The 71,535-nt window shown below is 45.0% G+C and overlaps 5 protein-coding genes across 6 annotated transcripts; 3 read left to right on the top strand and 2 right to left on the bottom strand.

Annotated features, from left to right (window-relative positions):
* Window positions 1-15,323: 15,323 nt before the first annotated feature.
* LOC123059689 (selT-like protein) lies at window positions 15,324-20,797 on the top strand. Of its 2 annotated transcripts, none has more exons than XM_044482193.1 (4): window positions 15,324-15,641; window positions 15,815-15,888; window positions 19,750-20,065; window positions 20,407-20,797. In XM_044482193.1, the coding sequence occupies exons 1-4, from the start codon at window positions 15,399-15,401 to the stop codon at window positions 20,521-20,523; spliced, it is 750 nt and encodes a 249-aa protein (XP_044338128.1). In that variant the 5' UTR covers window positions 15,324-15,398; the 3' UTR covers window positions 20,524-20,797. The 2 variants fall into 2 exon arrangements, with proteins under 2 accessions (XP_044338128.1, XP_044338134.1); XM_044482199.1 differs by having other exon boundaries at window positions 15,818-15,888.
* Window positions 20,798-21,051: 254 nt separating this feature from the next.
* On the top strand, window positions 21,052-24,127 carry LOC123059678 (uncharacterized). Its single transcript, XM_044482187.1, has 3 exons — window positions 21,052-22,443; window positions 23,020-23,135; window positions 23,726-24,127. Exons 1-2 carry the CDS (start codon window positions 21,267-21,269, stop codon window positions 23,091-23,093), a joined length of 1,251 nt encoding a protein of 416 aa, XP_044338122.1. The 5' UTR covers window positions 21,052-21,266; the 3' UTR covers window positions 23,094-23,135; window positions 23,726-24,127.
* Window positions 24,128-47,250: 23,123 nt separating this feature from the next.
* LOC123154839 (cytochrome P450 89A2-like) lies at window positions 47,251-49,124 on the top strand. Its single transcript, XM_044573489.1, has one exon. The coding sequence runs from the start codon at window positions 47,362-47,364 to the stop codon at window positions 48,889-48,891; it is 1,530 nt and encodes a 509-aa protein (XP_044429424.1). The 5' UTR covers window positions 47,251-47,361; the 3' UTR covers window positions 48,892-49,124.
* A 2,538-nt stretch (window positions 49,125-51,662) lies between these two features.
* LOC123154943 (uncharacterized) lies at window positions 51,663-53,595 on the bottom strand. The gene is made up of 3 exons (XM_044573564.1): window positions 52,773-53,595; window positions 52,338-52,717; window positions 51,663-51,739 (listed from the first exon to the last, which is right to left on the bottom strand). The coding sequence occupies exons 1-3, from the start codon at window positions 53,579-53,581 to the stop codon at window positions 51,663-51,665; spliced, it is 1,266 nt and encodes a 421-aa protein (XP_044429499.1). The 5' UTR covers window positions 53,582-53,595.
* Window positions 53,596-58,639: 5,044 nt separating this feature from the next.
* LOC123155053 (uncharacterized) lies at window positions 58,640-61,815 on the bottom strand. The gene is made up of 3 exons (XM_044573614.1): window positions 60,540-61,815; window positions 59,886-59,997; window positions 58,640-58,888 (listed from the first exon to the last, which is right to left on the bottom strand). The coding sequence occupies exons 1-2, from the start codon at window positions 61,810-61,812 to the stop codon at window positions 59,906-59,908; spliced, it is 1,365 nt and encodes a 454-aa protein (XP_044429549.1). The 5' UTR covers window positions 61,813-61,815; the 3' UTR covers window positions 58,640-58,888; window positions 59,886-59,905.
* Window positions 61,816-71,535: the final 9,720 nt, after the last annotated feature.

Raw genomic sequence — 71,535 nt, forward strand, 5'->3', positions numbered from 1 at the left:
TATGATGGGTTTATGGTACCGGCGAAAGTTGTGCGGTACTAGAGAGGCTAGCAAAGGTGGAAGGGTAAGAGTGCGTATAATCCATGGACTCAACATTAGTCATAAAGAACTCACATACTTATTGCAAAAATCTATTAGTTATCGAAACAAAGTACTACGCGCATGCTCCTAGGGGGATAGATTGGTAGGAAAAGACCATCGCTCGTCCCCGACTGCCACTCATAAGGAAGACAATCAATAAACACCTCATGCTCCGACTTTGTTACATAACGGTTCACCATACGTGCATGCTACGGGAATCACAAACTTCAACACAAGTATCTCTCAAATTCACAACTACTCAACTAGCATGACTTTGATATTATTACCTCTATATCTCAAAACAATCATCAAGCATCAAACTTCTCATAGTATTCAACACACTCATAAGAGAATTTTATTATTCTTGAATACCTAGCATATTAGGATTTTAAGAAAATTACCATGCTATTCAAGACTCTCAAAATAATATAAGTTAAGCATGAGATTTCATCTATTTCTTCAAAATAAAACTACCACCATGCTCTAAAAGATATAAGTGAAGCACTAGAGCAAATGACAAACTACTCCGAAAGATATAAGTGAAGATCAATGAGTAGTCGAATAATTACGCAACTATGTGAAGACTCTCTAACATTTAATAATTTCAGATCTTGGTATTTTATTCAAACAGCAATCAAAGCAAAATAAAATGACATCTAAGAATAGCAAACATCATGTGAAGAAGCAAAAACTTAGGATCAACCGATACTAACCGATAGTTGTTGAAGAAGAAAGGTGGGATGCCAACCGGGGCATCCCCAAGCTTAGATGCTTGAGACTTCTTGAAATATTATCTTGGGGTGCCTTGGGCATCCCCAAGTTTGAGCTTTTGTGTCTCCTTAATTCCTCTCATATCACGGTCTCCCTAAATCTCAAAAGCTTCATCCATACAAAACTCAACAAGGACTCGTGAGATAAGTTAGTATAAACCATTGCAAAAACCTTATCATACTATACTGTAGAAAATCACTAAAATTATTATTCAACATTTCATACTAAATGCCTCTGCGTATTTAATAGTCATATCCTCAAATAGAATCATTAAAGAAGCAAACATATGCAAACAATGCAAACATAACAGCAATCTGCCTAAACAGGATAGTCTGTAAAGAATGCTGCAATATCCATACTTCCCTAGCTCCAAAAATTATTAAAGAAAATTCCCACTGTAGTAAATTTATCATAGCTTAATATGCAAAAGCTTTCAACATTTTATCACATTCTGACTTTTCTAGGGAATTATTGCAACAGCAGTAAACTTTCTGTTTTCAAACAGCAACATGTATACTTGCAACATAGGCATAGTAAGGGCTATCAATGCCACTTTTATTGAAATAAAAGATGCAAAACATTGTTATAAATAACAGCAAGTAAATACTAACAAAATAAATTGACGCTCCAAGCAAAACACATATCATGTGGTAAATAAAAAAATAGCTCCAAGTAAAGTTACTGATGAACGAAGACGAAAGAGGGGATGCCTTCCGGGGCATCCCCAAGCTTAGGCTCTTGGTTGTCCTTGAATATTACCTTGGGGTGCCTTGGTCATTCCCAAGCTTAGGCTCTTGCCACTCCTTATTCCATAGTCCATCGAATCTTTACCCAAAACTTGAAAACTTCACAACACAAAACTTAACAGAAAACTCATAAGCTCCGTTAGTATAAGAAAATAAATCACCATTTCAAGGTACTGTAATGAACTCATTATTTATTTATATTGGTGTTAAACCTACTGTATTACAACTTCTCTATGGTTTATAAACTATTTTACTAGCCATAGATTCATCAAAATAAGTAAACAACACATGAAAAACAGAATCTGTCAAAAACAGAACAGTCTGTAGTAATCTGGATCAAACGTATACTTCTGGAACTCATAAAATTCTCAAATAAATTGCTGGACCTGAGGAATTTATATATTAATCATCTGCAAAGATGATTAACTAAATATCACTCTCCAAATAAAAATGGAAGCAATTCTCGTGAGCGCTAAAGTTTCTGTTTTTGACAGCATGATCAACAAGACTTTCCCAAAGTCTTCCCAAAGGTTCTACTTGGCACAAACACTAATTAAAAGCATAAAACCACATCTAAGCAGAGGCTAGATGAATTATTTATTACTAAACAGGAGTAAAAGGCAAGTAACAAAAGTAAAGTTGGGTTGCCTCCCAATAAGCGCTATCGTTTAATGCCCCTAGCTAGGCATGATGATTTCAATGATGCTCACATAAAGGATAAGAATTGTAACATAAAGAGAGCATCATGAAGAATATGACTAGCACATTTAAGTCTAACATACTTCCTATGCATAGAGATTTTGTGAGCAAACAACTTATGGGAACAATAATCAACTTGCATAGGAAGGTAAAACAAGCATAACTTCAAAACTTTAAGCACATAGAGAGGAAACTTGATATTATTACAATTACTACATGCATATGTTACTCCCTCATAATAATTTTCAGTAGCATCATGAATTAATTCAACAATATAACCAGCACCTAAAGCATTATTTTCATGATCTACAAGCATAGAAATTTTATTACTCTCCACACAAGCAAAATTCTTCTCATGAATAATGGGAGTATCATAGGAAACTCGAATACTATAAATTGTTTCCATATTAAAAGAGTAAGGTTCAGAGAAGGGGTAATCATAATCATGACAAGTTTTATAAATATAATCACTACTTTTTATAGCATAAGTATCATCACAATAATCATCATAAGTAGGGGGCATGCTATCATCATTATAAACTTGCATATCAAAACTTGGGAGACTAAAAATATCATCTTCATTAATCATAGCTTCCCCAAGCTTGGGACAAACATTAATTGCAGCAAATATATTCTCAAATATGCCATCCTCATCAAACATAGCTTCCCCAAGCTTGGGCCTTTTCATATCATAAGCATAATCACTCTCATCATTAATAGTATAGATAGCACCGATAGTATATATAGCAATTATTATATTCTTCCAAGCAAGTGCCAAAAAGATTTTCAAGATCATAAGAAGTATCATTATCTTCCACAATTATATTTTCATGAGGCACAATAGTAATAGGAGCAGCATTATTTGGGAGAGATATCTTTTTACCTCTCTTCCTTTTTCTTTTCTTCTTCTTCACCACATCATGTGTGGGTTCAATCCTCTTTTCGGAGCTCCTTATTAATGAGATTTGTTGAATAGAGGGCTCCTCTTCGTTACCTGATTCATCATAAGAAATAATAGGAGAATATTGGGAAGTCTCTTCCCTTTCGTTAGCATTCTCTTCATCTTTTATTTGTTTTCTTTTCTTTATGTAATTGGCAATATAAGGATTTTCAATGCAATTCACCGCACAATACATATAAATATTCTCTAGATCAAAACGAAGAACTTTATCAAGGGCAAATTTTGGAATATCCTCAGTTATACATTTCATTTCTTCATAACCCAAAAGAAGGCTAAGCTCTTTGTGATGCTCAAGGGTAATCAAATTATCACAATATTTGGACACGACTTGATCATGAAACAAATAGCATTGGAGCTTTAAATGACCATGTTCATTGCAAAGTTCACAAGGGGCACAGAAAATATTGAATCTTCAGCACATTCATCTAGCTCTTCTTGCAACAATTTGGTTTCTAAGTACTTATGCCTCTTGCAATATCTATCTTCCCTATTTGGTGTGTACTTGCAAACCCAGTCTACTCCACAAAAATTGACATGTTTATAGGAGGCATTTTCATCATAACTAGTGCAATCATCATTAGCATCATGGATATTCAAAGAATTCGTACTAACAACATTGCAATCATGCTCATCATTCAAATATTTAGTGCCAAACATTTTATAGATTTCTTCTTCTAGCACTTGAGCACAATTATCCTTTCCATCATACTCACGAAAGATATTAAAAAGGTGAAGCGTATGAGACAAACTCAATTCCATTTTTTTATAGTTTTCTTTTATAAACTAAACTAGTGATAAAACAATAAACTAAAAGACTCGATTGCAAGATCTAAAGATATACCTTCAAGCACTCACCTCCCCGGCAACGGCGCCAGAAAAGAGCTTGATGTCTACTACACAACCTTCTTCTTGTAGACGTTGTTGGGCCTGCAAGTGCACAGGTTTGTAGGATAGTAGCAAATTTCCCTCAAGTGGATGACCTAAGGTTTATCAATCCGTAGGAGGCGTAGGATGAAGATGGTCTCTCTCAAGCAACCCTGCAACCAAATAACAAAGAGTCTCTTGTGTCCCCAACACACCCAATACAATGGTAAATTGTATAGGTGCACTAGTTCGGCGAAGAGATGGTGATACAAGTGCAATATGGATAGTAGATAATAGTTTTTTTAATCTGAAATAATAAAAACAGCAAGGTAGCAAGTGATAAAAGTGAGCATAAATGGTATTGCAATGATGGTAAACAAGGCCTAGGGTTCATACTTTCGCTAGTGTAAGTTCCCTCAGTAATACTAACATAATTGGATCACATAACTATCCCTCAACATGTAACAAAGAGTCACTCCAAAGTCACTAATAGCGGAGAACGAACGAAGAGATTATGGTAGGGTACGAAACCACCTCAAAGTTATTCTTTCCAATCAATCCGTTGGGCTATTCCTATAAGTGTCACAAACAGCCCTAGAGTTTGTACTAGAATAACACCTTAAGATACAAATCAACCAAAACCCTAATGTCACCTAGATACTCCAATGTCACCTCAAGTATCCGTGGGTATGATTATGCGATATGCATCACACAATCTCAGATTCATCGATTCAACCAACACAAAGGACCTCAAAGAGTGCCCCAAAGTTTCTACCGGAGAATCACGAAGAAAACGTGTGCCAACCCCTATGCATAGGTTCATGAACCCACAAGTTGGTCACCTTAACATACATCAAGTGGCACGCGATATCCCATTGTCACCATAGATATCCACGGCAAGACATACATCAAGTGTTCTCAAATCTTTAAAGACTCAATCCGATAAGATTACTTAAAAGGGGAAACTCGATCCATTACAAGAGAGAAGAGGGGGGGAGAAACATCATAGGATCCAAATATAATAGCAAAGCTTGCGATACATCAAGATCGTATCATCTCAAGAACACGAGAGAGAGAGAGAGAGAGAGATCAAACACATAGCTACTGGTACATGCCCTCAGCCCCGAGGGGGAACTACTCCCTCCTCGTCATGGAGAGCACCGGGATGATGAAGATGGCCACCGGAGAAGGATTGCCCCCTCCGGCAGGGTGCCGGAATGGGTCTAGATTGGTTTTCAGTGGCTACGGAGGCTTCTGGCGGCGGAACTCCCGATCTATCTTGCGTTCTGGAAGTTTTAGGTCACGTGGGTATATATGGGTGCAGGGAGGACGTCGGAGGAGCCACGGGGGTCCCACGAGATAGGGGGCGCGGCCTAGGGGGGCGCCCCCCACCCTCGTGAGCACCTCGTGTCTCCCCTGACGTGGGGTCCAAGTTCATCAGGTGTGTTTCCTTCCAAAAATAACTTCTCCAGTTGATTTCGTTCCGTTTCGACTCCGTCTGATATTCCTTTTCTTCGAAACACTGAAATAGGCATAAAACAGCAAATCTGGGTTGGGCCTCCAGTTAATAGGTTAGTCCCAAAAATAGTATAAAAGTGGATAATGAAGCCCAATATTGCCCAAAACAGTAGATAATATAGCATGGAGCAATCAAAAATTATAGATACGTTGGAGACGTATCAAAGCCCAGGACCTCCTCTGCTTGCTGTTGCCATTGCTGTCAAGTCAGACGACTACCGAACAAAGATTACCGCCAAGTTCCATCGTTGAAGATTTTGTCAAGTTCCCCTGGTTTCGGCAAACACCACCCCGCAAGCGCCAAGTACCACGACGGTCCTTGAAGAGTTCAGATTCGACAAGTCCTATGGCGCACTTGTACAAATACTTTGTCGAGACCGAGACCGGCAAGACCGACGACGCGGAAACGCCAAGTACCACTCATGTCGGCAAGACCCACAAGTCGGACCCCGAACGATCGATGTCTCGTGGACCGTGTACAACTACCGTTGCCCCGAAGACGTTGGAGTCATCAAGTACCTCTCCGAACGAACGTGAACGACTACCGTTGCAAGAACGGGACCAGAAAGTCCGAAGACCACAAGTACCACGACACCGATGACATGAACATCTACGGAAATTCATGCAACGATAAACATGTACCACTACCGCCGCCGAGATCGCGAGATCCTCTACCGTCGACCCTAGAGCGTGCGAGAAGGACTACTTCCACTACATCGTCGCGAGAACGTCTACTTCCTCTACCTTGCACCGAACGAGAACTGTCCCGCTTGCACGCTTCGAAGGTATAACCTCTAGACGACGTCCGTGAACGAATGCTTGCGAGGTTTGAGATGCTCGTGTTTGCACCATGTCCAAATTGTCACGCGTTTCCTTGCCGCCAACTCGTGGGACACCCGGAATCCGGGAGTGCCCCACCATCTTTTGCACGCATCCGCACACTTCTCCTTTGCTTCGGTATCTCAATCGAGTTACCGGAATCGGAACACTGCCGTGGCATCGTTTTCGTTATCGTTGTCGTGGCACCCCTTTCGTTTCAGCCACGATGACAAATGCTTCATATAATGCTCTTGTCAACATTTTCATAAAACTTGCATAAACTTGCACATGTCATTCTCATCATGATAATAACATTTAAATGGTTAAAATTGTTGTTTGCTTTAAATTACTAATGCATATGGGGATTTATCGGGTTTGTTGTTTGTTATATCCGGCCCCATTTAAATTGTTTAGATGGTATAGTTTTGTTATGCTTCACCTCTTGCCATGTTAACCAACCTTTAATATTGTTGAGTACCTAACCGGGAGTGAACTAAATAATTGATGTGGTGTTCCGTCCATATGCAACTCGTTGCATATTGAGCTCCACTTAACTTGTAGTTTTGTTTGTGCCCTTTGCCATGCCATGCCTCATTAAACCGGACATGCATCATACTTGGTTGTGCATCATGTCATGCTTATGTGGTGGTTGTTTACTATGTTGTTTGCTTCTTTCCGGGTTGCTTCTCGCGTTAGCTTCGGTTTCGTTCCGGAGTTGTGAGGATTCGTTCGACTATGTCCGTTTGTCTTCTTCATGGACTCGTTCTTCTTCCTTGCGGGATCTTAGGCAAGATGACCATACCCTCGAAATCACTTCTATCTTTGCTTGCTAGTTGCGCGCTCTTTTGCTATGCCTATGCTGCGATACCTACCACTTGCTTATCATGCCTCCCATGTTGTTGAGCCAAGCCTCTAACCCACCTTGTCCTAGCAAACCGTTGTGTGGCTATGTTACCGCTTTGCTCAGCCCCTCTTATAGCGTTGTTAGTTGCAGGTGAAGATTGGAGTATGTTCCTTGTTGGAACATGGATATTTGGTTGGGATATCACAATATCTCTTATTTAATTAATGCATCTATATACTTGGTAAAGGGTGGAAGGCTCGGCCTTATGCTTGGTGTTTTGTTCCACTCTTGCCACCCTAGTTTCCGTCATATCGGTGTTATGTTCCCAGATTTTGCGTTCCTTACGCGGTTGGGTTATAATGGGAACCCCTTGACAGTTCACCTTGAATAAAACTCCTCCAGCAATGCCCAACATTGGTTTTACCATTCGCCACCTAGCCTTTTCTTTTCCCTTGGGAGTCGCGCTCCGGAGGGTCATCATTATTTTACCCCCCCCCCCGGGCCAGTGCTCCTCTGAGTGTTGGTCCAAACTAGAGCCCTGTGCAGCACCCCCTCAGGGAAACTCGAGGTTTGGTTTTAGTTGTATGGAGAGCTCATCTGAGTATGCCCTAGAACGAGATATGTGCAGCTCCTATCGGGATTTGTCGGCACATTCGGGCGGTGTTGCTGGACTTGTTTTACCTGTCGAAATGTCTTGTAACCGGGATTTCGAGCCTGATCGGGTCTTCCCGCTAGAAGGAATATCCTTCGTTGACCGTGAGAGCTTGTGATGGGCTAAGTTGGGACACCCCTGCAGGGATATGATCTTTCGAAAGCCGTGCCCGCGGTTATGGGCAGATGGGAATTTGTTAATGTTCGCTTGTAGAAAACATGAAGTTGACCTTAATTTAAAATACATCAACCGCGTGTGTAACCGTGATGGTCTCTTCTCGGCGGAGTCCGGGAAGTGAACACGGTGTTGGAGTTATGCTTGACGTAGGTTGTTCTAGGATCACTTCTTGATCATAGATTTCTCGCACGTGCTTTGCCTTCTCTTATCGCTCTCATTTGCGTATGTTAGCCACCATATATGCTAGTCGCTTGCTGCAGCTCCACATCATACCTTTATCTTACCCATAAGCTTAAATAGTCTTGATCGCGAGAGTGTGAGATTGCTGAGTCCCCGTGACTCACAGATACTTTCAAAACCAGCTTGCAGGTGTCGTTGAACCGTGCAGATGGCGCAACCAAGCTCAAGGAGGAGCTCGATGAAGACCTTGTCCTTTGTCTTGTTTCGTTTCTAGTTGATCAGTAGTGGAGCCTAGTTGGGGTCGATCGGGGATCTGTGTAGTATTTGGGGTAGTCTTCTTTTATTTTGGTTCCGTAGTCGGACCTTGTATGTATTTGGTTGATGTAATGCTTTATTCATGTAATTGTGTGAAGTGGCGATTGTAAGCCAACTATGTAACTCTTTCCCTTATGGATTACATGGGTTGTGTGAAGATTACCTCACTTGCGACATTGCTTTCAATGCGGTTATGCCTCTAAGTCGTGCTTCGACACGTGGGAGATATAGCCGCATCGAGGGCGTTACAATCATCAACGGGCTCATCCGATGCCTCTTCTTCAGCTTCTTCCCGCATTGTCGGCTCAGCTTCTTCCCGCATTACCAGCTCAGCTTCTTCCCTCATTGTTGTATCATCGTATTCAGGGAACCCATGGCCAGGATAGCTGTCGTCGTCCTCTTCTTCTTCATTGTCTTCCATCATAACCCCTCTTTCTCCATGCTTGGTCCAAACATTATAGTGGGGCATGAAACCGGACTCAAACAGGTGGACGTGAATGGTTCTTGACGTAGAGTAATTGTGACCATTCTTACAACCAGCACATGGACAAGGCATAAAACCATCCGCCCACTTGTTTGCCTCAGCCGCAAGCAGAAAAGTACGCATGCCATTAATGAACTCGGGAGAGCATCGGTCATCGTACATTCATTGCCGGCTCATCTTCAATACACAACACCAAAAACACCAAATTAATACAATACATAAAGTTCATACATAAAGATCATACAACACTTAAATGCAACAAACAAATAACTCTCTAGCTAAAGAATTTAAATGCAACAACAAATGCGATCAAGAACGCAACTAAGGTAACAATTGATCCAACAGCATAATGATACCAAGCCTCACTATGAATGGCATATTTTCTAATCTTTCTAATCTTCAAGCGCATTTTCTCCATCTTAATCTTGTGATCATCGACGACATCGGTAACATGCAACTCCAATTCCATCTTCTCCCCCTCAATTCTTTTCATTTTTTCCTTTAAATCCTCATTTTCTCTTTCAACTAAATTTAACCTCTCGACAATAGGGTCGGTTGGAATTTCCGGTTCAACTACCTCCTACATACAAATATCTATGTCAACTTGATGGGCATAATTTGTCATAAACACGAAATGCAATGAATAGTTTTAAAAGAGAATATACCACATCCGAATCATAACCCGGACGAGGGCCGACGGGGACGGATATCAAAACCATGGCACTATGTATAACAAACAACGTATGGGTAAGATAATTATACGAGTAACTATATATCCAAATCACACAAACATCAATTTTTTATATAAAACTTCATGAACAAGAGGCTCACCACAAGGTGGTGCCGGCGACGGGACGTTGCGAGCGATCGACGGTGGTTACGACGGAGATTTAGAAGGTACTAAGTAAACCACACCTACATATGCAAACTAAGTGTTATTTTTGACCTCAAATTGCATATAAATCAAATACTAGCACATATATATAATTCCTCCCAAATTACTAAACTCAAAAATCAATCACTATATAAAGCATTGCACGAGCTAATCTAGCAATGAGAGATGAAAGGACAAAGTTGCTAACCTTTGTGATCATTTGAATGGATGGGGGCCTTCAAATATTGACAAATTTTGAGCAAAATGTGTGATGAGCTTGAGAGGAAGAGGGAAAAGAACAGAGAGGAGAGGGGAAAGGGGAAGAACAGAGCGAGCTCGGGTGGACGAAGGGTCTATATAGGACGACCTTTAGTACCGGTTCGTGATACGACCCGGTACTAAAGGTGTTGGAGGGGCCCCGGACTGACAACATCCTGCCACCACTCACTTTAGTACCGGTTCGTGGCACGAACCGGTGCTAAAGGTTCGCCACGAACCGGTACTAATGAGAGCGGCCGGCTAGCCGTTGGAACCGGCACTAATGCACACATTAGTGCCGGCTCAAATTCAAACCGGCACTAATGTGCTTCACGTTTGACCCTTTTTCTACTAGTGATAGTTGGCTTCATTTATTAGCTTGTAGACTCATCTTCTTTTCTTTTGGGAAGCGCTATGTTACAGTAACATATTATGTTATTCTAAACACACCTCTCCTCATTAAATACATGCCACATAAGCAAACTTGTCTTGGACTGCGATATGTTACTAGCTAAGTTACTCCCACTATGACCAGCCTTACACGCCTAGATGAAGGGAGTATGCTGTTACTTTTTATATATAGTTGGTCGAAATTTCAAAACTTTGACTTAAGACAAAAATAGAAGTATACTTATTCGCGGGCGAAGGGAGTACATGCAGCCGTGAGAATGGAAGAAAATATTTTGTATGCATGGATGCGTATGGATTGGTATTAATAGGAGGAGAGAGAGATTACGACCTGGTGCAGACGCCGGAGGAGAGCTTCGCTGCGGCGGAAACGGCCGGTCTGGCCGGAACCGGACGACAGCCGAGAGGTGGCGATGAGAAGGATGAGCAGCTGTCTGCCATCCAGTCGCGGACCGACGCAGCCAAGGGCGAGGCCGGCGCGAGCGATGGTGGTTGCGTTTTACTGCTCGGGGAGCCGGAGCTGTGCACAGATCGGAGTCGTGCTTCGACGCGTGTGGAGCTGGGTCGAGCGCCATCAGTCGGGCCTTGTCGCCCGAGGAGCCATGTCGGCATGTTCAACCGGCCGGGGAACCAGGCCGAGCGTTAGCGGCTGCGCGTGTGTGGGCGCTCGGCGACAGCATCGTCGATGAGTACGTGCGATGATGACGGGCGACGATGACGCTTCATCGTCCGGGGGCCGAGCCACCAACCGGAACAAAAGGGAGGCGTCCTTTTGTATGAGTTGGTGTGCATACAGAAAAAGAACAAAGCATAGTTAGATCATTGCAATGTTTGATTGTAAGAGGACAAGTTGAGACGAGCAACTCCCTAATCCGCCGTTGAAGATTGAAGAAAAAACCATTTGCACCATGGTTCGATAAACGCCATGCCCCACAGTGGGCGCCAACTGTCGTGGGAACGATTCCGACAGTAAGAGAGGGATAGGATAAAGGAGCATGATCTATCAAGATGCAAATGGGTGACATGGTGGTTTAGCGAGTTCGGGCCTTTCACGGTGGAGATAACAACCCTACGTCTCGTGCTCCGAAGAGGCTTTGCTTTATCTAACTATGTATCCAGAGATTACAATGAGAGAGAGAAGGAACGGATCCCCATGCCAAAGCTAAGTCCTGAGACTAATGGCGAGAGATTAGAGGGAGAAGAATGAGAGAGGAAAAAGCCTCGAGTCTAGTGGTGGGGGTGACTTATATAGAGTGTGCCATCCCATCACCTCCTATATTATAAAGTATGGCATGAATGTCATAATGTCAGCTCACTACCAAGCCTTCACTGTGTGAATGATGCTTTGACTGCTTTGCTGCCTGCTGGTCTTCGTATACCCGAGTGAGTCGTACGGTCGAGTGGATGGTATGTTGCTTTTCCGAGTGGATAGTATGCCCGTATGAAATTTATCTGAACCCACATGTTGTGTGGACCCCATGCTTTATGACCCTTCATGAGCCTACCTGTTATGTGTATCCCCAACATACATGTCACTCTAAATCAATTTTCACCCATCAGAAATGATGTACATTCACACGCCAAGTGTAGAGCAATTATGTAGTAGTGACATTACGACAAACACCATGATAGTCATACACACACTTTTTCAAAGAGAGAGAAAAGTAGATATTTTGATTTAAGCACAATTTCCTTTTTTGCAAATATGTGCAATTTCCTTAATATTGTGATGTGACTAGTATCTTAAGAGCGTGGTTAATAATATAGCCAACGCTTGGCTATAAATACTTGCTCTAAGAACGTCACACATGCCTGTGTCTAAGAAATGTGAAATCCTATATTTGCTCATGTGAAAATATTTTGTTATAACGAGTAACTGTACATGAAAATACACGCGTATGTGTTCAATGGCTTGCTCTATCCGCATGGGACGGTGGTTGGTCTAGGTGTGCGCCATTCTCTCAAAACAAAAACGAAATACAGTACGTACTTTTTAAGCCACGAGGCTTCTAAAATTCCGATTTGGTCTCTTTAATAAACAAGTGCCTGCCTTTAGCATAGGAAATGAGAAGCCCTTGCTGTCCTGAAAAACTATATACTACACATGTTCGTACATCCACACCTTGTCATGTCCATGTGCCAAGGATCTTCAATCTTGATTTTCAATGTCCATGCGAATTTGTCAAAGCATTAACCGTACTTTGCTTTCTTGGTTGCGCTTAACCGCGAAAGGGGCACTTATTGCCCCTTTTGAAGTATTGGGGTTTTGCATCCCTGCGATGTTTATTATTGTGCATGTTTGCCATTTCAAAGGTGGTGGTGAAGCTGGAGAATTCCTTAGACGTACTTATCTGTTCCGCCTAGACTGTGAAATGTTATGTTTCCGATGTAAATTAATACTTCCTCCGTCCCAAAATAAATGTCTCAACTTTATATTAACTTTAGTATGAAATTGCCCTAAAGCCGAGACACTTATTTTAAGATGGAGGGGGTATAAGGCTGGTCATAGTGAGAGTAACATAGGTAGTAACATATATGCCACATAAGCAAAAATGATGATGTGGCAAGTAGTTAATGAGGAGAGAGGCAAATAGAGTAACATAATATGTTACCATCACATAGCGGTTTCCAATGCATAATGAGTCTATAAAGTAATAAATGAAGGCAACTATGTTACCACACCTATGACACTACCCACTATGAAGGTAGTAACATAGACTAGTAACATATGTATGTTACTAGTCTAAGTTACTCCCCACTATGACCAGCCTAAGACACATTGCTAACAATGTTAGGGAACAGCAATTAAGAATTTATAAGATGGCAAGGCCAACCCTCCAAGAGGACAAAGGTGACAAGACCAACGCCAAACCTTGCACTGCAGTGCGGTCGCGGCCGGTTTTGGCTGCACGCCTGCACCTACAACATCTTGGTTAAACTCCACGTGTTGGCGGAACAGAAAAACTCCACGTGTTGGCTCTTTCCGCGTATTCCATCTTGTACTCCGTACACGTCCATCTTGGTTAAAGATCGCCGTTATGCCAGCTAGCTTGCGATGGAACTCTCCGCCGATCGACGGGCGCAAGGAAGCCAGAGAAGCCCCGCCGGCCTCACGAGCGGTGCGTGCGCGTACGGTGTACCGAGCACGCGGTCTTGGAAACATGGAGCCACCATCCGTGTCCCTTGTGGGGGACGTGACGTGACCCGCTCTCCATATCAGCAAGAGCAAAAAAGGCCTTGCTCGATCGGCCATCGGTGGCGCCAGCTCGACACACCCAACAAACGAGTTCCACGGGGCGCGGACGTGAGTCGAACAGCCAGGCTGCTTGCGCGATGACACGCGCGCGCCCATACGCTGCACGTAAGCCACACGTGACACGTGACGTGCCCACCTGACCGCTCATGGACGATCCGCACACCGGCCCCTAGACTTGTGTGTGGTGGCGTGGTGTGCTCGACCATTCAAACTTTACGGGTCGTGTTTGAATCAGAACTTAAGAAGAGGCCTACCACGTACGGGGCTTGAGATTTAGTAAAAGGCGGGCCTCACATGTCTTGTCATATGCCCGTAGTACGTGTTACTATTTTGATTACCACAGAAGAAGGCACTCCCGGCAGCGGCATTACTGCCGTTTAACCTGTCGGGCCAGCCAAGTCGAGACGAGCCCGAGTGGAGTGCATAGTGCACTCTCCGTCAACTGTCAGGCGCATCGCAGACGGCGCATGGCACGCTGTCAAACGAGCGCCGCGCAGGCGCAGATGCATGCATGGCAGCGTGAGCATGATTGCCATTTCCTTCTGCCATGCACGTTTCGCCTCAGCAGTTCGGCCCGATCCATTTCGTCCACACCATCACTTTTACCGCGTGGAAGAGCCGAAACTGTGCGCATGCTTCTGGAGATGGCGATCAGTGCGAAACTGCTCGCGTGTGAAAAACCTCATGGCCGGGCTCTTTCCCGCGTGGCGCCTGGCCAACTTTGGAGCGAGCAATGGACAACAACATAACATTTGGGCTCTTTCCTGCTGTATACATAGTTTGTTTTATAGTAGACCGCACCAACTTTGAGTCTTGAGTGGAACACTTGTTTTGTCTTGCCGGTAAGACCCGGTGGCGAGCTTCTACCCCAAGACTCCAAAGGTCGCTCACCAAACTGATCTGGGCCAAACTATGATTGACATTGACCCGAAGAAAGCTCAGTTGTCTGCCTGGGCATCATGGGGCGTCTCCCTTACGCTGCAAGGCTGCAGCCAGGCAGCTCATCTCTCTTTCTGCAGAGAGAACTACGGATTTGTTTTTTCTTTTTTTCCTTTTTTTTTTCTTTTGACCGCAGCTACGGATTTGTTTTTTCAGTGAGAGCGAACCCACCCAACTCAAGTGGCTGTCGAGTGTCCCAGAGCTGGACGGATCGACGGTCCAACTGCAGTAATACGTTTCGCGTAAAAAAAAACGTAGGTGGGCCGTCGAAACCCAGAAGGCCCACATGCATGTCCAGCCCAACCAGTCGCATTTCCGTCCGAGCCCGAGGCCCCGAGCCCACGGCCTCCACCACGAAAAGATTCCCGGCCTTTCGCCGCACGACGTTGGAACCCCACTGACAGCGCTGACCCACACCACCGGAGCCCACCTGGCAGGCGGCTTGACGAGACGGAGGAAGGTGCCTCGTCGCCTTCAGCACCGGCTCCGCCTCTTTCCGTTCCGCGTCCCAGGAAAAAAGAAGGGAGGAGAGCGGGCGACCGGAAGGCGGCGATGGCCATGGACCGCGTGCAGCTCCTCCTCGTCGGCCTCCCCGCGCTCCTCTTCATCTCCGACCTCTCCCACATCTTCGCGCCGCCGCCTCCCCACCTGCGCCACCCCCATGGCCACCCCCCGCACCACCCCCACCCCCACCCGCCCCACCATCCCCACCCGCCGCACCACCCGCACCCGCCGCACCACCACCCCCACCCGCCGCACCACCGCCACCCGGACCCCGCCGCCGCTGCCATACAGGTCGGTCGTAAACCCTAGCCCGAGATTCCTTTTCCCCCTTGTCGTATCGTAAGACCCTAGCCCGAGATTCCTTTTCCCCCTTGTCGTATCGTAAGACCCTAGCCCGGAATTCTGTCGCTCCGATCTGGCCGGCAGAGCTGATGTTTTTATTTTTGATTTTGGTGAAACCGCAGCAGCCCAATCTGGAGGGAGGAGCTGGATTCGGCACGACCGTGGAGCTGCAGTTCTGCGCCTCCTGCTCGTACAAGTGAGTCTCCGCCGACTGATGGTTCGTTGCTTGCTTGCTAAGTTGGCGCTGTTAGTTTGCCTGTGCGGATCAAGTGAACTTATGCGTCGTGTACCGGATACTGAGTGTTTGGAATTGCTGTGTGCCTGCCTTGGTTGACCAGACGCCAATACACGGACCAATTTATCATGCAGAATGATTTAGGAGGTGGATTATTTGGTACTCCAGTAAAACCAGTCTCACTGGTGGTTGTTAGATAGCATTTGCTAATGCCGAACGCTTAATACAGTTGCGTTAAACTAGTAGTGTGGAACTGGAGGAGCAGTTATTGTTCATGAAAATGTTAGTGCGCTGGTGACAGTGTTAATGCTTTGTTAAACATTAAAAGTCAGACACTGTTATGAAATATGTACATGGATCAAGTAAGAGGTGCTATTGGAATAAATATGGAATATTGTTTAAATATGAAAGGAATTGGATTAGAATTAGAGATCGAATGAGTATCCTTTAATTCATTACTCAGGGGTCAAGTAAGTGCTCCTATAGAAGGGCTGATTCAGGAATATGAATTGACTTATGGAGTACTTGTGAGATCTTTTTCACTCTCGACAACGAAATCCATGAGGACCTCGGCACTGTGTTATAGGGACGCCTCACAATCTTGCTTCCAAAGTACATAGGTAATGGTGGAACAGTTAACTATATTCCAGTGTGGTTTGAACAGACTGATATGTAGGTTGCTGGTGAGGAGATAAGCGTATGTCTTTCTGATGTCAAGAAGTAAAAAAGAGGGAAAACTCCTAAACAACAACTTGATGGTTGTTGTGAGTTTATATTTTATCAATCTGTTATCTCCCTGGTTTGACCTCCTGAGTCCCAACCTATGCTCTAGTCCCCAATCTCCTATGTGTAGTTACACAATTTATTCCAAACTATCATATTTGTTCTATTTGGACAAACACTTTTCGCTGGCTTGGTTATAAAGCTAACACTGTACAGGGATAGGGAAGATGTGCTGGGGTGACCAGCTCCTGATTACAGCTAACACAAAAAGGCCCAGAACTGACCAACAAAAGAACTCACACGGCTAGAGTCTTGATAAGAAGAAAATACATAATCAACTTTGGCGTCAAAGAAAACCACAAAGAACGAGTAATACCCCTTAATGCACCTATGTACGGCCACGGTGCACAGGAATCTGTTGCCAAATCTTATCCATCGGTTCCAGCAGCTTTTCTTTCTCCTGATCCTGTAGCAATGGCCACCATTGCTGCACAGAACATAGAATACTTGTAAAATACATCTTCTGTTGCTCTGGCATCTTCACCTCCATTGCCATATTGCAAATCCCCGAGGCTACTGCTGAAAAGCAGAAGATCATTACCTTTCTGTTTGACCTGTTACACCCCATAACTTAGTGCTAAAGAAGTCTCCAATGTTGTCTGGGGACCCTGTCCCTGGACAGAGCCACTTTGATGCTGATCCAGACTTAGTTGGCATTTGGCAAGCAAAAGGTTAAACAAGATGTGGTTCACTTCCTCTTCCAAACCACACAAGCTGCATTTCGCTGGACCCTTCCACTTCTTAAGTTGCTCCACACCAGCTGGCTATCTGTTTCGTATAACTTGCCAGAGGAAAATTGATATGCACACTTGTTAGGGTTCTACTTTAGTCTGCCACTCTTTGTTTAGTCTAAACTATTAATGATGATAGCATTGTAAGCATGATGCAATATCCTTGCTTTCATCTGGTACAGTTCAGGTTGAGTTCAGCTATAGATGATGGCAATGTTGAGAGCACACATTATTCATTTAATATAAGCTGACAGTAAGCATATTCATGGACTTAAAATGTTTCTAGCTTCAGGTCAGCTGAGATTTAACTTGCACTGATTAGGTAGCAGTAAGTAATCAGTTCTCTAGTGAGACTTGATGATTGTCGGCTACTATCCCTCCCTCACTCCCTGGCAGTTCCTGGCTTCTTTGTCGCTAGCAAGTGATAATGAACACTACGATATCTTCTCCAGTCGTAGATTGGTAGGGCTTGAGGTTTGTTCTTAACCCTTTACCTTGGTGCTATACACGTTTTATGTAAATTACATGGTACGTCTTGAAAATTCTTGCGGCAGCATGTTCTATAGACTGTCAATTTTCAAAGTTCCAGCACACTTACTGATTTTGTGTGCTACCACTTATTAATTACTCCCTCCGTCCGGTGAAGAGTGTACGTTTGGGTTTAAAATTTGTCCACAAAAGAGTGTACTTCTATCTTCCCAATGCACTTTAAAGTATTTTCTCTCATCACACGATAATCAAGACCAATAGTATTCTATACATAGTCTTCTTAATTTCTACATGCACCTAGCTCATTGGGGGTTGGGTAATTAAAGAGGAGAGAGATGGTGGCTTGCATCTTCCCAATGCATTTTTTACTCCACTCCATAATTTGTCTTAGAATTTCTAGATGTACACTTTTTACCGGACGGAGGGAGTATAATGTTAGAAATACACAATTAGAATGGTAGGTACACAGATCATATTTGGTTTATAGGAAGATTGGGCCCATGCTGCTGCAGAGTTTGAGAAGTATATTAATAGCACTCCAAAAGTTATATTCCAGTGTCATTCCATGACAAAGTACTAAGACGTTCCAAAAAATGTCATTTTTTACTTTGATTTGTTTTCTTCGGCATGTGTGACCAATGTTTGCGGAACACGTAACAATGTACAAGCGTTAAAGAAACTCAGAAAGGGTTTACCAACTTTTAAGAGAACAATGCCATGATGACTGCTGTGCCATTTCCCCCTTGTTTTCCTTTATTCTGTTCACTTCTGTATTTTATTTTTGCTTCATTTCTTGCAATCACAAGTTCACAGCAACCCACCCTTCCCAAATTCTAGCTATTAGCCTATCATCACCTTTTCTTTCATCTAGTTACACTGTCCTTGACTCCTTGGACATCCAACTACGCGGTTGTAGGAATGAGCAGAAACATGTTGTAGCCTGCTTAAACTGTTGTAAGTAGCCACTCTCTTGCAAATGACGTGTGGATGGTGGAAGCGCCCCCTTACTCACAGGTTCATGGAGGGATTTGAGGGTATGGGATGACCTAGTTGGTGGATTCTTCTGGCCACACCAGCAACAGCAGGCATGATATGTGCGACCTTCCTTTAGGGAAGACACCTATTTAGGTATCAATGAATGTTGAATACTGTGATCTGCACTGGGTAGCTGGGTTATAGTGACTTTACTCACATTCGGAGTAAGGCGTTTGCCACTAGTAACACTTAACATACGATGTGGCTACTACTTTGTGAACTTGAATTTTGACACAACTTAGCTGGCTCTGCATGAGAACACCAGTGTCAGTGTACCAGAGCATTGTTGGCACAACTGAGCTAGCCCTGCTCTCTTTTTCACTCTTTTGCCTTCATTATATGACCTGCAGTCGTGAGCACCAGTACAACGCGACGAGTATAAAATGGGAAAGAGTTTCTTTTCTTTTCTTTCTTACAGTGTGCAGTAAAGTGAAATATGAAACAACTAGCTCCAATTTGCAATTACTAAATCGTGGTATGGATCTAGGGCTTCTAAACACGAATTTTGAGTAATTCCTAATGTCAGTTAACTATTTTATTTTTATTATATCAAACAGAAAGGAACAACAGCAACTGTATTTTTTTATTTACTTTTTCAATCTGTGAGCTTTGCTTGAACTTGTTTCCTTATCTTGAGTTCCTGATCTTACTTGAAAAGGACATCGAATGACATAGGGCTAAGTTAATATGCGATGCCAGCATATTTCATCCGATATCCTATAAATTATATGTTTTGCTTTGGATGTACAGGTTAGACTGAAAACTTTTGACTTCCATTTTGCAGGGGAAATGCAATGACCATGAAGCGCATGCTGGAAACATCATTTCCTGGCATTAATGTTTTCTTGCATAATTATCCGCCAGCCTTCCCCAAGCGGGTACTGAGCAAAATCATGCCAGTCATTCAAGTTGGAGCCATTGCAACAATAATGGCTGGTGACCAGATTTTCCCCAGACTTGGCATTACTCCACCTCCATTGTTTTACTTGTTGCGTGCCAATAGATTTGGAACCATGGCGACAATTTGGCTAATTGGCAATTTTGCCCAGTCTTTCCTACAAAGTTCTGGTGCCTTTGAAGTTTACTGCAATGGAGATTTGGTATGTTTCCTATATCAGACACACCATTCTCTTTCACTTAACACATAAATTGCTTGCTGCATGCTTGCATCATTAATTAGGATTCATGAGATTCTAGTGCGCGCCCTTTCTCTTTACTCCTTTTGACTGCAAGTTCATTATATTGAAAGATTACTTCCACAAACAAAATATCACCCTTTTGCCTTGTTGGGTTATCACAGAGATGTTTTCTTTTCCGTGAGATTCTGTTTCTCTTCCTAGAAAAACTGCTACATGGAAAAGGCTTGCTTTACCGACATGACTTGAGCAGTAATACACGAATACATTTATTTCTTACTAAAACTTTGCTTCCACCTTTCCAGGTTTTCTCGAAACTAGCTGAACAGAGGTTCCCTAGCGAGTTTGAGCTGCGCGATCTCATCGGCAGCAGGCTGCCACCTTCTCCATTCGGGAAAAACATGGGAAACGTCTTGTCTTAGTCGATGATCTCAGAAAGAATATCGTACTCAGCGCGGATGTATCTCTAGTTCTCTACTAAGGTATTTTATGGTTAGCTAGCTAATGTCGATCCTATCGAAACTCCACAGCTTGCCTGTAAACACTAGCTTCCGAATATGCGTGTGGTTTGTAAATGCCCTAAAAATAACTTGCACGAGACAGTGACTGACAGTGCGATCGATACTGCTGTATGAACACCTCCCACTATAATCGTGATTGCCTGATGCTGCTATGCTACTGGCAAAAGTCTGAAAATCTTCGCACCGAAGTTTTAGTCTTGTTTATTTTTTGGAGTAAATTCTTCTTGTTTGAGCTTGTTTTTCTCAATGGGTCATGTATGTTGATTCTTTGCATGCATCGTGCCGCTCGGCCTACTGGCAAAAGTCTGAAAATCTGAAACAGGAGTTGATGGATTTTTGGATCGTGCCGCTCGGCCTACTGGCAAAAGTCTGAAAATCTGAAAGAGGAGTTGATGGATTTTTGGACTTAGAAGTTCGAACTCACCTTATCTCGTACCCCTAAAAGAGAAACTTATCTTTGTAGTCTTCTCTGCAAGACCATGGGCTAGGGTAGCCCCTGCTTGTGCCAGCCAGAGACGCATGGACCGAGTCCATGTGCACCAAACCCCTCTTTCTCTTCCGCGAACCACAGATCGCTCACGTCACGGCCACAAGGACAAATCTGCGCAAAACCGTACCCCTCTTCGCCTCCGGAAGCAAGCAAGATGCTCCGACGCCTCGCCGGCGCCGCCGCGGCGCCCCTCCGACGCTGCCTTTGCACGGCGTCCTCGCGCCCTCCCTGGGCCCTCACCTACAGGATGGCGGCGCTGGGCGCGTCGGGGGCGCCGTCGCCGGCCGCGCGCGCGTCCTTGGACCTCCACGAGCCCCCCTGCGTCACCCAGCTCTCCGTCCCCGCCCACCTGGCCGACGGCATGGACCTGGCCGCCGCGAGCATCCAGGCCGCGAGCAGCGACGGGCTCCTCCTCCTCGACTTCGCCGAAACCGGCGACTGGCCCGAGGCCATCCGCGACTGCGGTGGCAGCAGCAAAGCGATACCCGGATTGGCCGCGTGCGCCGCCGCCGTCGACCCGGGCGTCAGGCGCTTCGTCTGCAACCCTCTCAGCGGCCAGCTGTTCCGCCTCCCCGTCCCCAGCATGGATGCCGCGCTGACGACCACGCCCTTCGGCCTGCTCACCCAATCCCACGGCCCCCACGGCCCGCCTGACAGGTTCGTGGTCGCCCAGCTCTGCCTCCGGGAGAGGGACGGCCAAAGGGTCGTGCGCCGCTTTCGGTCCGAAACAGGGGAGTGGGACGAGCCGCCGCTGTTCGTCCCGTCCGCGGCTCCGGCTTGGCGCCCAATGCCGAACCACGAGGTGGTGGCGTTCGGCGACCGGCTGTGGTGGGTCGACCCTTTCTTTGGTGTCTTCTCCGTCGACCCATTCAGCGACCGGCCGGAGCATGGCTTCGTCGCGCTGCCGCGCCCGCTGCCCAACTTCGACATTGACGCGCCGCTGATGCTGTTCCGGCTCTTGGGTGTCAGCGAGGGGAAGCTGCGCTATGTCGAAATGACCACTAAGGAGCCGTTTATGCTCTACTCGTTCTCGCTCGACGACGAGGGGTCGTCCTGGAAGCTAACACATGAGAAAAGATTGAACCTGGTCTTCCCTGACAAATCCATACCAAGAGAATGTGAAATGCCGTGGATTTCTGCAATTGATCCATTCAATGCCAACATTTTCTATTTCACACATGGCGACCTTGTTTGCGAAATCGACATTGACAAGGGGGAGACTGGGAGGAGTTCTTTTCCAGACAGCATCACATCTCGGAGCTACAGCTCTGCTTTCTTTGTGCCTGTAATGCTCCCAACATGGATTGAATCCTACAACCTCCCGTGTACAGGTATATATATATATATGCTTCTTAGACATGCATTCTTGATTCATTTGCATATTGAAGCTCTGAAGTTTCCTACACTTTAATTGTTAGGGTGCACAAGTTTTGGTTTAACATAGTTTTCAAATCATGTGTGTGGAACCTTGTTGTGCACAACATGGATATACTCTATTTGTAACTGACACAAATTGTATCTGTACTGAAGTTTCTGAAGGGAGTGACTGGGTGGCTGATATCTTAAATGTTGTGTAGAATTAATCATTGCATATAGACCCATACGTTTCAGAACTAAACTGGCCGTCATTAGCAGTGATTTATTCTGAAATGCCGCAGGCAGAATTTTGTAGTACCAGAGAATCTGGTGTATTTTGTTGAGTGCAATGGACATGGTATTGTATATCATGTTGAGTAAAAATGTCTTCTCTACTTAATGTCAACATATATCTCTATGCAACTGTCATGTTAAATGCCTAAGCGATATTTTCTGATTCAATTCTTGGTGTAATGAAGAAAGATATACAGTTCTCATTGTTCTGTGTCATTTGTGTTTAATTTCTTGTATCTATATGGATATAACTGAAGGAACACTTTCGAGCAAGGCGACCAATGCAACAAGGAAGACTTTGGCAGACATACTGGTTCGTGTTGACTCTTGACAAAGACCAGAAAAAAAATCGAAGCATGCCAGAATATCTTTGGTACTTCCTCTTGAAAAATTCTTTCTTGTTTGGGTGCCCTTCTTATTTTCGCCTGATATTTAATCATATTTTTTTTTCTCGTGTTCATGATTCTGTATATTTCCTATACTGCTCAGGAGTAAGTAGTTTGGTCAAGTCACCATGCCGAACTGCTACCCTAATTTACGATCCTTATACCATAATACTATTGTCATCCTTAATTCAAACTCCTATGCTGCATCAATAGTTTTTTCACTGGTACTGTCTTCAGTGCTTTGTACAGGAGTATTATCTGAACTACTCTACTACCATGCTGGTCTGACTTATACCAATACCCTAGACATAATTAAAATGAGAAAAAAGCCTAAAAGTCATCCTGCCCTCTCACCTTGATCAGCTTTATTCTTTCACTAGTCACTAATCCTGATATGTCATTACCAAATCAAGACTGAACTGAAGTATGTTTCTTGCTAGCTAGTATCTCGTACGAGATTTACAAAACAGGCATACAGTGTTGTATTCTGGTATGAGTATATCATGTTTTTTGGAGAAAATTATCCAAGAGAATATTCAGGTGTTTCTGTTTTACCGTTTACTCTTTTGCCTTGCAGATTCCTTACAATGGACCGACAACTGAGCTGATGGTGGCACTGGAAGACATGGACTCTCATTTTGGGGAAATGCCGGGACAATCTTGGCGTGTTCCGCTTGTTGATGCGCTCGGCAATTTAGATTGGAGCAGTCTAACAAATGCACTGTTACTTGCAAGACACGATGCTTATCTTCTCCGCAGCATGTTATTGCACCTATCAAAGGATATGTTTGATCGGATTGTTTTAGTGCATAGGTCATTTACGTGGCAATGATGATAAGAAATGCATGCGCTCTCTTTAATCTGGAATACAATGACCTTAAAATACTCTTTCCAGTGGAAAACGATATGTTCCCTGTTCTAAATGTTATTTTGGTCTTATTGACCGGAGTTTAGACCATCATTCTCATTCCTACCAGCACAACTTGCTTTCTGAACCTAATAACGTGTAATCCAGCAAATAACCTTTGTATTTGGGTTATTGGTACGCGTGATTCAGAAGCTTGTGTCCACTGTTTAGTTATTCCATGGAACATTGTTATTCTAAAGAGCTACATAAGGGCGGTCAGGGATTCGGAATGGGCCTGACAGGATTCTCGCACTGTTCTATCAATCAGCGGCATTGGTTGTTGTTGGGAGCTGAGGCGTGTGGGCGGTCAAGGATTTTTTGGGCAGCGAGAATGTTCTGGAGGACTTTAATGATACTGCTGTGCAGGTTCTTATACCCAAGGTGTTTGATTCCTGACAAGCATCGGGTTTTCTTGGGAAGCGGCTCCCCTGACGTACATCACCTGCAGTTGTGGCACTGCCATGTGGGCCTGTTTTTTAATGAGCCCACCTGTCAGGGATGGAACGGCACCCTGCCGAACGGCAGAGGAGCCTCGTCCGTTTTCTTGTGGGTTGCACTCAGGGACACCGAACACAAGAGTCAACATGTTGAAGAAGGAATAGACAGCTATTATACAACGTAATGGGTGCGATCTTTGCCCTGCTGCGGAGAATATCGATCATATTATCCTGCGTTGCAAACTTGCTGACACCGTAGGTCTAAGAGCATCTCCAACAGACGCGCGGTTGAGCGGTGCGTTAATTTTTTTGCAGCACCGAAATTGCGTTTTAGCGCGTTGAGTTGGTGTTTTGCTTTACCAGAAGCGCAAAAACACGGCGTCCAATCCGGCGGCCCCACCTGCACACAACCCAGATTTTGCAGCGCGTGCGAGCGGGCACATCAAATACACAGCGCGCTGAACCTTATCCACCGCGTGCGGGATTATAACGCAGCCGCTGGAGCGCTACTTTCGGCCGCGCGCGCTATATTACCCTTCTTTCCAGCGTGCGGGTTATATAACGCATCCGTTGGAGATGCTCTAAGTCCGGTTTGAAACGTTTAGCCAATAAACTCTCAAGCTTTAAGAAGTGTTGTGCTCAACCACGGTGAGGGACAGCTACAGTGGACTGTGGAATGTCTTCTTTGCCGCCTGTGCGGTAGCACTTTGGACTGCTCTATATGCTCAAGTTTTTGGAGAAAAGAGATTCTCCCATGCACGGGAGACCCATGCGTTGTCAATCTCTCTCCTGCTTTACTTCTTACATTACACAAACTCATCCATGCCTTCTTCATTTGACTTTAAAGTTTGAATCTTATTAATCCATTGAATCAAAAGTCTAATTTATGATCCGTTTGCGCAGTGGCGGAGACGGGGTGCCGGGGAGGGGGGGGGGGTCGATAATTGAGGAGACATAGGCAGGTACACATGTATTTGCCCCCCCCTTTCAGATTTCCTCAACGTATTCGTAGAAAAAAAGACCCGTGCGAAAAAAGCCCACTAGTAGCCCCTAGCTTCCATGGACACTGTAAGTCCATAATTAGCTTATACATGGGGTTAATCGCCGCCACCATTCCAGTTTTCAACGCCCTTGCCCCCGCTCGCCTCTTGCCCTTCTCGCCCATTGCCCTGCTTTGCTCGGCTGCTCCCAGGACCCAGGCATGCTGCTCTCAAATTCTCGTCTTCTCGATCAGCCGATCTGATTCACATATTTAGGTAAATGGTTGCTGCACTTCAACACTTGTCAATTCTTCCCGCTTCAATCAAAGAACCAGCAAGTCGATTCTCATCTTGTATCTGTGTCGAATTGATGCTTCAAATTTCTTTTTGTTTTGGTAACTTGATTGTGTAATTTGTGACTCTATGATCTATGATTCTATGAAGAGTTCCCATCTTTCACATGTCCACAATAATCATGATAGTGTTGTACTGTGTGTGTCGGTCAGTTCTTATTTTTGTGATGCAAATTATCTATTATCTTCTCTTAGTTCCTATCTGTGATTGCAATCATGACTCCATTCCAATCCGCAGGCAACATCTATGAAGAGAAAAGCAGGGCCAATCACCATTAAGAGTAATGCTTTTTTAAGCCAGTTACTTCAAGTTCTCAACCTATTGAAATTGATAGTGAGGTGTGTAAGGGCATATTTATCCCTAAGGTGTTTTGGTGATTGATGACAATGCGTTTGCGGACTAATCGTGTGCCTTGAGTATCCCAGACGTTTCATCGCTAGGCACAAGACGGTTGGGTGCCCCTCGAAGACTGTTGAAGACGGCGTCTTTGAAGGAAATATGCCCTAGAGGCAATAATAAAGTTATTATTTATTTCCTTATATCATGATAAATGTTTATTATTCATGCTAGAATTGTATTAACCGGAAACATAATACATGTGTGAATACATAGACAAAAATAGAGAGTCATTAGTATGCCTCTACTTGACTAGCTCGTTAATCAAAGATGGTTATGTTTCCTAACCATAGACATGAGTTGTCATTTGATTAACGGGATCACATCATTAGGAGAATGATGTGATTGACTTGACCCATTCCGTTAGCTTAGCACTTGATCGTTTAGTTTGTTGCTATTGCTTTCTTCATAACTTATACATGTTCCTATGACTGTGAGATTATGCAACTCCCGTTTATCGGAGGAACACTTTGTGTGCTACCAAACATCACAACGTAACTGGGTGATTATAAAGGTGCTCTACAGGTGTCTCCGAAGGTACTTGTTGGGTTGGCGTATTTCGAGATTAGGATTTGTCACTCCGATTGTCGGAGAGGTATCTTGGGGCCCTCTCGGTAATGCACATCACTCAAGCCTTGCAAGCATTGCAACTAATAAGTTAGTTGCAGGATCATGTATTATGGAACGAGTAAAGAGACTCGTCGGTAACGAGATTGAACTAGGTATTGAGATACCGGCGATCGAATCTCGGGCAAGTAACATACCGATGACAAAGGGAACAACATATGTTGTTGTGCGATCTGACCGATAAAGATCTTCGTAGAATATGTAGGAGCCAATATGAGCATCCAGGTTCCGCTATTGGTTATTGACCGGAGACGTGTCTCGGTCATGTCTACATAGTTCTCGAACCCGTAGGGTCCGCACGCTTAAAGTTTGGTGATGATCGTAATTAGGGTTTTTGTGTTTTGATGTACCGAAGGTTGTTCGGAGTCCCGGATGTGATCACGGACATGACAAGGAGTCTCGAAATGGTCGAGACATAAAGATTGATATATTGGAAGCCTATATTTGGATATCTGAAATGTTCCGGGTGAAATCGGGATTTTACCGGAGTACCGGGGGGGTTACCGGACCCCCCGGGGGGTTATTGGGCCTACATGGGCCATAAGGGAGAAGAGGAGGGCCGGCCAGGGCAGGCCACACGCCCCCTCCCCGCTAGTCCAAATAGGACAAGGAAGGGGGGGGGGGTGGCGCCCCCCTTTCCTCTTTCTCCCTTCCTCCTTCCTTTTCCAACAAGGCAAGAGGGGGGAGTCCTACTCCCGGTTGGAGTAGGACTCCTCCAGGCGCACCCATAGGGCCGGCCGCACCTCCCCCTCTCCCTCCTTTATATACTAAGGCAAGGGGGCACCCCATGACATAGAAGTTGATCCTCGTGATCATTCCTTAGCCGTGTGCGGTGCCCCCTTCCACCATATTCCACCTCGGTCATATCATAGCGGTGCTTAGGCGAAGCCCTACGTCGGTAGAACATCATCACCGTCATCACGCCGTCGTGCTGATGAAACTCTCCCTCAATGTTTTGCTGGATCGGAACTCGAGGGAAGTCACCGAGTTGAACGTGTGCAGAACTCGGAGGTGCCGTACGTTCGGTACTTGGATCGGTCGGATCGGGAAGACGTACGACTACTTCCTCTATGTTGTGTCAACACTTCCGTTGCCGGTCTATGAGGGTACGTAGACAACACTCTCCTCTCTCGTTGCTATGCATCACCATGATCTTGCGTGTGCGTGGGATTTTTTTTGAAATTACTACGTTCCCCAACAGTGGCATCCGAGCCTAGGTTTTGTGCGTTGATGTTATGCACGAGTAGAACACAAAGGAGTTGTGGGCGATATAAGTCATACTGCTTACCAGCATGTCATACTTTGGTTCGACGGTATTGTTGGATGAAGCGGCCCGGACCGATATTACGCGTACGCTTACGCAAGACTGGTTCTACCGACGTGCTTTGCACACAGGTGGCTGGCGGGTGTCAGTTTCTCCAACTTTAGTTGAACCGAGTGTGGCTACGCCCGGTCCTTGCGAAGGTTAAAACAGCACCAACTTGACAAACTATCGTTGTGGTTTTGATGCGTAGGTAAGAACGGTTCTTGCTAAGCCCGTAGCAGCCACGTAAAACTTGCAACAACAAAGTAGAGGATGTCTAACTTGTTTTTGCAGGGCATGTTGTGATGTGATATGGTCGAGACATGATGCTAAATTTTATTGTATGAGATGATCAAGTTTTGTAACCGAGTTATCGGCAACTGGCAGGAGCCATATGGTTGTCGCTTTATTGTATGCAATGCAATCGCGCTGTAATGCTTTACTTTATCACTAAGCGGTAGCGATAGTCATGGAAGCATAAGATTGGCGAGACGACAACGATGCTACGATGGAGATCAAGGTGTCAGGCCGGTGACGATGGTGATCATGACGGTACTTCGGAGATGGAGATCACAAGTACAAGATGATGATGGCCATCATATCACTTATATTGATTGCATGTGATGTTTATCTTTCATGTATCTTATCTTGCTTTGATTGACGATAGCATTATAAGATGATCCCTCACTAAATTATCAAAGTATAAGTATTCTCCCTGAGTATGCACCGTTGCGAAAGTTCTTTGTGCTGAGACACCACGTGATGATCGGGTGTGATAGGCTCTACGTTCAAATACAATGGGTGCAAAACAGTTGCACACGCGGAATACTTATGTTAAACTTGACGAGCCTAGCATATAATAGATATGGCCTCGAAACACGGAGACCGAAAGGTCGAGCGTGAATCATATAGTAGATATGATCAACATAGTGATGTTCACCATTGAAACTACTCCATCTCACGTGATGAACGGACATGGTTTAGTTGACTTGGATCACGTGATCACTTAGAGGATTAGAGGGATGTCTATCTAAGTGGGAGTTCTTAAGTAATATGATTAATTAAACTTTAATTTATCATGAACTTAGTCCTGGTAGTATTAGCATATCTATGTTGTAGATCAATAGCTCGCGTTTAGCTCCCCTGTTTTATTTTTGATATGTTCCTAGAGAAAACTAAGTTGAAAGATGTTAGTAGCAATGATGCTCCGTGATCTGAGGTTTATCCTCATTGCTGCACAGAAGAATTATGTCTTTGATGCACCGCTAGGTGACAAACCTATTGCAGGAGCAGATGCAGATGTTATGAACATTTGGCTAGCTCAATATGATGACTACTTGATAGTTTAGTGCACCATGCTTAAACGGCTTAGAATCGGGACTTCAAAGACATTTTGAACGTCATGGACCATACGAGATGTTCCAGGAGTTGAAGTTAATATTTTAAGCAAATACCCGAGTTGAGAGATATGAAGTCTCCAACAAGTTCTATAGCTAAAAGATGGAGGAGAATAGCTCAAGCAGTGAGCATGTGCTTAGATTGTCTGGGTACTACAATCGCTTGAATCAAGTGGGAGTTAATCTTCCAGATAAAATAGTGATTGACAGAATTCTCTAGTCACCATCACCAAGTTAGTAGAACTTCGTGATGAACTATGATATGCAAGGGATAACGGAAACGATTCCCAAGCTCTTCGTAATGCTGAAATCGACGAAGGTAGAAATCAAGAAAAATATCAAGTGTTGATGGTAGACAAGACCACTAGTTTCAAGAAAAGGGCAAAGGGAAGAAGGGGAACTTCAAGAAGAACGGCAAGCAAGTTGCTGCTCAAGTGAAGAAGCCCAAGTCTGGTCCTAGGCCTGAGACTAAGTGCTTCTACTGCAAAAGGACTGGTCACTGGAAGCAAAACTGCCCCAAGTATTTGGCGGATAAGAAGGATGGCAAAGCGAACAAAGGTATATTTGATATACAGATTATTGATGTGTATTTTACTTGTGTTCATAGCAACCCCTCGGTATTTGATACTGGTTCAGTTGCTAAGAGTAGTAACTCGAAACGGGAGTTGCAGAATGAACATAGACTAGTTAAGGGTGAAGTGATGATGTGTGTTGGAAGTGGTTCCAAGATTAATATGATCATCATCGCACACTCCCTAAACTTTTGGGATTAGTGTTGAACCTAAATAAGTGTTATTTGATGTTTGCGTTGAGCATGAATATGATTTGATCATGTTTATTGCAATACGGTTATTCATTTAAGTAAGAGAATAAATTGTTGTTCTGTTTACATGAATAAAACCTTATATGGTTACACACCCAATGAAAATGGTTCATTGGATCTCGATCATAGTGATACACATATTCATAATATTGAAACCAAAAGATGTAAAGTTAATAATGATGGTGCAATTTATTTGTGGCACTGCCGTTTAGGTCATATTGGTGTACAGCGCATGAAGAAAATCCATGCTGATGGGCTTTTGGAATCACTTGATTATGAATCAGTTGATGCTTGCGAACCATGCCTCATGGGCAAGATGACTAAGACTCCGTTCTCCGGAACAATGGAGCGAGCAACAGATTTGTTGGAAATCATACATACTGATGTATGTGGTCCGATGAATATTGAGGCTCATGGTAGGTATCATTATTTTCTGATCTTCACAGATGATTTGAGCAGATATGAGTATATCTACTTGATGAAACACAAGTCTGAAACATTTGAAAAGTTCAAAGAATTTCAGAGTGAAGTGGAGAATCATCATAACAAAAATAAAAGTTTCTACGATATGATCGCAGAAGTAAAATATTTGAGTTACGATTTTGGCCTTCAGTTAAAAACAATGTCAAATAGTTTCACTACTCACGCCACCTGGAACACCACAGCATAATGGTGTGTCTGAACGTCATAACCGTACTTTATTAGATATGGTACGATCTATGATGTCTCTTACCGATCTACCACTATCGTTTTGGGGTTATGCATTAGAGACAGCTGCATTCACGTTAAATAGGGCACCATCTAAATGCGTTGAGATGACACCGTATGAACTATGGTTTGGCAAGAAACCTAAGCTGTCGTTTCTTAAAGTTTGAGGTTGCAATGCTTATGTGAAAAAATTTCAACCTGATAAGCTCTAACCCAAATCGGAGAAGTGCGTCTTTATAGGATACCCAAAAGAAAATGTTGGGTACACCTTCTATCACAGATCCGAAGGCAATATATTCGTTGCTTTAAATGGATCCTTTCTAGAAAAGGAGTTTCTCTCGAAAGAAGTGAGTGGGAGGAAAGTAGAACTTGATGAGGTAACTGTACCTGCTCCCTTATTGGAAAGTAGTTTATCATAGAAATCTGTTCCTGTGACTACTACACCAATTAGTGAGGAAGCTAATGATGATGATCATGTAACTTCAGATCAAGTTACTACCGAACCTCGTAGGTAAACTAGAGTGAGATCCGCACCAGAGTGGTACGGTAATTCTATTCTGGAGGTCATGTTACTTGACCATGACAAACCTACGAACTATGAGGAAGCGATGATGAGCCCAGATTCCGCGAAATGGCTTGAGGCCATGAAATCTGAGATGGGATCCATGTATGAGAACAAAGTGTGGACTTTGGTTGACTTGCCCGATGATCGGCAAGCAATTGAGATTAAATGGATCTTCAAGAGGAAGACGGACGCTGATAGTAGTGTCACTATCTATAAAGCTAGAATTGTCGCAAAAAGGTTTTCGACAAGTTCAAAGTGTTGAGTCCGATGAGAGTTTCTCACTCGTATCTATGCTTAAGTCTGTCCGAATCATGTTAGCAATTGCCGCATTTTATGAAATCTGGCAAGTGGATAAACAAAACTGCATTCCTTAATGGATTTATTAAAGAAGAGTTGTATATGATGCAACCAGAAGGTTTTGTCAATCCTAAAGGTAGTAACAAAATATGCAAGCTCCAGCGATCCATCTATGGACTGGTGCAAGCATCTCGGAGTAGGATATACGCTTTGATAAGTCGATCAAAGCATATAGTTTTATACAGACTTGCGGTGAAGCCTGTATTTACAAGAAAGTGAGTGGGAGCATTATAGCATTTCTGATAAGTATATGTGAATGACATATTGTTGATCGGAGATAATGTAGAATTATTCTGCAAAGCATAAAGGAGTGTTTGACAGGAGTTTTTCAAAGAAAGACCTCGGTGAAGCTGCTTACATATTGAGCATCAAGATCTATAGAGATAGATCAAGACGCTTGATAAGTTTATTCAATGAGTACATACCTTGACAAGATTTTGAAGTAGTTCAAAATGGAACAGTCAAAGAAGGAGTTCTTGCCTGTGTTACAAGGTGTGAAGTTGAGTAAGACTCAAAACCCGACCACGACAGAAGATAGAGAGAGAATGAAAGTCATTCCCTATGCCTCAGCCATAGGTTCTATAAAGTATGCCATGTGGTGTACCAGACCTATTGTATACTCTACCCTGAGTTTGACAAGAGAGTACAATAGTGATCTAGGACTAGATCACTGGACATTGGTCAAAATTATCCTTAGTGGAATAAGGATGTGTTTCTCGATTATGGAGGTGACAAAAGATTCGTCTAAAGGGTTACGTCGATGCAAGTTTTGACACTGATCCAGATGACTCAAAGTCTCAATCTGGATAAATATTAAAAGTGGGAGCAATTAGCTAGAGTAGCTCCGTGCAGAGCATTGTTGACATAGAAATTTGCAAAATACTTACGGATCTAAATGTGCAAGACCCGTTGACTAAACTTCTCTCACAAGCAAAACATGATCACACCTTAGTACTCTTTGGGTATTAATCACATAGCGATGTGAACTAGATTATTGACTCTAGTAAACCCTTTGGGTATTGGTCACATGTCGATGTGAACTATGGGTGTTAATCACATGATGATGTGAACTACTCGTATTAAATCACATGGCGATGTGAACTAGATTATTGACTCTAGTGCAAGTGGGAGACTGAAGAAAATATGCCCTAGAGGCAATAATAAAGTTATTATTTATTTCCTTATATCATGATAAATGTTTATTATTCATGCTAGAATTGTATTAACCGGAAACATAATACATGTGTGAATACATAGACAAAAACAGAGAGTCACTAGTATGCCTCTACTTGACTAGCTCGTTAATCAAAGATGGTTATGTTTCCTAACCATAGACATGAGTTGTCATTTGATTAACGGGATCACATCATTAGGAGAATGATGTGATTGACTTGACCCATTCCGTTAGCTTAGCACTTGATCGTTTAGTTTGTGGTTATTGCTTTCTTCATAACTTATACATGTTCCTATGACTATGAGATTATGCAACTCACGTTTACAGGAGGAACACTTTGTGTGCTACCAAACGTCACAACGTAACTGGGTGATTATAAAGGTGCTCTACAGGTGTCTCCGAAGGTACTTGTTGGGTTGGCGTATTTCGAGATTAGGATTTGTCACTCCGATTGTCGGAGAGGTATCTCGGGGCCCTCTCGGTAATGCACATCACTCAAGCCTTGCAAGCATTACAACTAATAAGTTAGTTGCAGGATGATGTATTATGGAACGAGTAAAGAGACTTGCCGGTAACAAGATTGAACTAGGTATTGAGATACCGATGATCGAATCTCGGGCAAGTAACATACCGATGACAAAGGGAACAATGTATGTCGTTATGCGGTCTGACCGATAAAGATCTTTGTAGAATATGTAGGAGCCAATATGAGCATCCAGGTTCCGCTATTGGTTATTGACCGGAGACGTGTCTCGGTCATGTCTACATAGTTCTCGAACCCGTAGGGTCCGCACGCTTCAAGTTTGGTGACGATCGTAATTAGGGTTTTTGTGTTTTGATGTACCGAAGGTTGTTCGGAGTCCCGGATGTGATCACGGACATGACGAGGAGTCTCGAAATGGTCGAGACATAAAGATTGATATATTGGAAGTCTATATTTGGATATCGGAAACGTTTCGGGTGAAATCAGGATTTTACCGGAGTACCGGGGGGTTACCGGAACCCCCCCCCCCCCGGGGGGGGATTATTGGGCCTACATGGGCCATAAGGGAGAAGAGGAGGGCCGGCCAGGGCAGGCCGCGCGCCCCCTCCCCCCTAGTCCGAATAGGACAAGGAAGGGGGGGGGGGGCGGCGCCCCCCTTTCCTCTTTCTCCCTTCCTCCTTCCTTTTCTAACAAGGCAAGAGGGGGGGAGTCCTACTCCCGGTTGGAGTAGGACTCCTCCAGGCGCACCCATAGGGCCGGCCGCACCTCCCCCTCTCCCTCCTTTATATACTGAGGCAAGGGGGCACCCCATGACATAGAAGTTGATCCTCGTGATCGTTCCTTAGCCGTGTGCGGTGCCCCCTTCCACCATATTCCACCTCGGTCATATCGTAGCGGTGCTTAGGCGAAGCCCTGCGTCGGTAGAACATCATCACCGTCATCCCGCCGTCGTGCTGACGAAACTCTCCCTCAACATTTTGCTGGATCGGAACTCGAGGGACCTCACCGAGTTGAACGTGTGCAGAACTCGGAGGTGCCTTACGTTCGGTACTTGGATCGGTCGGATCGTGAAGACGTACGACTACTTCCTCTACGTTGTGTCAACACTTCTGTTGCCGGTCTACGAGGGTACATAGACAACACTCTCCTCTCTCGTTGCTATGCATCACCATGATCTTGCGTGTGCGTAGGAATTTTTTTGAAATTACTACGTTCCCCAACAGTCTTTTCTATGTTTCTTTTTGGTGGATTTGAGTCGTAGGAAAGCCGTACTATTAAGAGGGGGTCCACGTCGGAAAGGTTTGGGTGGAATCATCACGTACACGTTTCTTCCTAGTCCCCTCCTTTCCCTTGCACCTTGGAGCTTCCTCCGTTGTTATCTCGTCACCTTGTTTCTGGCTGTTGTGTTGGCTCGCGGTAGTACTGCTCCCAGGTGAGCGGTAGTACCGTAGGCACCAGCGGTAGTACCGTGCTGCGGCGCGGTAGTACCGCAGGTGCCCACGATAGTACCGCTCCCCTGGAGCTGCACTACCGTGGCCCACCAGGCTAGTACCGCTCCCCCGCGGTAGTAGGGGCGGATGTAATTTTTTACATCCGCGCCTATCACGGTAGTACCGCATTCCTTCCGCGGTAGTACAGTGCTCAGCTGTCAGGCGGTAGTACCGCCCCTCTGCGGTAGTACTGTGTCGGGTTTTTGCTTCTTCCATTTTTCAGCGGAAGTAGGCACAGATGTTTCCTTATCCACACTCTTCCCAGACTAGGGGGTTCCTGCCTTGCGGTAGTACCGCAAGGGGGAGCGGTAGTACCGCGCCCGCGGAAGTACCGCCCTCAGCACTTGTGCTACAGGTCTGCCCTAGCTTTTGTTGGTGCAGCGGTAGTACGCGGGCCTGCACGGTTGTACCGTGTGACCTTGCGGTAGTACCGCTTGGCAGCAAGCGGAAGTACTGCATGGCCCCACGGTAGTACCGCCGGCCTGGTGCGGTAGTACCGCTAGCCGCGGACTGGTAGGTGGATAACGGTTGGATCTTTGTCCCTCACTATAAAAGGGGTCCCCTTCTTCCCCGTTGTCTTATCTCTTCCAACCCTAAGCTCCAGTGTTGCTCTAAGCTCCATTTTCGCCCAATCTCACTCCCTAGCCAATCAAACTTGTTGATTTTCTCGGGAGTGGTTGAGAAGGCCTCGATCCACACTTCCACCAAGAGAAATTTTGAATCCCCCACTAATTCCTTGCGGATCTTGTTACTCTTGGGTGTTTGAGCATCCTAGACGGTTGAGGTCACCGCGGAGCCATAGTCCATTGTGGTGAAGCTTCGTGGTGTCGTTGGGAGCCTCCAATTGAGTTGTGGAGATTGCCCCAACCTTGTTTGTAAAGGTTCGGTCGCCGCCTTCAAGGGCACCAATAGTGGAATCACGGCATCTCGCATTGTGTGAGGGTGTGAGGAGAATATGGTGGCCCTAGTGGCTTCTTGGGGAGCATTGTGCCTCCACACCGCTACAACGGAGACGTACTTCCCCTCAAAGGGAAGGAACTTCGGTAACACATCCTCGTCTCCACCGGCTCCACTCTTGGTTATCTCGTGCCTTTACTTGTGCAAGCTTATTTGTGTTATATCTCTTGCTTGCTTGTGTTCCTATCCTTGTTGCATCATATAGGTTTCTCACCTAGTTGCATATCTAGACAACCTACTTTGATGCAAAGTTTAAATTGTTAAAGAAAAGCCAAAAATTGTTAGTTGCCTATTCACCCCCCTCTAGTCAACCATATCGATCCTTTCAATTGGTATCAGAGCCTTGTCTCTTTATTGAGGACTTTACCGTCCGAAGAGTATGGTTGATACCGTAGACGGTGTGGAGGAACACTCCGGTGTGAATCCGATCTCGTCTACGGGCGATGGGGGAACCTCGGTCTCACGTGAGGAGTTCAATGTGGCCTTGGAGACATTGAAAACCTCCATGACGACCGAGGTTGAAAGCATGTTTACTAAATTCCTTGAAGGGCTTAAACTATCCGCCGCACCATTGAAAGTGGGTAATTCCACCGATAAGGTGACGGATGCTACCTCCGATAAGGGGGAAGCTAGTAGTGAAAAGGCTCCTTCTTCTAGTGTTAAGAATGGCACCATCATCTTTTCTCATGTGGAACCACCACTTGTTTATGGTGGACCGGCTCCTTCCACTCATTTGAATCATGCCGGTCCTTCCCCTAAGATTGTGAAAAATGAGGACTTTGATTCTTGGGTTTACCGCTTTAAACGTCATTTAAATCATGTGAACACTAATATTTGGAGAATCATTGAAGAAGGTTTCTATCCGCATGATCCAAGCAACTTCACTCCTCGAGAAGCCGCAGATAATCAATTCAATGAAAATGCTCTCTTCATCATTCAAGATGCAATTCCACCCAAAGATCTACCTCATCTTCGACCCTTCGCCTTGGCCAAAGACGCATGGCTTTGTGTTGTCTCTCTCTACCGGGGAAGCGCAAGCATTCAACGCTCCAACTATGAAGTGGTGCAAGATGAGGCCGATGAGTTTGCAATGAAAGAAGATGAAGAACCACGTGAGCTTTATCGGAGAGTAACCAAACTCGCGGTCTCACTCCGAGATCACGGGAGCAAGGACACGAATGACAATTGGATTAAGCGCAAATTCCCCAAGGCAATGATTCCCTACCACAAGGCCATGTCCTCTATCATTCGTCAAAGGCCGGACTTCCACACTTTGACCTCAAGCGAAGTGTTGGATGAGTTTGTGGCCATGAACATTTTGGACAAGACCGCCGACAATGCGGTGCTTCGTTCTCAAAGGGCAAAGAAGCCCAACCTTACATTGAAGGCCAAGCTCTGCGTTGAAGAAGAAGAAGAGGAGGAAGAAGAGGAGAGCAACCCCGAAGATACAAAGTATGCATATCATGAACACATGGCACTCACTTCAAGGAAATTTTGGAGCAAGAAAAACTCAAGACCAAACTTTAACAAAAACAACTCAAGTTGCACGAAGAGCAAGCAACGTGTAAGGACTTGCTACAGTTGTGGCAATGTGAGTCATTTTGTTGTGGAGTGCCCGTATGAGAAGAGGGAAGACAATGGTGGCAAGCTCATCCGAAAGGACAAAGCCAAGTCGTTCCCCAACAAGAGCAACTTCACCAAGAATACTCCTCCCAAGGCATTGGTGGTACAAGAAGAGTACAATGAGGATGATGACGATGATGAAGATGGTGAGTCGGCTGCCATGGCCTCAGTTGCCATTGCGACGACTCCACGGGTGTCTCTCTTCGACTCACCCGATGAGAGCATCACCGCCAAGTGCCTCATGGCTAAAGCCACCAACAAGGTAACCCCCAACATCAAAACTACCATCATTAATCATCCTTCTTCGACGGATAGCATTGATGAACATGAGGGAGCTAATGTGGAGGCGAATGAGTTTGAGGCCTTTATGGGCAAACTTAAGGGTAAATCCAAGAAGCACTTTGTGGCTCTCTTGGAACAACTTGGTGAAGCCAATGACATGATTGAGGCTCACGAAGATACCATCACTAATATGGAAGGGCATAGTCGTGACTATGCGGATGAGATTTCGGATCTTTCCAATGCTCTTGAGGAAGAGTGTGGTCTTCATTTGGCTCTTGAGGAGTCACACAATGTTGATCATGCTAAGTTAAAGAAAGATTATGATCATGCTCTCATTGTTTCTCATGTGCTAAACTCCAAGAAGGCCGAACTTGAGGTTGATCTTGCTAGACTCAGAGAGGAGTTTGATCTACTTGACAAGGCTCACAAGGTCTTGAAGGGTGCTCATGCTAGCCTCAAAGAGTCTCATGATCAACTTCAAGTAAAGCTAACCAAGGAAAAAGCCACTTTTCCTCGTATGATGTTAATTGATAATGCAAATGCTACTAACCCGTGTTGTGAGCATGTGCATCTTGTTGAGGAGAACGCTAAGCTAAAGGTGCAACTTGAGAGAGGTCTTGCGACTTGCATACAAGGCAAGAAGAACCTCAACGACCTCTTGATCAATCAAAAGGGAGTTGTGGCCAAGGTAGGGGTTGGGTACGTGCCCGAGTCCAAGAACAAGAAGAAGAATGACAAGACCAAACGACCTCCTCCTCTCATGCAAACCTTTGTGAAGGAGGGAGAGAGTGCTTCCAAGGAGAAGAAGAACAATGCGAAGGGTGGCGGTGTCAAAAAGGGCAATGCCACTTCTCCTATCAAAGCCGGCGACTTTAATCCATCTTATATGTTATGTCGTGCTAGTGATGGACATGTCTATGCCAAATTCATTGGTTCTCCTCATGAGTACATTGAATGGTCTATTTGGGTTCCAAAGACCCTTGTTACTAACATCAAAGGACCCATTACAAAATGGGTACCTAAAACCAAGCATTGATCTCTTGTAGGTGTTTGCTTCCGGTGGGGGATCATGGTTGCTCGATAGCGGAGCTACAAATCATATGACCGGAAGCAAGGACTTGGTGGTGGACGTGCACAAGATTCCATCTATGCCCACCAATGTCGAGTGGGGTGACGCCTCATCTTCTAAGGTATTGGGACTTGGCAAGGTAGTCATCTCTCATGATCTCACGATCGAGAAGGTCATGCTTGTTGAGTCCCTTGCATGCAATTTACTTTCCGTTCGTCAACTTGCAATCATGGGCTTTGCCACTTTCTTTGATATCGATACCGTGGCCCTCTTGTGGAGCAAGACTCTTAAAGTAGCCTTTGTTGGGCATGTCGAGAACGGTCTATATGTGATTAACTTTTCGGAACGACCCACTAAGACCGCGACATGCCTAATGGCTAAAGTTGATGTGGGGTGGCTTTGGCATCGCCGTCTAGCCCATGTCAATATGAGATCTTTGCAAAGTCTTCTCAAGGGGGACCATGTCCGTGGACTAACGAATGTTAGTTTTGCTAAAGATCGTGCTTGCAGTGCTTATATCGAAGGAAAGCTACATGAGAAGGCTCACCCTCCCACGACTATCATTTACTCAAAGAGGCCTTTGGAGCTCCTTCACTTGGATCTATTTGGGCCTCCATCCTTTGATAGTCTTGGGGGTAGGAAGTATTGCTTGGTGATTGTGGATGACTACTCAAGATACACTTGGGTGTATTTCTTCAAGAGGAAGAGTGAGACCCAACAAACCGTCATTGACTTTGCAAATGAAGCACAACGTCAACACAATGCAAAGATCTTGACAATAAGAAGTGACAACGGCACCGAGTTCAAGAACTACACCTTGGATGAGTTTCTTAGTGATGAGGGGATTAAGCATCAATATTCCGCACCTTACACCCCTCAACAAAACGATGTTGTGGAGAGGAAGAACCGGACGTTGATGGATGCGGCAAGGACCATGATGGCGGAGTTCAAGTCTCCATACAACTTTTGGGCCGAAGCCATCAACACCACATGTCATGCATCCAATCGGCTCTACCTCCGCAAGGGCTTGAACAAGACTCCATATGAGATACTCACCGGTAACAAGCCCAACCTCAAGTACTTTCGGGTGTTCGGGTGTAAGTGTTTCATTCTCAAGAAAGGTGTTCGGTTGTCTAAATTTGAGGCTAGAGCTTATGAGGGCATATTTGTTGGTTATGCTACAAACTCTCATGCTTACCGTGTCCTTAATAAATCTACGAGACTTATTGAGAAGACGTGTAACGTGGAGTTTGATGAGAATAACGGCTCCCAAGTGGAGCAAAGTGGCACTTGTGATGTAGGTGATGAAATTCCTCCTCAAGCCATAAGAAGAATGGGTGTTGGCTTTATCCTACCCATTGAGGAACCCCTTGTGGCCGAAGGAGAAGGACAATGCTCCACTCAAGTGGATCCATCACCAACCCAAGGCCCACACGCTTCCGAAGAACAACATAAAGGCCCTCATCCTCAAGAACAAGACCAAGGGCAAGATCATGCTCAAGACGGTGTTGACACACCAAGTGATGCCCAAGGTCAAGTTCTCTCCTCCGAGCAAGTTCAAGAACAAGAACAAGCTCAAGACGACGCTCAAGATGATCAAGTGACCACTCCTCGTCTCACCCCCGAGGAGGAATTGGAGCATCGTGCCGCCAAGGTTGCTTCCAAGCTCTCCACCAAGGATCATCTCATGATGAATGTGCTTGGAAGCTTAAGAAAGGAGGTAAGCACTCGTAGACAATTAGCAAACTATTGTGAGCATCACGCGTTTGTCTCTTGTGTCGAACCCCACAAGGTCTATGAGGCGCTCGAAGATCCGGATTGGCTCAATGCCATGCATGAAGAACTCAACAACTTCGAGCGCAACAAAGTGTGGAGATTGGTGCCAAGACCGATGGGGAACCACAATGTCATTGGAACCAAGTGGATATTTAAGAACAAGCAAGATGCCCATGGGATTATCATTCGCAACAAGGCTCGTTTGGTAGCACAAGGCTACTCCCAAGTCGAGGGTATCGACTACGGTGAAACCTTTGCTCTCGTTGCTCGTCTTGAATCCATTCGCATGTTGATTGCATATACTTCTCATCATAACTTTAAGTTACAACAAATGGATGTGAAGAGTGCTTTTCTTAATGGTCCTATTAATGAATTGGTTTATGTTAAGCAACCCCCCGGGTTCGAGGATCCCTACTTTCCCGATCATGTGTATCAACTCGATAAGGCACTCTATGGCCTTAAACAAGCCCCATGTGCGTGGTATGACCACCTTACCGAGTTGTTACAAGACCGTGGTTTTGAAGTTGGGCTAATCGACCCCACTCTTTTCACTAAGAAGGTCAAAGGGGAGTTGTTTGTGTGCCAATTATATGTTGATGATATTATCTTTGGTTCCCCTAACAAAGCTTTCAATGAGGAATTTGCCACTCTCATGACCTCAAAGTTCGAGATGTCTTCCATGGGAGAGTTGAAGTTCTTTCTAGGGTTCGAAGTGAAGCAAAGAAGAGAAGGAACCTTCATCAACCAAGCCAAATACACTCAAGACATGCTCAAGAGATTCAAGCTAAGTGATGTCAAGCTGGCTTCCACTCCAATGCCCACCAAGTGCCAACTTGACATAGATCCCAATGGCAAAGCGGCGGATCAAAAGTTATATTGTTCCATGATAGGCTCCTTGCTTTACCTTTGTGCATCTAGACCGGATATCATGTTGAGTGTGGGAATTTGTGCACGGTTTCAAGCCGCACCTAAGGAAAGTCACTATGTGGTGGTCAAACGAATCTTTCGATATTTGGCTCATACCCCAAACTTTGGCTTATGGTACCCAAGAGGAGCAAACTTCAAGCTTGTAGGGTATTCAGATTCCGATTGGGCGGGAGACAAAGTGGATAGGAAGTCCACTTCCGGAGGGTGCCAATTCCTTAGTTGCTCTTTGGTAAGTTGGTCTTCCAAAAAGAAAAGTTGTGTGTCTCTCTCGTCCATCGAAGCGGAGTATGTGGCGGCGGGTAGTTGTTGTGCACAACTCCTATGGATGAGGCAAACTTTAAAGGATTACGGTGTCATTTGTGACAAAGTACCTCTTTGGTGTGACAATGAAAGTGCCATCAAGATCTCTCTCAACCCGGTGCAACACTTCAAGACGAAGCATATTGAGATTCGGTATCACTTCATCCGGGATCACATTAGGCGAGGAGAGATCGAGCTCAACTATGTCAACACTCATGATAATCTTGCAGATATTTTCACGAATCCCTTGGATGAAGCAAGATTTCGCGAGTTAAGGCATGAGCTAAATATCATTGATTCGAGCAATGTTGCTTGAACCCTTGCACACCCCACCATACTCAACTTGTTGTCTTGTTTAGATGTAGGCATGGACATAGGGGGAGTGTTGTTCTCTCAATGAACTCTCCTTCCCCCCTTTATGCATAAATTGATCGAGTCTTTCACATTAGCCATGTTTGATGGTACTTGTGCTTCAAAGACGAGTTTTGGTCATGGGCCCAAGGATAATTCTTCGCGATGCCATACCAATTGACTCAAACATAGGTGGCTCCGGCCACCGCCCTCTCTTTGGAGAGGTGGTGTCTCGTGGTTGTTTCGTGTTGTCGTTTGCCTTTCTGCCTTCGTGTGTCGCGTGGTCTTGTGGTGTCGTGTTGCCTCGAAGTTTTCGTGCAAAGACCTCTTTTTCGTGTGCTTGAAACTTGCAACTTTTTGAGCCCACGGTACTACTGCGGCTTGCCCGCGGTACTACCGCGTTGAGAGGGCACGGTACTACCACGCCAGAGAGCGGTACTACTGCTCAGGTGCGGTACTTCCGCCGAGCGGTACTACCGCGATGATACACGGTACTACCGCGCCGTCGAGTGGGCGTGGGGGTTATGACTCGGGCAGGGGAGTTCCAACTCCCCATATCCATTCACTTGTCTCTCTCCCCACGTCTCTCTCTCTCTCTCTCTCTCTCTCTCTCTCTCTCTCTCGCTCAAGAACGGCGCCGGAGGTCCTCGCCGGATCTCCATCTCCGGCCACTCTCCTAGGATTCCGACCGGTGGGCTCGTTCCCCACCACTTCCTCTTGCCATGGAACAAGGTTTTTCCCCAAATCCCTCTCTTTCTTGGTTGTTCTCTCGCTTCTAGGTTTTTGGGGAGATGCATGTTGTTCTTGAGATTTTAGGCCAAATCTGTGCAAGAGTAGGATGTAGGAGAGTCGTGTTGCGTAGGAATCATACTTTATATGTTGTCCTGTGATAGATTTGTCCAACCGTAGTACCACCGTGGTTTCGCGGGCTTTCTCAGATTTGAACCGGTAACACATTTGTACGTACTTCCTCTCAAAGGGAAGGAACTTCGGTAACACATCCTCGTCTCCACCGGCTCCACTCTTGGTTATCTCGTGCCTTTACTTGTGCAAGCTAATTTGTGTTATATCTCTTGCTTGCTTGTGTTCCTATCCTTGTTGCATCATATAGGTTGCTCACCTAGTTGCATATCTAGACAACCTACTTTGATGCAAAGTTTAAATTGTTAAAGAAAAGCTAAAAAATGTTAGTTGCCTATTCACCCCCCCTCTAGTCAACCATATCGATCCTTTCAAGGTGGATGTGCAAGTTACAAATCCGAGTCCAGTTAACGCTTCTGATCAGGATATGCCAGACATGGTAAATGTTGCAGAGCAAGCAGAAGTTATAACCACACCTTATCAGAGAGACCCTGGTACATGTTGTCAAATTTGGGAGCTCCAACGGACAAGCAAGATGACGCTCGACATTTTTGTATATCTAAGGGAGCATATCGACCGGAGTTGGAAGCAGGGGAATACCCATTTGATGAAAAGTCTAAACACCGCCGGCGATTTCAGAAAGATTGGTACACAAATTTCTGGTGGCTTGAGTATTCAACACACACTGATAGCGCATATTATTTGTCGTGCTTTCTCTTCTCAAAAAACCTGTTGGGAGATGTGGGTCTGACACATTATCGGTCAAGGGTTTTAGAAACTAGAAAAATGTTAATGATGGAAAAGCGTGTGCTTTTTCAACTCATGTTGGGGGAGCAAAACACATATCATGTGGTAAATAAAAATATAGCCTCAAGTAAAGTTACCGATGGACGAAGACGAAAGAGGGGATGCCTTCTGGGGAATCCCCAAGATTAAGCTTTTGGCTGACCTTGAGTTTTACCTTGGGGTGCCTTGGGCATCTCCAAGCTTAGGCTCTTGCCACTCCTTATTCCAAAATCCATCAAATCTTTACCCAAAAACTTGAAAACTTCACAACACAAAACTCAACAGAAAATCTCATGAACTCCTTTAGTATAAGAAAACAAACCACCACTTCAAGGTACTGTAATGAACTCATTATTTATTTATATTGATATTAAATCTACTGTATTCCAACTTCTCTATGGTTCATACCCCTCGATACTAGCCATAGATTCATCAAAATAAGCAAACAACACACGAAAAACAAAATCTGTCAAAAACAGAACAGTCTGTAGTAATATGTAGGTTTCGAATACTTCTGTAACTCCAAAAAATCCTACCAAATTAACACGACCTAAATAATTTGTATATTGATCTACTACAATTGGAATCATTATTTTATCGCTTTGTGGTTAAAAATGAAAATTATTATCGTGAGCGCAAACTTTCTGTTTTTTTCAGCAAGATCAAATAACTATCATCCAAGAAGATCCTAAAGGCTTTACTTGGTACAAACACTAATTAAAACATAAAAACACAATCATAACAGTAGATAGATGATTTATTTATTACTAAACAGGAACAAAAAAGTAAGGAACAAAAATAAAATTGGGTTGCCTCCCAACAAGCGCTATCGTTTAACGCCCCTAGCTAGGTATAAAAGTAAGAATAGATCTAGGTATTATCATCTTTGGTTTACAATTCTTCAATAGAACACTTATAACCCTTGGGAGTTTCCTTCTTTTTATTAATGATCAAACTCCTAGGCAAGAAATCAAGAAATTCATTTGTAGCAAAAGGTTCCTTAATGATAGCGAAAAAGTTGGGGTGAACACTTATTGATTTGAGATCTGCATTTTCCTTACTAGAAGATTCACCTTTACTTTTAGGCACATAAAAATAGGGGGGTGCCACATTGAGTATATAGGTATCCCCCCGAAGAGCCCTATTCTTGACCGATCAATCATTTTAGTCGCCCACAAAACATATCCGGCAACCAACCATGATTTATGGCAATTGACGCTTGCTCCCTATCAAAACCGCTGAGCTAAATTAGGTCCCTTAACCATTGAATTGGATAATTATTGGTGTTTCAATTTTTGACTCATACAAGTGTAAGGATTTCAATAAAAAAATCATGGTCCATATATTGGTTGATCATTTTTTACAAGTATTACGCTTTTAACCGTTCATGCACAAGAAAGTAGAAACAAAAGAATATTTTATAATAAAGTAGAAATAAAAGAATATTTTATGAGCAGTTCACTATCTTTTAGTTGTAACATTAAAGTAGGTTTAAGTTGGTACTTACGTGACAAGAGAATTAAGGGTGAAACAATGTGCCTAGGTTTAATTTGAAAATGAGAAAGTTGTTGTTAAGACGAATCTTGATAGCATCACTTGACTATATCAATCATGCATGTGTAAGTGTTCTCTCGTTGCAATGGACATGTACATACTTGAGTTAGAGATGTGCAATTTTTTTCCGTTGCAATGCATGGGCATATTTACTAGTCCTACTCTTAACGATGAAACATGATTTTAGTCAAGTCGATTATAATATGACGCATGGGTGAATCTGTTGCCTTGTAACCATAAGGTCACGGGTTTGAGTCATGAAAACAACCTCTTGGTGAAATGCAGGGAAAGGTTGCATACAAAAGGCTCAAAGTGGTCGTACCCTTGTCCAGACCCTGCACATGCAGGAGCTACGTGCACCAAGCTGCATTTTTAACTATAATATGACAGAAGAACTCAATGGTAGAAAAAAGTAGGTATTTGTGACATGCAACAAGCTATGTGTGTTTTGCTATAGTCGCGTGCAAGTGACATGGTGTGGTGACTTTGTTTGTCAACCGTAAATGGTGCGTTCATGTTGAGTGTATTTTTGCGGTGCCACAAACACTAGTTTCCGTGTTGCTTGCATGTTGTGGTTTTTTTCCCAACAATTTGTTGCGATCAACAGACTTGTTGCATAGACATAATTTTTTGTTGCATATGTTGTTTTGAAATGTTCTTCGGTCGGGTGGGGGCAAGGGGCCGGTTATTTCGCCAACCACCTAACCAACAGAAAAGGATATATCTCTACTACTCGTTTGTTTTTCCTCCCATACAAATACCCAAATCAAATCAACCTCCTTCCTCGATTTTTACTCCGCACGACCCCCTCCCTCCTTGATTTTTTGTTGATTGTTTGGTACTCTCAACCGACGTTGCACAAAATTAAAACCAACATAAATAGAGTAACTTGGAATAATCTAAACCAATCAATACTTTTCAGAAATCATGTGTCGCATTAACACAATCAAATCAAATCTTCCCAAATTCACAACTAGATCCAAACTTTCCTTTTCTTCCCATACAATCACCCAAATCAAATCAAATCTTACCAAAATCTCAACCAAATTAAAACTTTCCTTGCATTCCCTACCCATGCTAAAATCAAATTAAATCTTATCAAAAATCTAGAATATGTGTTAGATACAGGGTCTGCCTAGGGCACATCTAGTTATCGCACATCTAAGTGACTTAATCAAAGCATAAAAGGAAGACAAAATATCCACACGAATCTCCGCGTAGGATTATGTATGGCGCCCGTTGAAACACACGGGGGAATTAGCTAGTAGCAGTAAGAAATAAGAAAAGAAACTCCCCGCAAAAAAAAGGAGAGATAAGAAAAACCAAAATGCAAATGCATGTAGGAGTAGATACCTATTTTGTTTTGTTTTGCGGGAATGCATCTACGTACATGACTGGATTGTGACGTGCCCTTTACATCTTGCCGTTCAAGAACGAGATAGATTTGGGGTTCTAGATTCCTGCCAGGAACCCAAACCCACCACAACTCTTCTTCAAATCAAATCAAATCAAACAACCGACATATCCAACACGGTAGGCTCCCGCCTTTGAATTGAATTCGCCATCAGATAAGATTACCCTTCTGGAAGGCAATTCGTTGCACGCACGAACGTCCCCGTACATCTCCTCCGCCTATAAAAGGTCTCGTACATCTCCACCCTCCCACGAGTCCACGACATCGAAAACCCAAAACCCAGAGCTAGCTAGCCGATCGATCTACGCGCCATGGAGACGTCGCTCCTCATCGCCGGCGCCCTCCTCCTCCTCTCCCTCGTCGCCCTGCTCCGCAACGCCGCCGCCCGACGCCGCCTCCCGCCGGGCCCGCCGGCGTTGCCGCTGTTCGGCAACCTGCTCTGGCTGCGCAACTCGGCGTCCGACGTGGAGCCCCTCCTCCTGGGCCTCTTCAAGCAGTACGGCCCCATCGTGGCGCTCCGGATCGGGTCGCGGCTGTCCGTCTTCGTGGCCGACCGGCACCTCGCGCACAAGGCCCTCGTGGGCGCCGGCGTGGCGCTGGCCGACCGCCCGCGCGCCGCCACCAGCTCGCTCCTCGGCGTCACGGACAACATCATCACCCGCGCCAACTACGGGCCCGTGTGGCGCCTCCTGCGCCGCAACCTCGTCTCCGAGACGCTCCACCCCAGCCGCGTCAAGCTGTTCGCGCCGGCGCGCGCCTGGGTGCGCCGCGTGCTCATGGAGAAGCTGCGGGAGGAGGACACGCCCGACGTCATGGAGGCGTTCCAGTACACCATGTTCTGCCTGCTCGTGCTCATGTGCTTCGGCGAGCGCCTGGACGAGCCCGCGGTGCGCGCCATCGAGGAGGCCGAGCGCGCCTGGCTGCTCTACATCTCCAGGAAGCTCACTGTCTTCTTCTTCGTCCCGGCCGTCACCAAGCACCTCTTCCGCGACCGCCTCCGCGTCGCGCACGCCCTGCGGATGCGCCAGAGGGAGCTCTTCGTGCCGCTCATCCATGCGCGGCGGGAGTACAAGCGGCTGGTCGGCGAGGGCCGGGCGCCGGCCAAGGAGACCACGTTCGAGCACTCGTACGTGGACACGCTGCTCGACGTCACGCTCCCCGAGGAGGGCAACCGCCCGCTCACCGACGACGAGATCGTGGCGCTCTGCTCCGAGTTCCTCAACGCCGGCACCGACACCACCTCCACGGGGCTGCAGTGGATCATGGCGGAGCTGGTCAAGAACCCGGCCGTGCAGGACAGGCTCTACGAGGAGATCAAGGCCACCTGCGGGGAGGACGGCGCGGAGGAGGTCTCGGAGGAGAAGATGGACGCGGCCACCATGCCGTACCTCAAGGCGGTGGTCCTGGAGGGCCTGCGCAAGCACCCGCCGGGGCACTTCGTGCTGCCGCACAAGGCGGCGCAGGACATGGACGTGGGCGGGTACCTGATCCCCAAGGGCACGACGGTGAACTTCATGGTGGCGGAGATGGGCCGGGACGAGGGGACGTGGGACAAGGCCATGGAGTTCGCGCCGGAGCGGTTCCTGGAGGCCGGCGACAAGCTGGCGGCGGTGGACCTGTACGGCAGCAAGGGGATCAAGATGATGCCGTTCGGCGTGGGGCGGAGGATCTGCGCGGGGCTGAGCATCGCCATGCTGCACCTCGAGTACTTCGTGGCCAACATGGTCAAGGAGTTCGAGTGGAAGGAGGTGGCCGGCCACGAGGTGGACTTGGCCGAGAAGCGCGAGTTCACCACCGTCATGGCCAACCCGCTGCGCCCGCGCCTTGTGCCCAGGAACTGAAAAAACAGTAGTCTATATTTCCTTTTAGCTTAATTTGCACGAGATGTTTTGCGTGTGTGATTAGATTATCATAATGAACATGTCTACTACCTAGTTTAAGATTTATTTCAGAGAGAAATGTTTAGAGCTAGCAAGGAACATTGTTGGAGTTTCAGTTTATAATGCAGTGTCTAGGTTTGCCAATTGTAATGTTTTTTGTTTCCTGATTCAGATTACAATGGTGACCTAAGTTACCCATGGGCAGCGGAGCATGATAATGATAATAATAATAACAAAAGCATTCATCAACACAAGATCTATGAATTAGGAAAAGATCCCATTCTGATCTCGGCAGGCTGGTTGGCCAGATTTGTATAACACTAGTTTTTAGGTTGTTTGTAATTTACCTCTGCATCATGACTTACTAACACAATTTTCACAGTAGGCAGATCACCTCCTGTTTTCTACTAAAAAATCATACATTTTTCCTCCTTCATCAAAAAGAAAATTTTCTGATGAATATTTCAGTCATCCAATCTAGAACACAAGCATATTCTAGCATGAGTTCTGCTTTATATTGGATATGGCAGATAACTGCAACAAAAAAGGTATGCTCTACATCAACACATACCGTGATAACCAATACTATCAAATCAACATGTATGCCAGTGAGAGGTCCGTTTTCTAGTTATGCAGAAGCATTTAATAAGACTCACAAGTTTCCCATCATCAGCATGCAAATATCCAATCAAGCATATCCCAGATTTGATGAATACACAGCGGAACATGTCAGAACAAAACACTTTGGGCAATAACATTTTTGCAAAGAACATAAGCATCATCTCTCTCTCTCTCGCAGCTCACAAGTAGCGTTGGATTTTCGAGAAAAGCTAATCTCCCATGCACCGGAGGTACCGTGCATGCATGCGCCGTTGGTTTGCTTGGAGATCGATGCCATGCATTTATACCGCTGGCAGTTAGTTAGTTATTTCTCTCATCACATGCAAGTACACTGTTTCACCTATGTTCCATCATCCCATGTTTTTCATTTTATTTCCAAGTTCAAATATAATTTGTCTTATGAACCAAAAGTACAATTTATGATCCGTTTTCATATTTGTGTTTTTGACGACGAGACCTTTGAAATGAGACCACTTTTGAATAAATTTCAATAAATTTTAAAATTTAAATTCTGAAACATAGTGAAACACTATAAGAGTACACATAACTATGCCATGTTTTGTTAAACACTAGATAAGGTCAAAGTTTTGTTGCAATAAAATATATTAATATTTACAAACTCTTAGATTACTAAGAATCAGTTTGATACACATTGGCACACAATGTATCATTATGAAATGCAACGGAACATGGGGAGCCATAGTGAAATAATAAGATAATAATTTTGTGAAATACATTATTAAAATTTTCACATGGAATTAATAAATATGTATGGAACAAGTTCGAAGCATGGTGATTTAGTTGTCAAAAATTAATTTCTAAAAATATATTCAATATTGGTCTTGTTTTAAAGACTTTGTAAAAAACTTAATTGTGCAAACAGAATGTAAAACAAACTTTTGTTTCAACATGCATTAGGCATCTATTTATTTAAATGAAACCTTGTCAGTACAGATTAACATGTGAATGTATGTTAGGTGAGAGAAAATAGAGGCCCCACACAGCAATAAAAAATGTGATGGATGCATGCACGGGAGGTCCCGTGCATGGTAGAAAATCCACTCTCTTGGATTTTCTGATAGGTGTGCAACTACAATTCTCCGAAATATGTAAGAACATATGTCCTTTCAAAAAGAATTGCATCAGCCGAAAGAACAACCCCAGAATGGTCCACAGAATTTCCCTAAAATAAGAGCTCTTGTCTCACAGGTCCCACCTTCAACTCTGTTGTTGGTCAAATTTAAGGAACCTGCAAGACAAAGTACTTCCTCTGTAAACTAATATAAGAGTGTTTAGATAACTAAAGTGGTGATCTAAACGCTCTTATATTAGTTTACGGAGGGAGTAGTAAATAGAAATAGGTTTAGTGATGACATACTTGGGGAACGCTTCTGTTGAAGGATTACTGGATAGCATTGCAATTTTGGTGATAAGTCAATATACTGCATGGTCACTTGGTAAGAAATAGCAAGCACCATGCTTCAGTTCAGTCATGATTTGTTGATAACATTTCAGCACATTATTAATGAAAGACAAATCCTTATCGTGGTGAAGAAGCATGCATCTTTTAGCTTTCCCCTAATTTTATGTCTGGGATAAGTCAGACCGGGTAATATGTAGTAGTTCAGACAAGGCAATACTACCCTGTGTAGCAGTCCAGCACTGAAGACAAAACCAGCGATTATAAGAGCCAAAAAGATGTAGAAGCCAAATAGGTCAACATGGTACTGGTTCGTTGACTGGTCGCAACATATTCAAGCATCATATGTGCAGCATGATTGGAGAGAAGGAAGTGTCCTGTCATGCAATCATCCACGATTTGTACATACAATCCTGACAAGTTCGATTTAAGGATAACAATGATGGAGTATAACTATTGAACAATTAAGATGACCAGTTCAACATACAGATTTGGAAACATGAACGATGCTTTCTTGTTTCTGCAAGTAACACATTTTACGGGCAGTGTAGGAGAAATGCAGAATCATGCCACAAGAAAGAACAATATATGAAAAAAAAATCAAACGAAACAGGAAAGGTACCCAAACAAGAAAAGAGTTACTTAAGAGAGGGAGTACCGGAGATAAGTTAGTTGTCACGTTTCAGTTTGTCTAGCATTTGTCTACGCGAACCAGCATGTCTGCCAAACTCTTCCTTTTGCAATCGGCCTTGTTGCTTGAAAGGGTTCCTTCAGTTAATAGATACAAGAACTTGAATAAAAATGACACGCAGCAACAAGAGCAATATATGTGCATCCTTACATCAAGCCTTCAATGGAAAACAACATATAGGCATTTAACAGGACAATTCTGTATCTATATGCTGACATTAATTAGATCGGCAAAATATATTTTAGTAACATCATAGACAATCTGATAACCAATGCAATCAATGAAATACATCAGATTCTCTAGCAATGCCAGATTCCACCTTTGATATTGTAAAAAGGTTAAAAAAAACAATGCTAACAATGGCCAATTTATAATTCAGAAAAGTACTCCCTCCGTTCGGAATTATTTGTCTCGGATATGGATGTATCTAGAATCAAAATACGTCTAGATACATCTATTTCTGCGACAAGTAATTCCGAACGGAGGGAGTATGAGCCTATGTGCAATTATTATACCCCAATGTGTAAGATATCATCACACCCTTCAGAAACTTCAATACAAATGCAACTGGTGTATGTTAACAAACTAAATCCTGTGAAATCTAACAAACTGGTTATAGGACAGTAAAATTTGGATTGAATGATTGAGTACCAAGTGTATGAATCTTATATTTACCTGCAGAAGGGATATGGCTTGTGGCAAGCCATGTTGGGAGCACGCACGGAACAAGAAGACTACAGTGGAGCAACTTCTGAAAGGCGAATTCCTTGGCCAGGTAACCCCTCCAAATCTCCTCCCCCTCAGCCAGGTCCATGGCAATAACAGCACTACCATGTTGGAGGTACACAAGGTCGGCATTGAATGGATCTATGGCAGCAATTTGAACATAGCAAGGGTCGTGCCGACCTGTAATTTCAACTCCCTGATCCAGCGCCCAGCTGTAGGTCTCGTCATCCAGCGAAAAGGAAAGGATCACGCACCACTTGTCGTGCTTGTGTCCATGGGACACTTGGACGTAGCGCAGCTTCCCGTCGCTGACCCCCATGCGCCGGTACCTGCTCAGCGTCGGGGAATCAGAAACACCCGTCGCTGACCCCCATGCGCCGGTACCTGCTCAGCGTCGGGGAATCAGAAACAGGCAGCACGCTGGAGCGCGGCAGCTCGGCGAAGCGGCGCTCCGGCCGGTCGCTGAAGGGGTCGACGGAGCAGGCGCCCCAGGCCACGTCCACCCACCACAGCCGGTCGCCGAACGCCAGCACCTCATGGTTGATCAGCATGCTCCGCGCAGTGTCCATCTCGGCCACCCCGACCAGCGGCCGCTCGTCCCACTCCCCTGTCTCGGACAGAAACCGGCGCACGACCCTGCGGCACTCCCCTCCCCCGCGACTGCTTTTGCTGAGCTGAGCGACGGCGTACCTGTCAGGCGGGCCGTGTGAGCCTTGAGATTGGGTGAGCAGGCCGAAAGAGGTACTTCCCATTTTGGGGACATCCATGCCCGGGGCCGGGAGGCGGACCAGCTGCCCGCTGAGAGGGTTGCAGACGAAGAGCTCGCCCTCCGGTTCCACGCCGCCGCGGGCCGCGGCGAACTCGTGTGGCCACAAGGGGCGGTGGCGGGCGTCGATGAAGTCGAGGAGGAGGAGGCCGTCGCAGCTGGCGCCGCGGACGATGCCCACGAGGGAACCCATGTCGTCGCCGTGGGGGGCGACGAGGCGAGCGGGGACGGAGAGGTGGGAGACGCAGGGGGTGCTGTTGAGGTCGACGAGCGCGCGCGCGCTCTGCGACGGCGCCCCTGACGCGTCCAGCGCCGCCTGGCTGTTCACCATGGCCCAGGGAGGGCGTGGGACCGCCGTGCAGAGGTAGCGGCGGAGGGGAGCCGCGGCGGCGACGGCGGCGACGAGGCGCTGGAGCAGGAGCGGCATTTTGCTTCTGGAGGAGCCGGTGACGCTGTGTGTGGCAGGCTGGCGGTACGATCTACGGTGGAATGGAGGGCTTTGTGGTTCTGCCCTTGAGTCACCTGGGGATGGAAAAGAAGGGGGTTTGGTGCACATGGTCTCGGTCCATACGGCTCTGACAGCTTTAGGCGAAAGGAGGGGTCTTGGAGTCAGCTCGAATCGTCTCGTGGAGGAGAGGACAGGATGGGTGAGCCTATACCTGGCCAAAACTCGGGCCGGGCCGGGCCTAGCCAAGCCCAAGTCAAAAAACCTAGGCCTGAGCCCGGCCCGGTCATCGGGCTTGGTTTTTAGGCCCGAGCCTAGCCCAAACACATAAAAGGCCGAGTAAAAAAACCCAGGCTCAAGCCCGGCTTGGTTTTTAGGCCCGAGCCTGGCCCGAACACATAAAATCCCGACGGGCCTCGGGCCAGGCCTCTTCAGGAAATTGCAAAAATGAAGGGCCCAGGCCCGGCCTTCGGGCTCAAAATCTAGGCCCAAGCTTGGCCCGGGAGCAGCGTCGGGCGGGGCCGGGCTTCCCATGGCCGGGACTAGGTGAGCCGGTGAAGTTCGAGCTCTTAAGTTTTCTTTAAAAAAAGTATTCCCTCCGTTCCTAAATATAAATCTTTCTAGATATTTTAAATTGACTACAACATACGGATGTATGTAGCGATATTTTAGAGTGTAGATTCACTCATTTTGCTTAGTATATAATCACTTGTTGGAATTTCTAGAAAGACTTATATTTAAAAACGGAGGAAATACATCTAGGTATACCATGGCTTTATAAAAGATAGAATGCCAATTATAAAAAAAACTAGCACTCACTACGAATAATAAAATGTAGTACGCACATCAATCAAGTAAGATCAAAGACGAACACCACTGAAAAGCAAACTACAACACAAAAGCGTCTATTCTAGCTAATACACAACACCGCATCACGACCGACGCCGGTCATCTTCAAAGACCACCAAATTCCGCAGAACTTCTCTTGACGATGCACCATCCACTTTGAGCACCTAAGAGAAAAATGGCAAGTGTATGGCAAGACCCGATCCAATCCAAAGAAAACACCGTCTTGGGCACACCGGCGGCGGGCGTACATGGCACCACCGAGGATCAAGAAAGGACATCGGCGAGCATCGGAGAACAACAACAAGGAAGTAGTCATGTCTCCAAACACCATGCTCTCAACAGAGGAATAACGTTAAGGACGCCGCCATCATCTCGATCCACCACCGAATCGAGGCTTTCACCTTGAGACAGCCACCAACCCAAGAGAGCGAGGGGAATGACGAACACGCTTCGACGATGCCTCCAAGGAGGGGAATGACAACCACAGGTGCCACCGCCGCGGGCCGGGCGATGTCCGTGCAAGATTTTCAACCACGCTTCGCACCTCATCACACCTCCAGGGACTTGGCGACACCATCCAAGTAGCCTCACATCATCGCCACTGTAACACCTAGTTGACTTAGCCGCAAAGCCGAGGGTTGGAGACCGGCCACACGCGCAACAGGGGGGGACGTGGCCACAGCACCATCTCCCGCCCTGCATGGAGAACCGCAGCCACCCGCTCCTCCGGCAATGTGCAGGACCGCCCGCGACGACCATCTCCCACTCCACGGGACAGCTTTGTGATGGCTAGACATGCCTCACCACGAAGAACACACATATTGACACCATCCGGAGAGCACCGCCACTCGCCACACTACGGAGGGGTGATCGGTCGCTTGCTGCTCGCTAGGACCCCAGTCTGGCCAAGCCATCTCAGCGCCGTCACCCACGTGATCTTGAGCTCATGCCGCCTCCTCCACCATCGACGTGCTACTGCACCGCCGCCGGTCCCCGCCAGACCTGCCGCTCCACCACGCCTCCAGTCAAGCTCAAGTTGCTGCCCTCACGCCTGGCCAGCTTGGATCTAACTCGGCCCTCATAGAGAAGACGAAAGGAGAAAGGTGAGTTCGAATTTAGAAATCCAAAATCATCACCACCCATGCTTTTTCCTCAACAAAACTATTCTTTTTTTTAGTGTACTCAACAAAACTACTCTCTTTCAGAGTCAAAATGTTGTAACCTGGCCCATCTGCGAGTACAAAGTAGCCCATGGGCCGTATACAGTCTTGTCTAAATAAAGCGGTGATTTTTAAATTTTTGCTAGTAGCATAGCAGTATTAGAGGCAATAGCAATTATACAATGTGAGTTGTTCATACAACAGTATCTACTTTTTTCGTTTCTTGTTCTTGGTTCCTTTGAGTAACTCCCCCCTCCCCCACCTAAATCAGACAGTGATATAAGGATGCGTTTGATTACTCACATTGATTTTGGGCACTTTGCATATGTGGCCCAGTTGACCCCTGTTTGAGGGTATGCAGACTCTGGACCACGTTCTGCATATTATTTGGTACCTTGCACTCGCACCACTAAGCATGGGTGACCGCGGGACTTGCTACCACTCCGCCCAAGTCATGTTAGTGATAAGTTGTAGGTGCGCGTTGTACTTGAGGCGATTCAAGCCAATTTTCGTTGAGTTTTCTTTTCTTTTTGGGGGGTTTGGTTTTCTTATTTCTTCTCATTTTTTCATACTTTTTTGCACTTTGTTTCTTCATTTTTTTTCATTTCTTTTTCTTTTCTTTTCTTTATTTTTTGGTTTTCTTTGTTCTTTTGGTTAGTATTTTATATTTCTTGTATACGTCAATAACATTTTTCTAATACACATCTAACATTTTTTAGTACTTGTTCAACATATTTCAAATACTTTTTCAACATTTTTATATACCGGATCAATATTTTTTTTCAAATACTTATGCAACATTTTCCAAATACTTATTCAACATTTTTATATACATGATCAACATTATTTCAAATACTTATTCAACATTTTTTCAAATACTTGTTCAATATTTTTCAAATACTTGTTCAACATTCTTATATACATGATCAATATTTTTTCAAATAGTTGTTCAACATTTTTTTAGATACTTGTTCAACATCTTTTAAATATTTGTTTAACATTTTTCAAATGCATGATTAATATTTTTCTAAATATTATGTAAGTTATATTTTTTAATATTTTTTTGACTATTTGAAAGTGTAAACAAAATAAAAAATGGAATCAAAAAACGAAATAAAAATGTGAAAAAAAAATAGAAAAGAAAACGAGGCAGTGTAGTACCCGCGAACCTGGGCGGTTCATAAGGTCACGCGCTTTAGCGAGTCAGAAGCCTCGACTTGCTGAACGCGAGACATAGCGATGCCCCTGTTTCAGGGTCAAAATGTTGTACACCTGGGGCATCTGCGAGTACAAAGTAGCCCATGGGTTGTATACAGTCCTGCCTAAATTATCTGTCAATCCTGATAAAACGAACCGGATAATGGGCCCGTCGGATAGAACCGCACGATAAATAGTACAAGACACAAAACACAAGACTTGTCGAGAAAATAAGTTACAAAAAAAAACACCCCAGAAATTAAACATGACTTAAACCTTGGTGCGAGGATCTTCAATTTTTTGCTGGTAGCAGCAGTATTTGAGGCAATCGCGATTATACAATGTGAGTTGTTCATACAGCAGTATCTACGTTTTTCGTTTCCTAGTGTCAGTTCCTTTGAGTCACTTTATTTTTCCTAAATCAGATTACAACAATGACCTAAGCATGCTTTTGGTTATTCACACGGAATTTGGGCACTTTGCATATGTGACCCAGTTGACCCTGTTTGAGGGTATGCAGGCTCTGGGCCACATTCTGCATATTATTTGGTACCACTGAGGATTTTCAAATATTTGCTAGTAGCCTAGCAGTATCAGAGGCAACAGCGATTATGCAATATGAGTTTCATACAGGACTATCTAGACTTTCGTTTCCTATTCTCAGCTCCTAGTCCACCGCCCCAAGTTGTTGTGTCCGACGAGGCCTTCCAGATCGTCGAGGAGGAAAACGATCACCTTAAAAAGGCCACGGAGTTATCGGAGCTCACCTAGCTCTCCAAATGGGAGGGCCTGGCGACGTAGCTAGTCTTATCGGCCGCAGCCGATGTCCCCATCCCCGAGTCAGGGGAGTTGGAGGTGGATAAGTAGGAGGAGGAGCCGGCCATGCCATTTGAGGCATTGGTGGGGCAATCTTAGTCGTGGACAACCATGGTGCCCTGCATGCTGGAATTGGTGTCGGCTCTGGCCAGTTGGGTGGGCGCGGAGCCGTGGTCACCGCAGCAACAACACGTGGTGTAGACACAACTGGAGCCGCAACAACCTGTGGTGCGGATGCAATTGGAGCCACAACAGGTACCACCTACTGCACCACCGCACGAGCCGACACCACTTGTCCCGTGGTCGTTCCCATGGTAGCCTCCACCCTTCGTCGACCTCACCGCGGGCGACAACAACAGCGATGTTCTATTTAGTCCAAGTTATTTATGTCCTTTTATTAGTTTAAGTTAATGTATGGCCTGGACTTTTGGTGGCAACATGAAATATTTTCAATTTCAATTTGCTGAAATGTGTCGGCTGCATTGGGGCACATATATGGGTCTACGAACAAGAACGGACGCCGGTATCCGTCTGGCCGACCCAAACGAACAGAAAATTGTGTCCATTTGGATAGGTGCATTGGAGTTGGCCTAACAACCTGCATAGCACTCCCTCTATCAGTGTACAGAGTATCACTAAAGTCTTCCACGATATTCTAGCTGCCCACAAAATCCTTGACCGCCCACACGCCTCAGTTCCCAACGACGGCCAGTGCAGCTGATAGAACAGTGCGAGAACCCCATCATGCCCATCCAGAACGTGTACCATTAACCAGAATACAAAAGTTATTCAATGGATTATACGTCAATAATAGGTTTGGAAAGCAAATTGCAGTACTAGGAATGATGGCCTAAACTCCGGTCAATAGCACCAAACTAACATTTAGACCAGGAAAAATCGCGCGTGTTCCTGTGGAAAGAGTATTTTTGAGGCCATTGTATTCTAGATTAAAGAGAGCGCAGCAAAACAATCCGATCAAACACATCCTTTGATCTCAGAGATGAGTAACGCGAACCGATGAAGCAAATAACATTCTGCAGAGAAGATAAAGCATCGTGCCTTGCAAGTAACAGTGCATTTGTTAGACTGTTCCATCTAAATTGCCGATGGAATGCAGCCATTCTATTTAACTGGTGCGCCAAGAGCATGGTTCAGAGAGCGCGTCAGCAAACGAAGCATGCCAAGGTTGTCCCAGAATTTCCCCAAAATGAGAGTTCATGTCTTCCGGTACCACCAGCAGCTCAGTTGTCGGTCCATTGTAAGGAATCTGCAAGGCAAAAGAGTAGACAGTAAAACAGAAATACCAGGATATTCTCTTGGACACCTTTCTCCAAAAAACATGGTATACTCATACCAGAATACAACACTGTATGCCTGTTTTTGCAAATCTCAAACACAGCAAGGTTACTTCGTAAGAGATACTAGCAAGAAACATACTTCAGCTCAGCCTTGATTTGGTAATAACATATCAGGATTAGTGACTAGTAAAAGAAAAGGCTGATCAAGGTGAAAAGGCAGGACAACTTGTAGCCTTTTCCTCATATTAGTTATGTCTGGGTATTGGGTTAAGTCAGAGGCCGAGGGACTTTCCCCTCTTTTCGATAAAAAATGGGTCAAGTCAGACCAGCCTGGTACTAGAGTACGTAGCTCAGACAATGCTCCCGTACAAAAGCATGCTTCCACCCCCAGCCCCCCTAAAATGCAGTACATTTGAGAAAAAAAAATATTCAAGGGTTAATTTGATAAATGCCACTCCAAACCAAGACACCATCATTATCTCGTAGGCATATGTGACTGAACATGATTCAACAAAAGAAGTTTCAATTAAGGATAACAATAGTATTGTAGTATAAGGATCGGACAATTAAGACAAGCAATTTCACATAGTGACTTGGGGTGTGTTTCATCTGAGGCCAAGCCAAACCCTCCAAAAATGGTTGCCCATGTTTTGACCAATGTTGGCAAGAAAAATGAACTAGAGTTGGCGTTGCCAGAGTGTATATGCATACCAAAATATTGGCAATAATCCAACCAAGAGCCAAAATTTTAGCTATGACAAAAAAATTGATACAGTTAGTTTTGGTTACCATCCAAACATGCCCTCGGAAACATGATCAAACTACTTGCTCCTACAAGTAAGAAGTAACACATTGCAAGTATATGAGATACGCGGAACGAACACGAGAAAGGAAAATATAAGACTAAATATCGAATGAAAATAATAAGTGGTACCCAAACAAGAAAGAATTATTAAGATGAGTTACCAAAGATAAGTTAGCTGGCATCAATTTCTCCGGTCTTTGTCAACACGAACCAGTATGTCTGCCAAAGTCTTGCTTGTGCAATTGGTTGTCTTGCTCGAAAGTGTTCCTTCAGCTATATCCATAGATACAAGAACTTAAACACAAATGTATATGTTTCTTCATCACAGCAAGATTTGGATCAGAAAATACTGCTAGGCATTTAACATGACAGTTGCACAGATATATGTTAGACATTAAATAGAGAAGAAAAACATATTTACTCTACGTGATATATCACATGTCCAGTGCAATCAACAAAATACACCAGATTCTCTAGTAATACATAATTCCGCTTGCGGAATTTAAGTTCAGGATAGACCACTTCTAATCATGGCCAGTTTAGTTCTGAAACGTATGAGCCTATATGAAATGATTAAGTCTACACAACATTTGAGATATCAGCCACCAAATCACCCCCTTCAGAAACTTCAATACAGATACAATTCAGGTCAATTAACAAACATATCCATGCTGTGTACAAAGGTTCCAAGCACATGAATTGGAAAATATGTTCGACTAAAACCTGTGCACCCTAACAATTAAAGTGCAATAAGCTTCAAAGCTTCAATATGCAAATGAATCAAACATGCATGTCAAAGGAGCACATATATATACCTGCGCTGGGGAGCCATGGTGGGAGTACTAGGGGCACAAAGCCGTGGTACAGAGATTTGATGTCGCGTGGAAAAGCACTCCTCCCAATCCTTTCCCCCTCAGCCAAGTCGAGGGCACTAATAATTTCACCATGTTGGAAGTACAATATGTTGGCATTGAATGGATCAATTGCAGAAATCCACGGCAGTTGGTCCAACCGTGGTGTAGACTTGTCAGGCAACACCAGGTGCATTCTCATCTCATGTGTTAGCTTCCAGGAGGATCCCTCATCGTCGAGCGAGAAGGAGTAGAGCATAAACGGCTCTTTGATGGTCAATTCGACATAGCGCAGTTTCCCCTCGCTGACACCCAAGAGCCGGTACAGTTCTGGCTGCACCTCCATGTCGAAGTTGGGCAGCGGGCGCGGCAGCGCGACGAAGCCGTGCTCCGGCCGGTCACTGAATGGGTCGACAGAGAAGACGCCAAAGTAAGGCTCGAGCCACCACAGCCGGTCCCCGAACGCCACCACCTCGTGGAGGGGCATGGCGCGCCAACCCGGGGCCTCGGCCGGGACGAACAGCGGCGGCTCGTCCCACTCCCCTGTTTCGGACAGAAATCGGCGCACGACCCTTTGGCCGTCCCTTTCCCGGAGGCAGAGTTGGGCGACCACGAACCTGTCAGGCGGGCCGTGGGAGGCGTCGGATTGGGTGAGCAGGCCGAAGGGCATGGTTATCTTCTCGGCGTCCATGTTGGGGAGCGGGAGGCGGAACAGCTCGCCGCTGAGGGGGTTGCAGACGAAGCGCCTGACGCCCGGTTCGTAGGCGGCGGCAAAAGCGGCCACTGCGGGCAGGCTGTCGCCGTAGTCGCGGTCACCGCGGAGGGTGCCGGCGAAGTCGAGGAGGAGGAGGCCGTCACAGCTGGCGGCCTGGATGCTTACGGCGGCCAAGTCCATGCCGTCGGCCAGGTGGGCGGGGACGGAGAGCTGGGAGACGCGGGGGGGCTGGTGGAGGTCCAAGGACGGGCGCGCGCCCGGCGACGGCGCGCCCAGCGGCGCCATCCTGTAGGTGAGGGCCCAGGGAGGGTGCGAGCGCGAGGCCGCCGTGCAGAGGGAGCGTCGGAGGGGCGCCGCGACGGCGCCGGCGACGCGTCGGAGCATTTTGCTTCTGGGGGCGGAGACTGGAGTGGAGAGGGGGGAGGGTTTTGCGCGGCCGCGAGCGATCAGTCTGTGGTGCCGTGGTGGAGAGAGACGGTACGGGGAAGGGAAAGAAGGAAGGGGGGTTTGGTTGGTGCACATGGACTCGGTCCAGCCGGCTCTGGCACGAGGAGGGGTCCCTCCCTGGTCTCGCAGAGAAGACGACAGCGAGAAAGGAGAGTTCGAATTTCCAAATCCAAATAATACATAGTACTCCGCGCCTACCTCGCGGCTCTAAGGACAACTCCACCGCGCTACCCTATCCTGTCCGGCCTCGTTCATTTGAGGTAAAACAGACGAATAGCGTGGCCCAGTGCGCGGCCTCAAATGGACAAATGTCCGGATTTCGTCCGTTTTCGACCCATTCCGGCCCAAACTTGTGCTCGGTTTGGGGTGAAACGGACACGCGCAGACGGTCTGGACGCACGCCCTTGTCCCCCCTCCCCCCGTGGCCCGCCTGTCGGGGACAGTAGCAGTCCCTCCGCTCCCAACGCTTTCACCCTCTCTCTCCCGCCCCGCCCCGTCTCCGCCGCCGCCGCTATTCTCCGGTCGCCTCCTCATCGCCCAGCCTCCGGCCATCCCTACCAAACCACTTCTCGACATGGCCGCCACCAAGCCCGTGCTTTGGCCGTCGATCGGAGGTTTGGCCATCGCGGTCTTTGCCGGCCGCAGAGGGGACAGGACCGTCGGCGACGCACCACGGCGGCCTCGGCAGCTTCCGACGAGAGCTCCAGAGCGGCCAGTAGCCGGCCGACAACCACCCCTGTTGCGTCAAGGTGATCATCGCGGCCTCTTCGCCACCACGACCGCAAGGTGTTCGGCATTTTGCCCACAAAGGTATGGACAGTGGAGACGAGTTTTTCTTCCATCACTTCCTTTGTTCATCGGACGATTCGTGGTCGGATGATGAAGATCTTGTGGTGGCTGCACTGGTCGTTCACGACCGCATTCAACGGCAGCTTCCTCGGTACAGGTGGGTCAGTCCCTGGCTGTGCTCCCAACCTGAACCGCAACAGGGAGAGAGGCCACGCCCTGCTCTATGCTGATTACTTTGCCAACACCCCGCTCTTCAAGCCGAATAAATTTCGTCGCTGTTTTCGAATGGCAAGGCTTGTGTTCAATCGTATTCGAGAGGGAGTGGTTGCTCATGACCCATACTTCGAGTGCAAGATGGATGCCCTTGGCAAGTTTGGATTATCCTCTTACCAGAAATGCACAACGGCCATCCGCATGCTTGCATATGGATTCCAGGCGATCTGGTGGATGATTATGTGCGTATGAGTGAGACAACATGTCTGATGTCAATGTACAAGTTTTGCCAGGCTATGATCGAGGTGTTTGACCCAGAGTACTTGAGGCAGCCAACTGCCGCTGATACAGAGAGATTGTTGGCGACCAACGCAGCTAGAGGCTTTCCAGGCATGCTTGGCAGCATAGATTGTATGCACTGGGAATGGAAGAACTGTCCGTTTGCTTGGCAGGGCCAGTACAAGGGGCATGTCAATGGGTGCACTGTCATATTAGAAGCGGTGGCATCGCATGATCTTTGGATATGACATTCTTTGTTCGGCATGGCAGGTTCTCACAATGATATCAACGTGCTGCAGCGTTCTCCAGTCTTCACGAGGCTTGCAGAAGGCCACTTCCCACCTATCAACTTTGAGATCAACGGCCACCATTACAACAAGGGATACTATCTAGCAGATGGTATATATCCTCAGTGGTCAACTTTTGTGAAGACAATCTCGAAACCCTAAGGTGAGAAGAGAAAGAGATTTGCCCAAATGCAACAGAGTGTTAAAAAGGATGTGGAACATGCTTTTGGTGTGTTTCAATCCCGGTGGGGTATCGTTTGAAACCCTGCACTGTCATGGGATGAAAGGAAGCTTTGAGAGGTGATGACTGCTTGTGTGATCATGCACAACATGATCGTCGAGGACGAGCGTGATGAGAGTATCTTCGACCAAGGATTTGATCATCAAGGTGAAAATATTGAGCCCCTACACCAAGACCCGGACACATTTGAACAGTTTGCCCAATTCCACCGCGAGATGTGTGATTGGAACACTCATTTGAATCTTCAAAATGACTTGGTTGAGCACGTGTGGGATCACATTGGCAACCAATAGATGTATTGGTCCATTTTATGTTCAGTTAAGACAATTTCGATTTGGTTGTAAAACTATTTTATTAAAGACAATTTCAATTGGGTTGTAAAACTATTATTATTTTCAGACAAACATTTGGGTTGGAAAACTAGTTTTGATGAAAATTTGGGCATTTTTGGCCCTGACGGACAGGATGGGGCAAATGGATGCAGCCGCGCGCTGGGCGCATGGCCACCACATCCCAGGACACGCCCGGACACGACCCCATTGCCCTACCCAAACGGACAAAAACCGGACAAAACAGACGTCCGTTTGGGGCCGCGCGGTGGAGTTGGCCTAAATCTCTCCTCAGAGAGCGAGAGCCCCTTCCCTCCCCTCACGCCGGCTGCCACTCCGCCACCGGCGTCCACCCCCTCCCCGTCGGCGACCTCTTTGGTCCCGGCATCCCCCTCCCGGCGGATCTCTCCCCTCCTCCCATGGCATCTGGATCTCATAGTCCCCCGTCGGTCTTGTCGGCATTCCCGAGGGAGCGGCCTATCGTCTCGGGGCTGGGGCTTTTGGGGTCGCCAGGCTCGGCGCGCTCCTCCTCGGCCACTGGTGGTCAGGCGGCCGGCCCCACGCCGGCGCAAGCGGAGGGCTGGTGCCAGTCGGGCCCCTCCCACAATGCCATGTGGAGGCGTCATCGTGCTCTCAGGAGGCAGCACATGGATGGCGATGGCTCCGGCCGCGCTGCGTCGCCATCCTCCTCGAAGCGGTGATACGTCTCCAACGTATCTATAATTTTTGATTGCTCCATGCTATATTATTTATTGTTTTGAATGTTTATGGGCTTTATTATACACTTTTATATAATTTTTGGGACTAACCTATTAACCCAGAGCCCAGTGCCAGTTTTTGTTTTTACCCTGTTTTAGGGTTTCGAAGAAAAGGAAAATCAAACGGAGTCCAATTGACCTGAAACTTCACGGAACTCTTTTTTGGAAGGAAAGAAGCTCAGAAGACTTGGAGTGCATGTCAGGGGCTCTACGAGGAGGCCACGAGGCAGGGGGCACGCCCACCCCCTGGGCGCGCCCTCCACCCTCATGAGCCCCTCGTGGCCCCCCTGACGTACTTCTTCCGCCTATATATCTCCATATACCCTAAAAACATCCGAGAGCGCAATAGATCGGGAGTTCCGCCGCCAGAAGCCTCTGTAGCCACCGAAAGCCAATCTAGACCCGTTCCGGCACCCTGCCGGAGGGGGCAATCCCTCTCCGGTGGCCATCTTCATCATCACGGTGCTCTCCATGACGAGGAGGGAGTAGTTCTCCCTCGGGGCTGAGGGTATGTACCAGTAGCTATGTGTTTGATCTCTCTCTCTCTCGTGTTCTTGATTTGGCACGATCTTGATGTATCGCGAGCTTTGCTATTATAGTTGGATCTTATGTTTCTCCTCCCCCTCTTCTCTCTTGTAATGAATCGAGTTTCCCCTTTGAAGTAATTTTATCGGATTGAGTCTTTAAAGATTTGAGAACACTTGATGTATGTCTTGCCGTGGATATCTGCGGTGACAATGGGATATCACGTGATTCACTTAATGTATGTTTGGTGATCAACTTGTGGGTTCCGCCCATGAACCTATGCATAGGGGTTGGCACACGTTTTCGTCGTGATTCTCCGGTAGAACTTTGGGGCACTCTTTGAGGTCCTTTGTGTTGGTTGAATAGATGAATCTGAGATTGTGTGATGCATATAGTATAATCATACCCACAGATACTTGATGTGACATTGGAGTATCTAGGTGACATTAGGGTTTTGATTGATTTGTGTCTTAAGGTGTTATTCTAGTACGAACTCTAGGGCTGTTTGTGACACTTATAGGAATAACCCAACGAATTTATTGGAAAGAATAACTTTGAGGTGGTTTCGTACCCTACCATAATCTCTTCGTTCGTTCTCCGCTATTAGTGACTTTGGAGTGACTCTTTGTTGCATGTTGAGGGATAGTTATGTGATCCAATTATGTTAGTATTGTTGAGAGGACTTGCACTAGTGAAAGTATGAACCCTAGGCCTTATTTCCACACATTGCAATACCGTTTACACTCACTTTTATCATTAGTTACCTTGCTGTTTTTATAATTTCAGATTACAAAAACTATTATCTACCATCCATATACCACTTGTATCACCATCTCTTCGCCGAACTAGTGCACCTATACAATTTACCATTGTATTGGGTGTGTTGGGGACACAAGAGACTCTTTGTTATTTGGTTGCAGGGTTGCTTGAGAGAGACCATCTTCATCCTACGCCTCCTATGGATTGATAAACCTTAGGTCATTCACTTGAGGGAAATTTGCTACTGTCCTACAAGCCTCTGCACTTGGAGGCCCAACAACGTCTACAAGAAGAAGGTTGTGTAGTAGACATCAAGCTCTTTTCTGGCGCCGTTGCCGGGGAGGTTAGCGCTTGAAGGTATATCTTTAGATCTTGCAATCGAGTCTTTTAGTTTCTTGTTTTATCACTAATTTAGTTTATAAAAGAAAACTATAAAAAAATGGAATTGAGTTTGTCTCATACGCTTCACCTTTTTAATATCTTTCGTGAGTATGATGGAAAGGATAATTGTGCTCAAGTGCTAGAAGAAGAAATCTATAAAATGTTTGGCACTAAATATTTGAATGATGAGCATGATTGCGATGTTGTTAGTATGAATTCCTTGAATATCCATGATGCTAATGATATGCAAAGCCACAAGCTTGGGGAAGCTATGTTTGATGAAGATGATATTTTTTATCCCCCAAGTTTTGATGAGCAAATTTATTATGATGAAAGCATGCCTCCTATCTATGATGATTATTGTGATGACATGTATGCTTTAAAGAATATTGATAACCATGAAACTTGTCATCTTGATCTTAATTTTCAATCACATGATAGTTATTTTGTTGAGTTTGCTCCCACTATTACTCATGAGAAGAATTTTGCTTATGTGGAGAGTAATAAAATTTATATGCTTGTAGATCATGAAAAGAATGCTTTAGGTGCTGGTTATATTGTTGAATTCATTCATGATGCTACTGAAAATTATTATTAGGGAGGAATATATACTTGTAGGAATTGCAATAATATCAAGTTTCCTCTCTATGTGCTTAAAGTTTCAAAGTTATGCTTGTTTTGCCCTCCTATGCTAGTTGATTATTGTTCTCATAAGTTGTTTGCTCACAAAATCCCTATGCATAGGAAGTGGGTTAGACTTAAATGTGCTAGTCATATTCTTCATGATGCTCTCTTTATATTTCAATTCTTATCTTTTATGTGAGCATCATTGAAATCATCATGCCTAGCTAGGGCGTTAAACGATAGCGCTTGTTGGGAGGCAACCCAACTTTATTTTTTGTTCCTTGCTTTTTGTTGATGTTTAGTAACAAATAATTCATCTAGCCTCTGTTTAGATGTGGTTTATGCTTTTAATTAGTGTTTGTGCCAAGTAGAACCTTTGGGAAGACTTGGGGAAAGTCTTGTTGATCATGCTGTAAAAAATAGAAACTTTAGCGCTCACGAGAATTGCTGCCATTTTTATTTGGAGAGTGATATTTAGTTAATTATTTTTGCAGATGATTAATAGATAAATTCCTGAGGTCCAGCAATTTATTTTAGAATTTTATGAGTTCCAGAAGTATACGTTTGATCCAGATTACTACAAACCGTTCTGTTTTTGACAGATTCTGTTTTTCATGTGTTGTTTACTTATGAATCTATGGCTATTAAAAGAGTTTATAAACCATAGAGAAGTTGGAATACAGTAGGTTTAACACCAATATAAATAAAGAATGAGTTCAGTACAGTACCTTGAAGTGGTGATTTATTTTCTTATACTAACGGAGCTTACGAGTTTTCTGTTAAGTTTTGTGTTGTGAAGTTTTCAAGTTTTGGGTAAGGATTCGATGGACTATGGAATAAGGAGTGGCAAGAGCCTAATCTTGGAGATGCCCAAGGAACCCCAAGGTAATATTCAAGGACAACCAAGAGCCTAAGTTTGGGGATGCCCCGGAAGGCATCCCCTCTTTCGTCTTGATTCATCGGTAACTTTACTTGGAGCTATATTTTTATTTACCACATGATATGTGTTTTGCTTGGAGCGTCAATTTATTTTATTAGGATTTGCTTGGTGTTATTTATAACAATGTTTTGCATCTTTTATTTCAATAAAAGTGGCATTGATAGCCTTCACTATGCCTATTTTAGAAGTCCACATGTTGCTGTTTGAAAACAGAAAGTTTACCGCTGTTGCAATAATTCCCTAGAAAAGTCAGAATGTGATAAAATGTTGAAACCTTTTGCATATTAAGATATGATAAATTTATTACACTGAGAATTTTCTTTCATAATTTTTGGAGCTAGGGAAGTATGGATGTTGCTGCATTCTTTACAGACTATCCTGTTTAGGCAGATTGCTGTTATGTTTGCGTTGTTCGCATATGTTTGCTTCTTTAATGATTCTATTTGAGGATAGGACTATTAAATATTCAGAGACATTTAGTATGCAATGTTGAATAATAATTTTAGCGATTTGCTACAGTAGAGTATGATAAGGTTTTGGCAATGGTTTATACTAACTTATCTCACGAGTCCTTGTTGAGTTTTGTGTGGATGAAGCTTTTGAGATTTAGGGAGACCTTGATATAATAGGAATTAAGGAGAAACAAAATCTCAAGCTTGGGGATGCCCAAGGCACCCCAAGATAGTATTTCAAGAAGTCTCAAGCATCTAAGCTTGGGGATGCCCCGGTTGGCATCCCACCTTTCTTCTTCAACAACTATCGGTTAGTATCGGTTGATCCTAAGTTTTTGCTTCTTCACATTATGTTTGCCATTCTTAGAATGTCATTTTATTTTGTTTTGCTTGCTGTTTGAATAAAATATCAAGATCTGAAATTCTTAAATGTTAGAGAGTCTTCACATAGTTGCATAATTATTCAACTACTCATTGATCTTCACTTATATCTTTCGGAGTGGTTTGTTGTTGCTCTAATGCTTCACTTATATCTTTTAGAGCACGGTGGTGGATTTGTTTTATAGAAACTATTGATCTCTCATGCTTCGCTTAGATTATTTTGAGAGTCTTAAATAGCATGGTAATTTGCTTAAAATCCTAATATGCTAGGTATTCAAGATTAGTAAAATCTTCTTATGATTGTTTTGAATACTAAGAGAAGTTTGATGCTTGATGATTGTTTTGAGATATGGAGGTAATAATATCAAAATCGTGCTAGTTGAGTAGTTGTGAATTTGAGAAATGCTTGTGTTGAAGTTTGCAAGTCCGGTAGCATGCACGTATGGTAAACATTGTGTAACAAATTTGAAACATGAGGTGTTATTTGATTGTCCTCCTTATGAGTGGCGGTCGGGGACGAGCGATGGTCTTTTCCTACCAATCTACCCCCCTAGGAGCATGCGCGTAGTGCCGAGGTTTTTGGTGACCTGTAGATTTTTGCAATAAGTTTGCAAGTCCGGTAGCATGCACGTATGGTAAACATTGTGTAACAAATTTGAAACATGAGGTGTTATTTGATTGTCCTCCTTATGAGTGGCGGTCGGGGACGAGCGATGGTCTTTTCCTACCAATCTACCCCCCTAGGAGCATGCGCGTAGTGCCGAGGTTTTTGGTGACCTGTAGATTTTTGCAATAAGTATGTGAGTTCTTTATGACTAATGTTGAGTCCATGGATTATACGCACTCTCACCCTTCCATCCTTGCTAGCCTCTTCGGTACCGTGCATTGCCCTTTCTCACATTGAGAGTTAGTGCAAACTTTGCCGGTGCATCCAAACCCCGTGATATGATACACTCTTTCACACATAAACCTCCTTATATCTTCCTCAAAACATCCACCATACCTACCTATTATGGCATTTCCATAGCCATTCCGAGATATATTGCCATGCAACTTTCCATCATTCCGTTCATCATGACACATTCATCATTGTCATATTGCTAGCATGATCATGAAGTTGACATAGTATTTGTGGCAAAGCCACCGTTCATAATTTTTTCATACTTGTCACTCTTGATTCATTGCATATCCCGGTACACCACCGGAGGCATCCATATAGAGTCATACTTTGTTCTAGTATCGAGTTGTAATCATTGAGTTGTAAATAAATAGAAGTGTGATGATCATCCTTCAATAGAGAATTGTCCCCCAAAAAATAGAAAGGCCAAAGAAAAAAAAAGGCCCCCAAAAAAGAAAATAAATAAAAATGGCAATGTTACTATCCTTTTACCACACTTGTGCTTCAAAGTAGCACCATGATCTTCATAGTAGAGAGTCTCTCATGTTATCACTTTCATATACTAGTGGGAACTTTTCATTATAGAACTTGGCTTGTATATTCCAACAACGGGCCTCCTCAAGTGCCCTAGGTCTTCGTGAGCAAGCAAGTTGGATGCACACCCACTAGTTTCTTTTGTTGAGCTTTCATACATTTATAGCTCTAGTGCATCCGTTGCATGGCAATCCCTACTCCTTGCATTAACATCAATCGATGGGCATCTCCATAGCCCATTGATTAGCCTCGTTGATGTGAGACTTTCTCCTTTTTGTCTTCTCCACATAACCCCCTCATTATTCTATTCCACCCATAGTGCTATGTCCATGGCTCGCGCTCATATATTGCGTAAAAGTTTATAGGTTTGAGATTACTAAAGTATGAAACAATTGCTTGGCTTGTCATCGGGGTTGTGCATGATGAGAGCATTCTTGTGTGAAAAAAATGGAGCATGACTAAACTATATGATTTTGTAGGGATGAACTTTCTTTGGCCATGTTATTTTGAGAAGACATAATTGCTTAGTTAGTATGCTTGAAGTGTTATTATTTCTATGTCAATATGAACTTTTGTCTTGAATCTTATGGATCTGAATATTCTTGCCACAATTAAGAAGAATCACATTGAAATTATGCCAAGTAGCACTCCGCATCAAAAATTCTATTTTTATCATTTGCCTACTCGAGGACGAGCAGGAATTAAGCTTGGGGATGCTGATACGTCTCCAATGTATCTATAATTTTTGATTGCTCCATGCTATATTATTTACTGTTTTGAATGTTTATGGGCTTTATTATACACTTTTATATCATTTTTGGGACTAACCTATTAACTCAGAGCCCAGTGCCAGTTTCTATTTTTACCTTGTTTTAGGGTTTCAAAGAAAAGGAAAATCAAATGGAGTCCAATTGACCTGAAACTTCACGAAACTTATTTTTGGAAGGAAAGAAGCCCAGAAGACTTGGAGTGCACGTCGGGGCTCTACGAGGAGGACACGAGGCAGGGGGGCACGCCCACCCCCCTGGGTGCGCCCTCCACCCTCGTGAGCCCCTCGTGCCCCCCCTGACGTACTTCTTCCGCCTATATATCTCCATATACCCTAAAAACATCCGAGAGCACAATAGATCGGGAGTTCCGCTGCTAGAAGCCTCCGTAGCCACCGAAATCCAATCTAGACCCGTTCCGGCACCCTACCAGAGGGGGCAATCCCTCTCTGATGGCCATCTTCATCATCCCGGTGCTCTCCATGACGAGGAGGGAGTAGTTCTCCCTCGGGGCTGAGGGTATGTACCAGTTGCTATGTGTTTGATCTCTCTCTCTCTCGTGTTCTTGATTTGGCACGATCTTGATGTATCGCGAGCTTTGCTATTATAGTTGGATCTTATGTTTCTCCTCCCCCTCTTCT

The sequence above is a fragment of the Triticum aestivum genome, chromosome 1A (genome assembly GCF_018294505.1).
Source record: "Triticum aestivum cultivar Chinese Spring chromosome 1A, IWGSC CS RefSeq v2.1, whole genome shotgun sequence".
Lineage (NCBI taxonomy): Eukaryota > Viridiplantae > Streptophyta > Magnoliopsida > Poales > Poaceae > Triticum > Triticum aestivum.

Bases quoted from the DNA above. Each gene is read 5' to 3' on its own strand.
- LOC123059689 (XM_044482193.1), top strand. From the start codon at position 15,399: ATGGCCATGGACCGCGTGCAGCTCCTCCTCGTCGGCCTCCCCGCGCTC. The intron at 15,642-15,814 runs GTCGGTCGTAAA...GTGAAACCGCAG, and splicing joins CCGCCGCCGCTGCCATACAG to CAGCCCAATCTGGAGGGAGG. The intron at 15,889-19,749 runs GTGAGTCTCCGC...TCCATTTTGCAG, and splicing joins TGCGCCTCCTGCTCGTACAA to GGGAAATGCAATGACCATGA.
- LOC123059678 (XM_044482187.1), top strand. From the start codon at position 21,267: ATGCTCCGACGCCTCGCCGGCGCCGCCGCGGCGCCCCTCCGACGCTGC. The intron at 22,444-23,019 runs GTATATATATAT...ATATAACTGAAG, and splicing joins CTACAACCTCCCGTGTACAG to GAACACTTTCGAGCAAGGCG.
- LOC123154943 (XM_044573564.1), bottom strand. From the start codon at position 53,581: ATGCCGCTCCTGCTCCAGCGCCTCGTCGCCGCCGTCGCCGCCGCGGCT. The intron at 52,718-52,772 runs GTACCGGCGCAT...GACGCTGAGCAG, and splicing joins GATTCCCCGACGCTGAGCAG to GTACCGGCGCATGGGGGTCA. The intron at 51,740-52,337 runs GTAAATATAAGA...TATTAACTGAAG, and splicing joins AAGCCATATCCCTTCTGCAG to GAACCCTTTCAAGCAACAAG.
- LOC123154839 (XM_044573489.1), top strand. From the start codon at position 47,362: ATGGAGACGTCGCTCCTCATCGCCGGCGCCCTCCTCCTCCTCTCCCTC.
- LOC123155053 (XM_044573614.1), bottom strand. From the start codon at position 61,812: ATGTGCACCAACCAAACCCCCCTTCCTTCTTTCCCTTCCCCGTACCGT. The intron at 59,998-60,539 runs GTATATATATGT...CTATGGATATAG, and splicing joins ACCATGGCTCCCCAGCGCAG to CTGAAGGAACACTTTCGAGC.